Below are 54,200 nucleotides of genomic sequence, written 5' to 3'. Positions count from 1 at the left end.
AAATTTCAGCCGGATCGGATGAAATTTGCTTCTCATAGAGGCTCCGCAAGTCTAATCGGGGGATCGGTTTATATGGGGGCTATATATAATTATGGATCGATATGGACCAATTTTTGCATGGTTGTTAGAGACCATATACTAACACCATGTACCAAATTTTAGCCGTATCGGATGAATTTTGCTTCTCTTAGAGCAATCGCAAGCCAAATTTGGGGGTCCCTTTATATGGGGGCTATACGTAAAAGTGGACCGATATGGCCCATTTGTAATACCATCCGACCTACATCAATAACAACTACTTGTGCCAAGTTTCAAGTCGATAGCTTGTTCCGTTCGGAAGTTAGCGTGATTTCAACGGACGGACGGACAGGCTCAGATCGACTCAGAATTTCACCACGACCCAGAATATATATACTTTATGGGGTCTTAGAGCAATATTTCGATGTGTTACAAACGGAATGACAAAGTTAATATACCCCCATCCTATGGTGAGGGTATAAAAAAAAACAAAATTGCGAGTGAGAAAAGAAGAGTTTAATTTTATGTTCTCTTCCGATAAAAAAAACACAGAACACAGGCAAACACAAACACTAAGAGAGTCTGTTGCCACCAACCAGTGTTGCCAACTCCCCAAGGCCAAAAAGCACCAAACAAAATATTATAAATTCTAACATACCACCTTCCACCACAAAATCGAAAATGCTCTACTAAAAAAAAAAATAAAAAAAAATAAAAAACTTCCGAAGATGTATTATAGAACTTTTGTGAATTGAATTTCAAGAAGTTAAGGTGGGTATTATTAGCCGCTAAAATAGTAATTTTTTTTCACAATTACTTTCCTTTAATAAATCATTTTAAGGAATACAAACTTTGTAAAAATTTGCTTTTGGCTACTCCCCATCAAGTTATAATAAAATTTGCAGCAAATATGCATAATTTTATGCCCATTTTTACTGATATAGTTTTCACTTTAGCGCAAAACTCAAATTTAGTACTCACCATTATGAACCGCTATTCAAGTATACACCTTCATCAGTTTTAATGCTTTCGTCCAATTCATTTTGATCAGTGATGTTTTTCAACTTTCAAAATATTAATATATGGAAGGAGTCTATTGCTTATTTCAGTTGTGCGTGCTTATGTGGATTTAATACTAACGTTTTTAATGACATCTTTACCAAATTCAAAAATTCGACACTCATCGCTCGACTTTCCTACAGAATACCCTAAATGACAATATTAATTACAAAATAATCAATACCAACTTCATAACAATCAAATTCTATATTTGGCAATAAATTTGAGTTTCTTCGGCTCTTGAAAGTCTAATCAAAATTTTTGTATCTATTAAACTTAATACTGTTCAAAATAAAAAAAGCACCAAAAGCACTAAATGAAAATACCAGAAAGCACCAAGTTGGTGCTTTTTTGAAAAGGCACCAAAAAGGCAATTTGGTGCTTTTTAGAAATCAAAAAGCACTAAATTTGGTGCTTTTTAGAAATCAAAAAACACTAAATTTGGTGCTAAAAGCACCAAATTGGCAACACTGCCACCAACATGAGTTGCAGGCAGGGCTGCCAATAAAATTTCAAGAAAAATCGACACTTTTTTCCGAAGAAATCGTCATAATCGTAACTTCTTTGTAAATAATATTAAAACAAAATAAATTTTTGCTTAACAAAAGTGTTAAATTTTATAACGGAAAATTAACATACATACACGCAAAGAAAAAAAAAACGTTTGGAAAACGTGTACCGAAAACGCTTTTCTTTTGTTAGGTTTTTTTTTGGATTTCTTCGAAAATTTTAAACTTTTATCACCAAAAAAATTCGTTTGTTACAAAATTTTTATTTTTTCAATTAAAAAAAAGTAATTTTAAACCAACAACACGTCCAAGCACTGTTCTTTTCTGACTTTAAGTCTTTAATAAGGCACATCTTACAGTTCATGGTAAAAATTTAATATAGTAGTATGTAATGTTGAACATCTTCTCGGAATCTTCCGAACATAGCTGGAATATAAGTAAAAAACAAAAAAAGTTCGGTCGAAGCAGGGCTTGATATATAATAGGGCACCGATTTTTTAAAATTTGATGATAAAACTCTTATTGATTGACTCTCTAATTAAGAGGTACAATTTTTCGATAGAAAAACAAGTAAGGAAAGTCTAAAGTCGGGCGGGGCCGACTATATTATACCCTGCACCAATTTGTAGATCTAAATTTTCGATACCATATCACATCCGTCAAATGTGTTGGGTGCTATATATAAAGGTTTTTTCCCAAATACATACATTTAAATATCACTCGATCTGGACAGATTTTGAGAGACTTATACAAAATCTATAGACTCAAAATTTAAGTCGGCTAATGCACTAGGGTGGAACACAATGTTGGTAAAAAAAATATGGGAAACATTTAAATCTGAAGCAACTTTAAGGAAACTTCGCAAAAATTTATTTATGATTTATCGCTCGATATATATGTATTAGAAGTTTAGGAAAATTAGAGTCATTTTTACAACTTTTCGGCGATTTAACATGGAAAATGTTGGTATTTTCACCATTTTTGTCGAAATCAGAAAAACATATATATGCACCCAGAAAAAAGTGCCTTCGAAACTAAAGGAAAAATTTTTATCAATATAGTTTATCCATTTTATTTCCATTAAGGTAAATTTTTGTGAAAAATAATAAAATTTACTCGTTTCAGTAAAAAAATCCTAAACTGTAAGCAGTTAGGAATAGTTCATTAACTAGAATAAGGCATGAAATTTTACTCATACTATTTTCTTCGCTGGGTATAAGAATTTACTACTGAAAAAGAAAATTTTATTCACCGATAACAAAGCATTCGTAAAAATAAACAAAAACCGAACTAAAACCAAGTTTCCTCAAAATTAGTAAAATTTCTTATAAAATCATAATTGCGACTTCCTTTATAATAGAAAGTTTTTCATACATACGAACAACACTTGGCATAGAAAAATATTTTAGTTCATTCGCACTAAGAAGTATGCAATCCTTTCAAAACTTAAGGAAACACACTTGTTAGAATATAGGAAATTTTCCTAAATTTCTATTGTCTACCTGTAATCGATACCTGTCATCGTAATCGATGTGTTTGCGCGTGGGTGTAATCGATATATTTGCGCGTCGGTTGTTTTTTTAGTTGGAATCGCGTTGTTTTGGTATACGGAGAGATTGTTAAAAAATAATATGGTAAAATAATATAATAAATAACAAATAAAATATATAAAATATTTGTTATTTTAAATTAGTGAGAAAAATTTTCGTTTTTTTTTAAATAAATCTATCAATGTTCGTGATAGTGTATAAAGAAAGAAAACACCAGCAGAATAACAACCCTTTCATTTGTCTTCATTTTGGAATCTTCAATTATCAGGTAATATTCAGTGACGCTAACCTTTTGCAACAAAAATGTTTTATGATTTTTTATATTTGTAGGTATTGAAATTGTAAAAGGAGAACAAAATGGTTAGGCAGCAACTTATTAAAAGTGAAAAGTACAAGAAGAAGAAAAAGTGCGTTTTACAGTTGATAATATCACACGGAAATTGGAAATAGTGAATAAACTAATATTTCAAAGAGATTCGATGCTGTTGATTCTTAATAAATATATTCAATATATTAATAAAACATGTCTTTTATTGAAGATAAAATTGCTTATAGAAATAAATAAAATTGTATTTAAAAACGAAGGTAAGCAGTTCTAATTATGAAGTAAAAGTTTTACCACAAATGTGTAAGATTTGTCGAAATGAATGAAAAAATTTCAATAAAATCATTCCATATATGAATTCAAATTAGTTAAATTTTTTCATTCTGTAGTATAGTGGTATATAAATATAGGAAAATGTTAACTAATATATGGAATGCATTATTCCTAATTTCTACGAAAATCACATCGTTCAAACAAATAAAAATGTCTTTGGCGCTATACGAAGTTCAACTTTCTTCACAATGAGTTCATTTTAACTTAAGGAAGGGGTCACTTTTTTCTGGGTGTGGGAGCTATAAATAAATCTGAACCGATTTCAATCAAATTTGGCAGACATGACAATACTACCAATTGTACTCCTTGTGCAAAATTTCAAGCTAATCCGGATACAACTCTGGCTTCTGGTTCCATATAAGTGCATATAGGGCGAAAGCTATATATGGGAGCTATATCTAAATCTGAACCGATTTCAACCAAATTTGGCACGCATAGCTACAATGCTAATTCTACTCCCTGTGCAAAATTTCAATTAAATCGGAGTAAAAGATTGGCCACTGTGGTCATATGAGTGTAAATCGGGCGAACGATATATATGGGAGCTATATCTAAATCTCAACCGATTTCAATAAAATTTGGCACACTTGATTACACTACTAATTGTACTCCTAGTGCAAAATTTCAACCAAATTGGGGTAATACTGTTGTTTCTGGGACCATATTAGTCCATATCGGGCGAAAGATATATATGGGAGCTCTATCTAAATCTGAACCGATTTCAATCAAATTTACCAAACATTGGTAGAATGTCAATTCTGCTCTTTATGCAAAATTTCACGAAAATCGGTAGTAAACTTTGGCCTCTGAGGTCATATGAGTCTAAATCGGACGAAAGATATATATGGGAGCTATATCTAAATCTGAACCGATTTAGCTGATATTTCTGAGACTCATAAAATATTCGGATGTACTGAATTTGAAGAACATCGGTTGATAAACACGCCAATTATGACCAGATCGGGGATAAATATATATTGCAGCTATATCTAAATCTGAACCGATTTTTTCCAAAATCAATAGCGATTGTCTTTGTTCCAAAAAATGACCCTATGCCAAATTTGAGGACGATCGGACTTAAACTGCGACCTGTACTTTGCGCACAAAAATACATGAACAGACAGACGGACGGACAGACAGACAGACAGACAGACAGACGGACATCGCTAAATCGACTCAGAATTTAATTCTAAGACGATCGGTATACTAAACGATGGGTCTCAGACTTTTCCTTCTTGGCGTTACATACAAATGCACAAACTTATTATACCCTGTACCACAGTAGTGGTGAAGGGTATACAAATTTGACGAAATTTTCTATAGAAAGGAAATTTTGCAAAAATTTTCTTAGAAATAAAATTTACTATAAAAAAATTACCAAACATTTTTCTACAGAAATAAAATGTTGACAAAATTTTCAAAAAAAAAAAAATTTACAAAATTTTCTGTTGAAATACAATTTTGACAAAATTTTCTACAGAAATAAATATTAGAAAAATGTTTCTACAGAAATAAAAATTTGACAAATGTTTCTACAGAAATAAAAATTTGAAAAATTTTACTACAGAAGTAAAATGTGGACAAAATTTCCTAAAGACATATAATTTTGACAAAATTTTCTATAGAAATAAAATGTTGACAAAATTTCCTACAGAAATAAAAATTTGACAACATTTTCTATAGAAATAAAATTTTGACAAAATTTCCTTAAGCTTAGTGAATTTTCGTTCTGATTATAAAATATTCATTATATTATAGTTTAGTTTTCCAATTATATCGAAATAAAAATATTCCTTCATAATTAAAATAAGTACGAATATTTTTTTATTATCTTTTTATTGTCTTTTTCTAAATCCCAGTTGCCATCCATTTTTGGATTTTAATACTATACTTATTGTTGGCTTAACATCTTCACCCAGTGGCAATAATTCATAATTTTGAATTATTCTGGTGAGAACAGCTTTCATTTCGAGCATTGCAAAACGTTGTCCAATACAATTTCTTGGACCAGCACTAAAGGGGACGAATACAAAGTTATTCTGGTGACTTTCCTTTCTTTCTGGTATAAATTTATGGGGATCAGTGAAATATTCCGGATCATTTTGCATAGGCATTATGCCTAGTAAAACACTTGTTCCTCCTGGAATACATTGATTATCTGCAAGAAGAAAAAAATGTTACAAAATACACAGTTAAAACATTATTAGATCACTTTAATACCCACCCACATGAATATCATGCACCAATTGTCTACCAATAAATGGCACAGGTGGATACATACGTAAAGATTCTTTAATGACTTTATCCATATACTTCAATTCCATTAGCTTCGTATATGTCAAAGGAGCAGTAACATCTGGACCTATGATTTCGTTTAATTCCTCGAGGAACTTCTTTTGTACTTCTTGATGACGTGACAACAAATACAAGGTGAAGCCAATACCACTTTTAGTTGTATCATGACCTTCAAACATAAAAGTGTCTACTTCTTCTCGTATATCATGATCGGTTAAAGGCTGTTGATCAATAGTCGATGAAAGCAAAATATCCAATAGAGCCATACGTTTCTTTTTCCCACCATACATGATAAAACCTAATAAGTTTTAGATATTATTAATTTTTTGAGTGATTCGATCAATAGCTTGTAAAAATTAGTCGAATATGGATTTTCAGTTCAATTGTTCACTTTAGCCATATTACCTTCTTCTTCTTCAGTTGTATTTCTATCATCAAATTCTCCTTTATTTTCAGATTGTCCATTGTTTAACATTTCTTTTCTTCTTTCCCTTATAATATTCTCTGTGAATTCATGTAGAGAGGCCATGACTTGCTTGTATCTTTTATACATCTTTGGATTAAATACTTTGAATACAATATCAATTCTAAAGTGAATTTTTACAAAACGCTCTAAGAAAATTTGTTGCATCCTGTTGAACAAAAAATAAAAATCAAGATCATTAGTAGTCCGTTATTAAATGGAAAAATCATTAGAATAACGAAAAGTTGAATAGCTAAAACCCAAAAATTTTCTATGGCAATACAATTTTGACAAAATTTTCTATAGAAATACAATTTTGAGAAAATTTTCTATAGAAATAAAAATTTGACAAATTTTTCTATAGAAACAAAATTTTCTATAGAAATAAAATTTTGACAATATTTTCTATAGAAAAACATTTTGACAAAGTTTTCTATAGAAATAAAATTTTGACAAAATTTTCTATGGAAATAAAAATTTGAAAACAAATTTCTATAGAAATAAAAATTTGACAAAATTTTCTATAAAAATAAAATTTTGACAAAATTTTCTATAGAAATAAATTTAAAACAAAAATTCTATAGAAATAAAACTTTGATAAAATTTTCTATAGAAATAAAATTTTGACAAAATCTATATATATAAAATTCAATCTATGTTTGTTTATTTGTTTGTTTGTATGTACCGAGTTGGCTCCGAAACGGCTGAACCGATTTACTTGAAACTTTCAGAGATCGTAGGGGGCGTTCATGTGGTGAAAATAGGGTACCTCATTTTTGACACCTGGTCGCGGAGGGGGACCTCCCTTTTGTTGGACCGATTTGGTTGAAATTTTCGTTGAAGATTGGCGTCGGCATCTAGAGAAAGATCCGCTACTTTTTATTTCGATATTTGGTGGCGGAGGGGGGCCTCTCCTTTTCCCAATTTTGTTTTTTTTTTTAAGTACTCACTGTACTAAAAAACTAAAATTCTCTAAATTATCTGAGATTTACAGAGAACATGTGGTGAGGTTATGTAATTAATATGGGGTACCCGATGATTTCATATGTGGATGGGGAGGGGGACCTCCCCCTTGCCCTACTTTTTGAAACTTGGAACAAAATTATGCGATTTGCTTGAAATTTTCATTGAATGTTGGGGTTGGCATGTAGACAAAAATCCGCTACATTATTTTTCGATATTTGGTCGGGGAGGGGGACCACCCCTTTGCCCAATTTTGTTTTTTTTTTTGAAAGTTCAAACAAAACTAAACTCCCCCGACTGAAATTTTACAGAAAACATGGGTTACGAAATTTATATCAGGTTCCTGATTTTTTAATAAAAACAAGTAAGGAAAGTCTAAAGTCGGGCGGGGCCGACTATATTATACCCTGCACCACTTTGTAGATCTAAATTTTCGATACCATATCACATCCGTCAAATGTGTTGGGGCTATATATAAAGGTTTGTCCCAAATATATGCATTTAAATATCACTCGATCTGGACAGAATTTGATAGACTTCTACAAAATCTATAGACTCAAAATTTAAGTCGGCTAATGCACTAGGGTGGAACACAATGTTAGTAAAAAAATATGGGAAACATTTAAATCTGGAGCAATTTTAAGAAAACTTCGCAAAAGTTTATTTATGATTTATCGCTCGATATATATGCATTAGAAGTTTAGGAAAATTAGAGTCATTTCTACAACTTTTCGACTAAGCAGTGGCGATTTTACAAGGAAAATGTTGGTATTTTGACCATTTTTGTCGAAATCAGAAAAACATATATATGGGAGCTATATCTAAATCTGAACCGATTTCAACCAAATTTGGCACGCATAGCTACAATGCTAATTCTACTCCCTGTGTAAAATTTCAACTAAATCGGAGTTAAAAATTGGCCTCTACGGTCATATGAGTGTAAATCGGGCGAAAGCTATATATGGGAGATATATCTATATCTGAACCGATTTCAACCAAATTTGGCACGCATAGCTACAATGCTAATTCTACTCCCTGTGCAAAATTTCAACTAAATCGGAGCAAAAAATTGGCCTCTGTGGTCATATGAGTGTAAATCGGGCGAAAGCTATATATGGGAGCTATATCTAAATCTGAACCGATTTCAACTAAATTTAGCACGCACAGCAGCAATGCTAATTCTACTCCCTGTGCAAAATTTCAACTAAATCGGAGCAAAAAATTGGCCTCTGTGGTCATATGAGTGTAAATCGGGCGAAAGCTATATATGGGAGCTATATCTAAATCTGAACTGATTTCAACCAAATTTGGCACGCATAGCTATAATGCTAATTTTACTCCCTGTGCAAAATTTCAACAAAATTGGGGTAAAACTCTGGCTTCTGGGACCGTATTAGTCCATATCGGGCGAAAGATATATATGGGAGCTATATCTAAATCTGAACCGATTTCAATAAAATTTGGCACACTTGACTATAGTACTAATTGTTCTTCTTGTGCAAAATTTTAAGCAAATTAGGCTAAAACTCTGGCCTCTGGGACCGTATTAGTCCATATCGGGTGAAATATATATATGGGAGCTATATCTAAATCTGAACCGATTTCTTCCAAAATCAATAGGGATCTATTCTGAGCCAAAACACATACTTGTGCCAAATTTGAAGTCGATTGGACTAAAACTGCGACCTAGACTTTGATTACAAAAATGTGTTCACGGACAGACGGACAGACGGACATGGCTATATCGACTCAGGGACCCACCCTGAGCATTTTTGCCAAAGACACCATGTGTCTATCTCGTCTCCTTCTGGGTGTTGCAAACATATGCACTAACTTATAATACCCTGTTCCACAGTGTGGAACAGGGTATAATAAAAGGGCATAGGGAGACACCCGCTTCTCTTAAGTTCATACAGAGAAACAATTAAACTTTACCGAGTTACTTGAAATTTACAGAGGGCTGGGGAGAGATCGTAACCTCCGTCAACCGTAATAGTTGATACCTGATTTTGTGATATTTGGACGGAAGAGAGGCCGCCCCTTAAGGTTATAAAGGGTGATTCTTTTGAGGTTAGGATTTTCATGCATTAGTATTTGACAGATCACGTGGGATTTCAGACATGGTGTCAAAGAGAAAGATGCTCAGTATGCTTTGACATTTCATCATGAATAGACTTACTAACGAGCAACGCTTGCAAATCATTGAATTTTATTACCAAAATCAGTGGCAGAAAATCCGCTTTTTTATCGACAAATTTTGTTCAGCGATGAGGCTCATTTCTGGTTGAATGGCTACGTAAATAAGCAAAATTGCCGCATTTGGAGTGAAGAGCAACCAGAAGCCGTTCAAGAACTGCCCATGCATCCCGAAAAATGCACTGTTTGGTGTGGTTTGTACGCTGGTGGAATCATTGGACCGTATTTTTTCAAAGATGCTGTTGGACGCAACGTTACGGTGAATGGCGATCGCTATCGTTCGATGCTAACAAACTTTTTGTTGCCAAAAATGGAAGAACTGAACTTGGTTGACATGTGGTTTCAACAAGATGGCGCTACATGCCACACAGCTCGCGATTCTATGGCCATTTTGAGGGAAAACTTCGGAGAACAATTCATCTCAAGAAATGGACCGGTAAGTTGGCCACCAAGATCATGCGATTTGACGCCTTTAGACTATTTTTTGTGGGGCTACGTCAAGTCTAAAGTCTACAGAAATAAGCCAGCAACTATTCCAGCTTTGGAAGACAACATTTCCGAAGAAATTCGGGCTATTCCGGCCGAAATGCTCGAAAAAGTTGCCCAAAATTGGACTTTCCGAATGGACCACCTAAGACGCAGCCGCGGTCAACATTTACATGAAATTATCTTCAAAAAGTAAATGTCATGGACCAATCTAACGTTTCAAATAAAGAACCGATGAGATTTTGCAAATTTTATGCGTTTTTTTAAAAAAAAAGTTATCAAGCTCTTAACAAATCACCCTTTAATTTGATTGACATTTTCTGGGACGTTTACAAAAGATACGCTCTTCGACATTTGGTCGGGGAGGAGGTCCTCCTCTAAAACTACAAAAAAAAATTAAGTTTTCTTGAAATTTACAAAAGCAGTGGGGGAAGGTTATGAACGAAGAGGCAACCTTCCTTGCCCCACACTTGAAGGAAAGTTTCAAGAATTTTCAGGGAAGGTTAGGGGTGTCGATATTGTATCGGGGAAAGTGACGTCCCTTTAAAACAATAGAGCACAATTTAAACATCTCCGATCTACTTGAAATTTGCAGGGACGTGGCAGGAGGTGATTAAATTTATACATAATTTTTAAATTAGTATATGATTTTTCGATATCTGGTCAGGGAAGGGGAAAATTGAAATAAACTTTATCGATTTACTTCGATAGAATTTATAGGGACCATTGAGTAGTTGCGAAATTAATATAGGGTACGTGATAGTCCGATATCAGGTCGGAGTGGAGCGAAGGTGGGGAGAGGGTTCCCTTTTGTCCGTTTTTTTTTTTTCTTAAATTGAAAGTAGAGGGTTGTCCGTAAATGGGAACTCGGTACATAATTTTATGATTTTGCACAGGCTACTGCCAGACTTCTTTTTAGTAAAGAGAGGGTTCCCTTTTGTCCGTTTTTTTTTCTTAAGTTGAAAGTAGAGGGTTGTCCGTAAATGGGAACTCGGTACATAATTTTATGATTTTTGTACAGGCTTCTGCCAGACTTCTTTTTAGTAAAGAACTTAAATTTACATGAAATTGGCAGCCAACGTAGAGGGTGCATCATTTTCCAACATTTTAGCAAATGTTAATGTGGTAAAATTTTTTACTACTTTTGCTTTTTCCGATTTATTGGATGGGAAACATGTTGAGGAGAAGGATACCTTTCCTTGACAAACCCCACTTAAAATTCACAAGAAATATAGAAGATTGTCCAACTACTTGAATACAGAACATTATTAAAAAAATTTGGAGGAAAGGGTACACCCTCTCCCGCCGTATTTGTACCTATAAACGAAAAATCAAGTAGTCCGATTTGTTTAAAAGAATTGAAATCTTTTCGAATTTGTTTTCAGCACGAAGGATATAGTTGACTAAGTTAATGCAAAATGTTCCTCCAAATACGCTTCGGAAGGCGCAGCGAAGCGGGCCGGGTTACGCTAGTTTTCTATAAAAATAAAATTTTGACAAAATTTTCTATAGAAATAAATTAAAAACAAAAATTCCTTAGAAATATTTTTTTTGTTTTTTTTTTTTTATTGGTGGTTTCTACTTCAATCATATTTGTTGTTTTTATCTCAGCTTTAAAACCATTGTGTTGACTAAACTACAAGAGTAGCTTAACGAACAGAGGAAAAGAATGTCAAATTTATTTGGGCAAAGCCCGATAGACTGCAAGATGGTTGGATAGACGCACGTATCGCAATTACCACATTTCTCATCAGCATCCTCTACTGGCAGCAAAACTAAAGGGTGATACGGTCAAAATTTGGTCAATATAAACTTGACGTATTTCTTTCACCTGAACACCCTCATTTTGAAGGTGTGTGTGTGTAGAATGTTGCTCCTATTTTGATTTTGGAATTCACTCTTCAGTTATCCAAATGCCGTCCAAGCAAGAAGAGCAGCGTATCAAAATTATGCTCGCGCATCGCGAAAATCCGAGCTACTCGCACGCAAAGCTGGCAAAATCGCTAAAAGTTGCCAAATCAACCGTTACAAATGTAATTAAAGTATTTGGGGAAAGTTTGTCGACAGCCAGGAAGTCTGGATCGGGGGGAAATCGAAAACCGGAAGCCGCTGAGACGACAAAGAGAGTTGCCGGTAGTTTCAAGCGAAAACCTAACCTCTCTCTCCGAGATGCCGCAAATAAGCTGGGTGTATCGTCTACAACCGTGCATCGAGCCAAAAAACGAGCCGGACTATCGACTTACAAGAAGGTAGTGACTCCAAATCGCGATGATAAAAAAAAATACGACGGCCAAAGCGCGATCCCGGTGGCTGTACACGACGATGCTGACGAAGTTTGACTGCGTGGTAATGGACGACGAAACCTACGTCAAAGCCGACTACAAGCAGCTTCCGGGACAGGAGTTTTATACGGCAAAAGGAAAGGGAAAGCACATAAAACTGTCAAAATTCGCAAAGAAATATCTGGTTTGGCAAGCCATCTGTACCTGTGGCTTGAAAAGCAGCATTTTCATAGCTTCCGGGACTGTCAACCAAGAAATTCACGTGAAAGAGTGTTTGAATAAACGTCTGCTGCCTCTCCTGAAGAAACACGGTTGTTCCGTACTGTTTTGGCCGGATTTGGCATCTTGCCATTACGGTAAAAAGGCCATGGAGTGGTACGCCGCCAACAACGTGCAGGTGGTTCCCAAGGACAAGAACCCTCCCAACACGCCAGAGCTCCGCCCAATTGAGAAATACTGGGCTATTGTCAAGCGGAACCTAAAGAAGACCAAAAAAACTGCTAAGGACGAGCAGCAGTTTAAGGCAAACTGGCTTCCTGCGGCGAAGAAGGTGGACAAGGTGGCTGTACAAAATCTGATGGCAGGTGTCAAGCGTGAGGCCCGGCAATTCGGATTTGGAAAAGCGAAAGCCTAACTGAATATTTTTCCTGAATTTTATACTAATTGAACTTGAAAAAGAAATTTAATTTGATTTTTTAAATAAACGATTTCACCGATTTACACGCGTTTTCCCTTGACCAAATTTTGACCCTATATTAACCAATTATCAGAATAAATTCAGGCAGTTCACTAAACCCAAAGTGAACCACACTTGAACCCTCCGAAAAAAGGTTTATGATAGCCGTCTTATGCCGAAATAAATTCATACAAACATCTCTCTTTTCCTTTGCCACCATCAAATCATCGATTTGAGTGCAGTTGGCTGGGTTTATTTTGAGCGTGCTTCCTCTTACTTCATTCGTGTTTTGTTTTTTATTGGTGGTTTCTACTTCAATCATGTTTGTTCTTTTGATTTCAGCTTAAAAGAAAAAATTTTTGACAAAATTTTCTATAAAAATAAAATTTAGACAAAATTTTCTATAGAAATGAAATTTTGACAAAATTTTCTATAGAAATAGAAATTTGACAAAATTTTCTATAGAAATAAAAATTTGAAAAAATTTTCTATAGAAATAAAAATTTGACAAAATTTTCTATAGAAATGAAATTTTGACAAAATTGAAAAAAACAAATTTAAAACAAAAATTCTATAGAAATTAAATTTTGACAAAATTTTCTATACAAATAAAATTTTGACAAAATTTTCTATAGAAATAAAATTTTGACAAAATTTTCTACAGAAATAATATTTTGACTAAATTTTCTATAGAAATAAAATTTTGACAAAATTGTCTACAGAAATAAAATTTTGACTAAATTTTCTATAGACATAAAATTTTGACTAAATTTTCTATAGAAATAAAATTTTCACAAAATATTTTTATAGAAATAAAATTTTGACAAAATTTTCTATAAAAATAAAATTTAGACAAAATTTTCTATAGAAATAAAATTTTGACAAAATTTTCAATAGAAATAAGATTTTCACAAAATTTTCCGTCGAAATAAAATTTTGATAAAAATTTCCATAGAAATAAAATTTTGACAAAATTTTCTATAGAAATAGAATTTTGACAGAATTTTCTATAGAAATAAAATTTTGACAAAATTGTCTATAGAAAAAAAATGTTCACAAAGATTTTCTATAGAAATAAAATTTTGACAAAATTTTCTATAAAAATAAAATTTAGACAAACTTTTCTATAGAAATAAAATTTCGACAAAATTTTCTATAGAAATGAAATTTTGACAAAATAGACTATAGAAATAAAATTTTGACAAAATTTTCTATAGAAATAAAATTTTGACAGAATTTTCTATAGAAATAAAATTTTGACAAAATTGTCTATAGAAAAAAATTTTGATAAAATTCTCTATAAAAATAAAATTTTGACAAAATTTTCTATAGAAATTTTTTTTTGACAAAAAGATTGTTTGGTTTGGTAGATTTTTGCTAAAATTTTCTTCAAATTTTGATAGATTGTTTTTGGCTCGAGTGGCAACCGTGTACATGAAACCATATCTAAAGAACATTATGACAATCTCCACCTCTCAAAAGGAAGAGTCGGTGGCAACAGCTAAAAATTAATGGTTTCTGCAGTTCTTGCCTGCTAAGAAATTAAAACAGTCTTGTTCGCAAAAATAGCAAATTTGTTTCGTTTAGCAGACTTTTGTGCAGTTTTAGCTCAATTTTCTGCTGTGTATACTAACATATTTCTTTGGGTGTTCATTTATTGATTTACATACTTACTCGATTAGGTTTCGAACATATTCACAATTTTCATCAGTTTGAGCATTTATTTTTACTCCCATAGCTGTTTCACATATTACATCCAATGTAGCCAAGGCTATATAATGCTCCACGTCAGTGACATACTTGCTTTCAGATTTTGAAATTTCATCCAGAGTAGTTTTCTTAGCCGCAGCATGTTTGTTCAATTTATGGGCAAATATGCTGGCTTGTTGATCGAAAATTTGTACAAAATTCTCAAGAATTTGAAAATGAAATGCTGGTGTTATCACACGGCGTCGGGATAACCATTTGGGGCCATGACTAGTCAATAGACCTTCGCCCAGCCATTCATTCAATAGGGAATACATGCGATTTTTCTTTATTTCAGTGGAATGACTTAGAACGGTCTGTATATATTTAGGATCACTAACGAATAAAGCATTGATATGGAATACCCAAGATTTCACCACACGTCCATACTTTTTTGATATAAAATCGGCCAATTTTAGAAGTTCTGAAATATATGAGTGAATATAGTCCACGGGGTTTTGCTATGCCAATAATCAAGGGAATGTTTTTTACCATCAGGTTTAGAACTTAAATGTAACCATATAGAACCAAATATGGGTAAGTCTAAAGGTCCAGGTATATTTTGCATAATTTTATTAAATTTTCTTTTCCATAAATAATCCAAAATTATTAAAATAACAAATATCGATAAGAATTCCGCAATCATTATGAATGCTTTGTTTATTGGACGAGCGTGCAATACTGACTGTTCTCTCTTTTATGGGAAATGATTAAGATAACTTGACGGTTGATTGCATGTGAAACAATCAAGACCAGTAGTAGAGAACACTACAATCAGTCCAAGTCGACAGTATGCGATGTACATATTAAAGGAGAAATATAAAACAAAAAACCAAACGAAATAAAAACAGAAAATATTGTCCGCTATTTTATAAAAAAAATTTGAAATAATTTTCTATAAATATAAAATTTTGACAAAATTTTCTATAGAAATAAAATTTTGAGAAAATTGTTTATAGAAATACAATTTTGACAAAATTTTCTCTAGAAATAAAATTTTGATAAAAATTTCTATAGAAATAAAATTTTGACAAAATTTTCTATAGAAATAAAATGTTGACAAAATTTTCTATAGAAATCAAATTTTGACAAAATTTTCTATAGAAACAAAATTTTGATAAAATTTTCTATAGAAATAAAATTTTGAGAAAATTTTCTATATTTTCTATATATTTTCTATATATATAAAATTTTGGCAAGATTTTCTATAGAAATAAAATTTTTACAAAATTTTCTATAGATATAAAATTTTGACAAAATTTTCTATAGAAATAAAATTTTGACAAAAATTTCTATATAAATAAAATTTTGATAAAATTTTCTATAGAAATAAAATTTTGACAAAAATTTTTATATAAATAAAATTTTGATAAAATTTTCTATAGAAATAAAATTTTGATAAAATTTTCTATAGAAATAAAATTTTGATAAAATTTTCTATAGAAATAAAATTTTGGAAAAATTTTATACAGAAATAAAATTTTGAAAAAATTTTCTATAGAAATAAAATTTTGACAAAATTTTCTATAGAAATAAAATGTTGACAAAATTTTCTAGAGAAATAAAATTTTGACAAAATTTTCTATAGAAATCAAATTTTGATAAAATTTTCTATAGAAATAAAATTTTGACAAAATTTTCTATAGAAAAAAATTTTGACAAAATTTTCTATAGAAAAAAATTTACAAAATTTTGTTTTGGATTAAAATTTTGACAAAATTTTTTATAGAAACAAAATTTTGACAAAATTTTCTATAGAAATAAAATTTTGACAAAAATTTCTATATAAATAAAATTTTAAAAAAATTTTCTATAGAAATAAAATTTTGATAAAATTTCTATAGAAATAAAATTTTGATAAAATTTTCTATAGAAATAAAATTTTGGAAAAATTTTATACAGAAATAAAATTTTGAAAAAAAATTATATAGAAATAAAATTTTGACAAAAATGTCTATAGAAATAAAATTTGGACAAAATTTCCTAAAGAACTAAAATTTTGACAAAATTTTCTATAGAAATAAAATTTTGGCAAGATTTTCTATAGAAATAAAATTTTTACAAAATTTTCTATAGGAATAAAATTTTGACAAAATAGAAATCAAATTTTGATAAAATTTTCTATAGAATAAAATTTTGACAAAATTTTCTATAGAAAAAAATTTACAAATTTTGTTTTGGATTAAAATTTTGACAAAATTTTTTATAGAAACAAAATTTTGACAAAATTTTCTATAGAAATAAAATTTTGACAAAAATTTCTATATAAATAAAATTTTGATAAAATTTTCTATAGAAATAAAATTTTGATAAATTTTTCTATAGAAATAAAATTTTGACAAAAATGTCTATAGAAATAAAATTTTGAAAAAAAATTTCTATATAAATAAAATTTTGATAAAATTTTCTATAGAAATAAAATTTTGACAAAATTTTCTATAGAAATAAAATTTTGGCAAAATTTTCTGTAGAAATAAAATTTTGACAAAATTTTCTATAGAAATAAAATTTTGACAAAATTTTCTATAGAAGGAAAAATTTGACAAAATTTTGTATAGAAATAAAATTTTGACAAAATTATCTATAGAAGGAAAAAATTGACAAAATTTTCTATAGAAATAAAATTTTGACATAATTTCCTGTAGAAATAAAATTTTGACAAAATTTCCCGAAGAAATAAAATGTTGACCAATTTTTCTATAGATATAAAATTTTAACAAAATTTTCTATAGATATAAAATTTTGACAAAATTTTCTATAGGTATAAAATTTTGACAAAATTTTCTATAGAAACAAAATTTTGACAAAATTTTCTATAGAAATAAAATTTTGACAAAATTTTCTATAGAAATAAAATTTTGGCAAAATTTTCTATAGAAATAAAATTTTGATAAAATTTTCTATAGAAATAAAATTTTGACAAAAATTTCTATATAAATAAAATTTTGATAAAATTTTCTATAGAAATAAAATTTTGATAAATTTTTATATAGAAATAAAATTTTGACAAAAATGTCTATAGAAATAAAATTTTGAAAAAAAATTTCTATATAAATAAAATTTTGATAAAATGTTCTATAGAAATAAAATTTTGACAAAATTTTCTATAGAAATAAAATTTTGGCAAAATTTTCTGTAGAAATAAAATTTTGACAAAATTTTCTATAGAAATAAAATTTTGACAAAATTTTCTATAGAAGGAAAAATTTGACAAAATTTTGTATAGAAATAAAATTTTGACAAAATTATCTATAGAAGGAAAAATTTGACAAAATTTTCTATAGAAGTAAAATTTTGACATAATTTCCTGTAGAAATAAAATTTTGACAAAATTTCCCGTAGAAATAAAATGTTGACCAATTTTTCTATAGATATAAAATTTTAACAAAATTTTATATAGAAACAAAATTTTGATAAAATTTTCTATAGAAATAAAATTTTGACAAGATTTTCTATAGAAATAAAATTTTGAAAAAATTCTCTATAGAAATAAAAATTTGAAAAAATTCTCTATAGAAATAAAATTTTGACGAAATATTCTATCGAAATAAAATTTTGACAAAATTTTCTATAGAAATAAAATGTTGACAACATTTTCTTTAGAAATAAAATTTTGAGAAAATTTCTTTAGAGATAAAATTTTGAGAAAATTTTCTATATTTTCTATATATATATATAAAAAATTTTGGCAAGATTTTCTATAGAAATAAAATTTTGATAAAATTTTCTATAGAAATAAAATTTTGACAAAAATGTCTATAGAAATAAAATTTTGACAAAATTTTCTATAGAAATAAAATTTTGGCAAGATTTTCTATAGAAATAAAATTTGTACAAAATTTATAGGTATAAAATTTTCTATAGAAATAAAATTTTGACAAACTTTTCTATAGAAACAAAGTTTTGACAAAATTTTCTATAGAAATAAAATTTTAACAAAGTTTTCTATAGAAATAAAATTTTGATAAAATTTTCTATAGAAATAAAATTTTGACAGAATTTTCTATAGAAATAAAACAAAATAAGATTGTTTGTTTCGGTAGATTTTTGCTAAAACTTTCTTCAAATTTTGATAGATTATTTTTGGATCGAATGATAACCGTGTACATGAAACCATATCTAAAGAACATTATGACAATCGCCACCTCTCAAAAGAAAGAGTCAGTGGGAACAGCTAAAAATTAATGGTTTCTGCAGTTCTTGCCTGCTAAGAAATTAAAACAGTCTTGTTCGCAAAAATAGCAAATTTGTTTCGTTTAGCAGACTTTTGTGCAGTTTTAGCTCAATTTTCTGCTGTATCTACTAACATATTTCTTTGGGTGTTCATGTATTGATTTACATACTTACTCGATTAGGTTTCGAACATATTCACAATTTTCATCAGTTTGAGCATTTATTTTTACTCCCATGGCTGTTTCACATATAACATCCAATGTAGCCAAGGCTATATAATGCTCCACATCAGTGACATACTTGCTTTCAGATTTTGATATTTCATCCAGAGTAGTTTCCTTAGTCGCAGCATGTTTGTTCAATTTATGGGCAAATATGGTGGCTTGATGATCGAAAATTTGTACAAAGTTCTCAAGAATTTGAAAATGAAATGCTGGTGTTATCACACGGCGTCGGGATAACCATTTGGGGCCATGGCTAGTCAATAGACCTTCGCCTAGCCATTCATTCAATAGGGAATACAAGAGAGTTTTCTTTATTTCCGTGGGATGACTTAGAATGGTCTGTATATATTTGGGATCACTAACGAAGAGAGCATTGATATGGAATACCCAAGATTTCACCACACGTCCATACTTTTTCGATATAAAATCGGCCAATTTTAGAAGTTCTGAAATATATGAGTGAATATAGTCCACGGGGTATTGCGATACCAATAATCAAGGGAATGTTTTGTACCATCAGGTTTAGAACTTAAACTTAACCATATAGAACCAAATATAGGTAAGTCTAAGGGTCCAGGTATATTTTGCATAATTTTATTAAATTTTCTTTTCCATAAATAATCCAAAACTATTAACAGAACAAATATCGTTATGAATTCTAAAAACATTTTGATTACTTTGTTTTAGGACGAGCGCGCGATACTGACTGTTCTCTGTTATATGGGAAATGATCAAGATAACTTGACCGCTGATTGTATGCGAAGCAATCAAGACCAGTAGTAGCGAACTCTACAATCAGTCCAAGTTGACAGTATGCGATGTATATCCCAGCCAAATAGTTTGGAAGGTCTTCCAAAGGTACAACTTTAAAAGCACTTCCAGAAGATTCACTCCCAATGATGTTCTTTATTTTAACTACCCAGTAAGTTCTTTTAATTCAATTTTTTATAACTTGGTTTTTTTCATACTTTTAATGGGTAATTTTAACATTTTTTGTTTCAAATAGGTTAGGTTAGGTGGCAGCCCGATGTATCAGGCTCACTTAGACTATTCAGTCCATTGTGATACCACATTGGTGAACTTCTCTCTTATCACTGAGTGCTGCCCGATTCCATGTTAAGCTCAATGACAAGGGACCTCCTTTTTATAGCCGAGTCCGAACGGCGTTCCACATTGCAGTGAAACCACTTAGAGAAGCTTTGAAACCCTCAGAAATGTCACCACTGAAAAACTTTTTGGTGTTTGGTCGAAGCATGAATCGAAGCCACAAGGTATGCAAGGCGGGCATGCTAACCATTGCACCACGGTGGCTCAAATAGGTTAAAAATAGGGTAAAAATTCATAAAATTGTATAAGTCATTTCAATTTTGTCGAAAAAAATGCCAAATACTAATTTGAAAATATTGTGAATTTTTGAAAATATTTGAGGTCAAACGTTTCCAACAAGCGTTAGAATCCATAAAAAATTATAAAAATTATTTATTTGACAAAATATCACAGAATTTGTTAATTTACATCCAAAATATTGAATTCGGATGACACCTAAAGAAGTAATGCAAATTCAGGACAAAATTTTATTTCTATAGAAATAAAATTTTGACAAAATTTTCTATAGAAATAAAAATTTGACAAAATTTTCTATAAAAATAAAATGTCGACAAAATTTTCTCTATAGGAATAAAATTTTGGCAAAATTTTCTATAGAAATACAATTTTGACTAAATTTTCTATAGATATAAAATTTTGGCAAAATTTTCTATAGACATAAAATTTTGATAAAATTTTCAATAGAAATAAAATTTTGACAAAAATTTCTATAGAAATAAAAATTTGACAAAATTTTCTATAGAAACAAAATTTTGACAAAATTTTCTATAGAAATAAAATTTTGACAAAATTTTCTATAAAAATAAAATGTCGACAAAATTTTCTATAGAAATAAATTTTTGACAAAATTTTCTATAGAAATAAAAATTTGACAAAATTTTCTATAGAAATAAAAGTTTGACAACATTTTCTATAGAAATAAAATTTTGACAAAATTGTCTATAGAAATAAAAAATTGATAAAATTTTCTATAGAAATAAAATTTTGACAAAATTTTTTATAGAAATAAACTTTTGACAAAATTTTCTATAGAAATAAAATTTTGACAAAATTTTCTATAGAAATAAAAATTTGATAAAATTTTCTATCGAAATACAATTTTGACAAAATTTATATAAATATAAAATTGTGGCAAAATTTTCTATAGAAATAAAATGTTGACAAAATTTTGTTTAGAAATAAAATTTTGACAAAATTTTCTATAAAAATAAAATGTCGACAAAATTTTCTATAGAAATAAAAATTTGATAAAATTTTCTCTCGAAATACAATTTTGCCAAAATTTTCTATAGAACTAAAATTTTGACAAAATTTTCTATAAAAATAAAATGTCGACAAAATATTCTATAGAAATACAATTTTGACTAAATTTTCTATAGATATAAAATTTTGACAAAACTTTCTATAGAAATAAACTTTTGACAAAAATTTCTATGGAAATAAAATGTCGACAAAATTTTCTATAGAAATAAAATTTTGACAAAATTTTCTATAGAAATAAAAATTTTACAAAACTTTCTATAGAAATAAAATGTTGAAAAAATTTTGTTTAGAAATAAATTTTTGACAAAATTTTCTATGAAATAAAATTTGACAAAATGTTCTATAGAAATAAAAATTTGACAACATTTTCTATAGAAATAAAATTTTGACAAAATTGTCTATAGAAATAAAAATTTGATAAAATATTCTATAGAAATGCAATTTTGACTAAATTTTCTATAGATATAAAATTTTGGCAAAATTTTCTATAGAAATAAAATGTTGACAAAATTTTGTTTAGAAATAAAATTTTGATAAAATTTTCTAAAGAAATGAAATGTCGACAAAATTTTCTATAGAAATAAAATTTTGACAACATTTTCTGTAGAAATCAGAATTTGACAAAATTTTCTATAGAAATAAAAATTTGACAAAATTTTCTATAGAAATACAATTTTGACAAAATTTTCTATAGAAATAAATATTAGATAAATATTGCTATAGAAATAAAAATTTGATAAAATTTTCTATCGAAATACAATTTTGACAAAATTTTCAATAGAAATAAAATTTTGAGAAAATTTTCTATAAAAAATAATTTTTTTAAAGAATTTTGACAAAATTTTCCATAGAAGTAATATTGTGACAAAATTTTCTATAGAAATAAAATTTTAACAAAAGTTGTAATCTTGGGAGAAGTGTGACAGAAATGTATTTGAAAATCTCATTATACAAATAATGATTAAGCATGTTTTATTTTAATAAACAATTCGGTATTTGCAAAATCGCATTTGGCTGATAAGATTGCATTTTATTGATGACTATTAGAGTGGATGCCTACTGGTATATAAACTTGATTATATTAAATTCGTTTATATGGAAAATTAATACAAGTCCATTTTTAATATTCCAGCAGTGATTTTGTTTTGTGCTCGTTTACATTGCTGCCTCTGATGTAATAATTACTCACCCCTTGGATTGAAACAAATCCATTAGCTTTTCTCAATAGATTTAACAAATGCACTTTCTTAACAGATGTTGAAATTTTATTTATTAATACTTGAACATGTACTTGAACTTGTAGCTGATATCGGAAGGGGTGAGTAATATTGTAACTAGCGAGAGAATTACATTTAATGGCGTTTTTCTTTGCTTGGTCTGATCGAAGTAACTTTTACGACAATGAGGCAGCAAAAATGAGATCAAATATTTACATGACTTAGCTATTTGGTTTCTTGTATATTTAATCTTTAATTGTTTATTTAACTTAATATGGAATTGTTGCATTTAGTGTCTGTGAGAAGAGCAAGTTCAATAAAATAAATGGAAATATTCTAAATATTTTTGAAACTCAGTTACATTCAAACAAAGTTTACTTGGATCCAAAGTTTTTGACCTTCCCTTAAGAATTTTGGTATTGATTCCGAGCCAAAAATGCTGCTTCTTTAAAATACATAATTTTTTTAGAGACCTCGTCAGCTTTAAATCTAGGATCAATAAAATTAAAATTAGAATACAAATCTCATTTATCGAATTTTCATTCTCTTTGCGCAGTACAATTAAAATCGAGTTTAAAAACGCAAATTATACTTAATAGTAAAAAAGGTTTTCTTTATAAAAAAAAACTTTAAATTAAAGATCCTAAATACTCAAAAAAATCTTAGTCTATATTTGAAGCGGTTTTTATCTTAAATCTAAAGATTCAATATTTCAGTTAAATTTCTTTTTTAATTTTTTTCAACTCTTTAAATCCAAAATGTGTTTCTTTATTTTAAGGAAAATTTGACAAAGACATGCGACTTTAGCGGAGGGACGTAAATTTCCAAAATTTGTGTCCTGAATTTAATGAATTTTTTTTTTTTGGAATCAAAGATTACAAACTTTATTTTAATTAAAAATTTATTATTTAAAAGAAATTTCACGTAAATATTTTTTTTCATTGTAGATATATAGCTTGATTGATTCCTAAAAAATGTCCTAATAAAATTTTCTATAGACATAAAATTTTGACAAAATTTTCTATAGAAATAAAATTTTTGGCAAAATTTTCTATTGAAATAAAATTTTTGGCAAAATTTTCTATAGAAATAAAATTTTGACAAAATTTTCTATAGAAATAAAATTTTGACAAAATTTTCTATAGAAATAAAATTTTTGGCACAATTTTCTATTGAAATAAAATTTTTGGTAAAATTTTCTATAGAAATAAAATTTTTGGCAAAATTTTCTATAGAAATAGAATTTTAGCAATATTTTCTACAAAAATAAAATTTTTGGCAAATTTTTGTATAGAAATAAAATTTTTGACAAAATTTTCTATAGAAATAAACTTTTGACAATATTTTCTATAGATATAAAATTTTGACAAAAATTTCTATAGACATAAAATTTTGACAAAATTTTCTATAGAAAAAAATTTTGATAAAATTTTCTATAGAAATTAAATTTTGATAAAATTTTCTATAAAAATAAAATTTTGATAAAACTTTCTATAGAAAAAAAATTTTGACGCAATTTTCTATGGAAATAAAATTTTTGGCAAAATTTTCTATGGAAATAAAATTTTTGGCAAAATTTTCTGTAGAAATAAAATTTTTGGCAAAATTTTCTATAGAAATAAAATTTTGACAAAATTTTCTATAGAAATAAAATTTTGACAAAATTTTCTATAGAAATAAAATTTTGACAAAATTTCCCTTAAGAATTTTGGTATTGATTCCGAGCCAAAAATGCTGCTTCTTTAAAATACATAATTTTTTTAGAGACCTCGTCAGCTTTAAATCTAGGATCAATAAAATTAAAATTAGAATACAAATCTCATTTATCGAATTTTCATTCTCTTTGCGCAGTACAATTAAAATCGAGTTTAAAAATGCAAATTATACTTAATAGTAAAAAAGGTTTTCTTTATAAAAAAAACTTTAAATTAAAGATCCTAAATACTCAAAAAAATCTTAGTCTATATTTGAAGCGGTTTTTATCTTAAATCTAAAGATTCAATATTTCAGTTAAATTTCTTTTTTAATTTTTTTCAACTCTTTAAATCCAAAATGTGTTTCTTTATTTTAAGGAAAATTTGACAAAGACATGCGACTTTAGCGGAGGGACGTAAATTTCCAAAATTTGTGTCCTGAATTTAATGAAAAATTTTTTTTTTTTGGAATCAAAGATTACAAACTTTATTTTAATTAAAAATTTATTATTTTAAAGAAATTTCACGTAAATATTTTTTTCATTGTAGATATATAGCTTGATTGATTCCTAAAAAATGTCCTAATAAAATTTTCTATAGACATAAAATTTTGACAAAATTTTCTATAGAAATAAAATTTTTGGCAAAATTTTCTATTGAAATAAAATTTTTGGCAAAATTTTCTATAGAAATAAAATTTTGACAAAAGTTTCTATAGAAATAAAATTTTGACAAAATTTTCTATAGAAATAAAATTTTGACAAAATTTTCTATAGAAATAAAATTTTTGGCACAATTTTCTATTGAAATAAAATTTTTTGTAAAATTTTCTATAGAAATAAAATTTTTGGCAAAATTTACTATAGAAATAGAATTTTAGCAATATTTTCTACAAAAATAAAATTTTTGGCAAATTTTTGTATAGAAATAAAATTTTTGACAAAATTTTCTATAGAAACAAACTTTTGACAATATTTTCTATAGATATAAAATTTTGACAAAAATTTCATAGACATAAAATTTTGACAAAATTTTCTATAGAAAAAAATTTTGATAAAATTTTCTATAGAAATAAAATTTTGATAAAATTTTCTATAAAAATAAAATTTTGATAAAACTTTCTATAGAAAAAAAATTTTGACAAAATTTTCTATGGAAATAAAATTTTTGGCAAAATTTTCTGTAGAAATAAAATTTTTGGCAAAATTTTCTATAGAAATAAAATTTTGACAAAATTTTCTATAGAAATAAAATTTTGACAAAATTTTCTATAGAAATAAAATTTTGACAAAATTTTCTATAGAAATAAAATTTTGACAAAATTTTCTATAGAAATAAAATTTTGACAAAATTTTCTATTGAAATACAATTTTTGGCAAAATGTTCAATAGAAATAAAATTTTGACAAAATTTTCTATAGAAATAAAATTTTGACAAATTTTTCTATAGAAATAAAATTTTGACAAATTTTTCTATAGAAATAAAAATTTGACAAAATTTTCTATAGAAATAAAAATTTGACAAAATTTTCTATAGAAATAAAATTTTGACAAAGTTTTCTATAGAAATAAAATTTTGACAAAATTTTCTATAGAAATAAAATTTTGATAAAATTTTCTATAGAAATAAAATTTTGACAAAATTTTCTATAGAAATACAATTTTGACAAAATTTTCTATAGAAAAAAAATTTTGACAAAGTTTTCTATAGAATTAAAATTTTGACAAAATTTTCTATAGAAATAAAATTTTGACAAAAGTTTCTATAGAAATAAAATTTGTAAAAAAATTTCTATAGAAATAAAATTTTGACAAAATTTTCTATAGAAATGATAATATTTTTGTGATTGAAACAAAAAAAAAACTTCCGTGTGAATATATGTATTTAAATATATTTATTAATTGGCATTATATAATTGGATTATTACAATTAGTATATCTATTCTATTTACTAACTAATTAAAAAATATCACATTGAATATTATTATATTTGGCTAGAAATAATTTGTGTTTTTCAAGTGCCAGCAGGTATAACGTTTGTTTTGTCATCTTATATAAATATTTCAGTAATGTGGGGGATAAATATAAATAAAGAATGGACGTATATTGTTATTATTGCTAAGATTATTGTTTTTCTTCTAATAAGGGGATCAATTCGGGTATAATTCGTATTATGAAGTTATAATAAAAAATATTGTAATACAATAAAATTTGAAATTATAATAAAAAACGTTGTAATAAAATTTTTAATAAAAAAATTTTTCAAAATTCATATACAGAAAATATTAATAAAATTCATTTTATTATCATATTTATTATTAAAATATATTTACCATTAAAATTAAAATTTCAGTTTAAAAAATATTAAATAATAAAATTAATTAATTATTTTTTTTTTACAAAATAAAATATAAATATATATAAAACAATAAAATCCTTTTTTTTTTTTCAATTGAATTAATTAATTTGTAATTATTATTGGTGGCTCATATTATCATATTCGCATTTAAAACAATGTCATTTAAAACTGAACTGTATCAATTATTTTTTGTATTTCAGAATAACATTATTATTTGAGTTAGTTTTTCCCCCTTATTTCACGAAGAGATGATTTAGAAATTTAAAGAACTTAATAAATGCGATGCTTTAAACCCAAATTAACACCAGTAGCTGAGCGTAATACCAAACTTACAATTGGTTCAAAATCTGGACCCAATGGTAATAGTTCGTAGTGGCGAATAACACAGGTCATTATCGATTTCATCTCTAGCATAGCAAATCTCTGGCCAATACAATTGCGTGGTCCTGCACTAAATGGAACATAGGCATAGGGATTAGTTTTCTCAGCTTGTATACCGGCAAAACGTTCCGGACGAAATTCATTGGGATATGGAAATAATTCGGGATCTCGACCAATTGCATATATAGACATGGATATAGTACTATTAGCTGGTAGAATTTGATCACCTAAACAAAACATAGAATAATATCATAAAAAATATTAAAAATCTTAAATGCATATGGAAAATATGCATCGCTTGCTGGGTTGCCACATAGAAATAATTTTGACAAAATTTTCTTTCTATAGAAAATTTTGTCAAATTATTTCTGCTTTGTCAAAATTTTCTATAGAAATAAAATTTTGCAAAAATTTTCTATAAAAATAAAATTTTGCAAAAATTTCCTATAGAAATAAAATTTTGCAAAAATTTCCTATAGAAATGAAATTTTGACAAAATTTTCTATAGCAATAAAATTTTGACAACATTTTCTATAGGACAAACATTTTGACAAAATTTCCTGTGAAAACAAAATTTAAAGAAAATTTTCTATAGAAATAAAATTATATTTCATGTTAGCCTGATACCGAAACAGGCAATTGACGTCCAAATGCATTATATCTAATTATACAATTATTTTTCGAGCTTTATAGACAGATATAGATTAAGATATAGATTGCAAAAATTTCTATAGAAATAAAATTTTGCAAAAATTTCCTATAGAAATAAAATTTTGCAAAAATTTTGCAATAGAAATAACATTTTGCAAAAATTTTCTATAGAAACAAAATTTTTCAAAAATGTCCTATAGAAATAAAATTTTGCAAAAATTTTCTATAGAAATAAAATTTTGCAAAAATTTTGCAATAGAAATAACATTTTGCAAAAATTTTCTATAGAAATAAAATTTTTCAAAATTGTCCATAGAAATAAAATTTTGCAAAAATTTCCTATAGAAATAAAATTTTGACAAAATTTTCTATAGGAAAAAAATTTTGACAAAATTTCCTTTGGAAACAAAATTTTAAGAAAATTTTCAATAGAAATAAAATTTTCTATAGAAATAAAATTTTACAAAAATTTTCTATAGAAATAACATTTTGCAAAAATTTTCAATAGAAATAAAATTTTTCAAAAATGTCCTATAGAAATAAAATTTTTCAAAAATGTCCTATAGAAATAAAATTTTCTATAGAAATAAAATTTTGACAAAATTTTCTATAGGAAAAAAATTTTGACAAAATTTCCTTTGGAAACAAAATTTTAAGAAAATTTTCTATAGAAATAAAATTTTAAGAAAATTTTCTATAGAAATAAAATTTTACAAAAATTTTCTATAGAAATAAAATTTTGACAAAATTTTCTATAGAAATAAAATTTTACAAAAATTTTCTATAGAAATAAAATTTTGACAAAATTTTCTATAGAAATAAAATTTTGCAAAAATTTTGTATAGAAATAAAATTTTGACAAAATTTTCTATAGAAAAAAAAATTTACAAAATTTCCTTTGGAAACAAAATTTTAAGAAAATTTTCTATAGAAATAATATTTTACAAAAATTTTCTATAGAAAAAAAATTTTGACAAAATTTTCTATAGAAATAAAATTTTGCAAAAATTTCCTATAGAAATAAAATTTTGACAAAATTTTGTATAAAAATAAAATTTTCACAAAATTTTCTATAGTAATTAAAATTTGAAAAAATTTTCTATAGGAAAAAAATTTTGACAAAATTTCCTTTGGAAACAAAATTTTAAGAAAATTTTCTATAGAAATAAAATTTTACAAAAAATTTCTATAGAAAAAAAATTGACAAAATTTTCTATAGAAATAAAATTTTGCAAAAATTTTCTATAGAAATAAAATTTTGCAAAAATTTCCTATAGAAATAAAATTTTGACAAAATTTTCTATAAAAATAAAATTTTGAGAAAATTTTCTATAGTAATAAAATTTTGACAAAATTTCCTTTGGAAACAAAATTTTAAGAAAATTTTCTATAGCAATAACATTTTGACAAAATTTTCTATAGGAAAAAAATTTTGACAAAATTTCCTTTGGAAAAAAAATTTTAAGAAAATTTTCTATAGAAATAAAATTTAGACAAAATTTTATATAAAAATAAAATGTTGACAACATTTTCTATAGAAATTACATTTTATCAAAATATTCAATAGAAATAAAATGTTGACAAAATTTTCTATAGAAATAATATTTTGACGAAATTTTCTATAATTTCTATAATTCTATAATTTAAATGCATTTATCGAAGGAAACCATTCCCAACCATTTTGGACAACATTTTCGCGTTTCCATACACCATACAAATAATCAGTAATGATAGGCTAATAAAAAAAACATAATATCATTACTTGTACTGCGGTACACTATATGTACTTCATACAGACAATCAGTCTAAATGCGCATCACAGATGATAAATGCATTTAGAAATAAAATTTTGACAAAATTTCCTTTGGAAATAAAATTTTGACAAAATTTTCTATAGAAATAATATTTTGACAAAATTTCCTTTGGAAATAAAATTTTGACAAAATTTTCTATAGAAATAAAATTTTGCAAAATTTTTTATTTTGTTTGGTAGGTTTTTGGTAAAATTTTCTCCATATTTGGTTAGATTATTGTTAGCTCGAGTGGCAACCGTGAACGCTTTATACGTGTTCAAAAAAATTGGATAAAGACAAATTTGCCTTTTTCAGAAATTTCATTTCAATTACAAGAAAATATTATATCACATATATTATGAACTTACCAACTTTTGTATCATCTTTGACCTCTCTACCTATTATGGGGACTGGTGGATATAAACGCATGCTCTCCTTTATAACACATTCCAAATACTTGAGTTCTTGCAAATCTTTCATTCGAATAGAAGTCTCTTTATCGCTACCCATAACGTTTAAAATTTCCTCAAATACTTTTCTCTGTATTTCGGGATGACGAGACAATAGATATAGAGTATTGGATATACCACTGGTCGTAGTATCATGACCCTCGAAAGTGAAAGTATCAACTTCTTCTCGTATATCGGCATTGGTTAGATATCGATCATCCACAGTAGCCTGTAAGAGGACATCCAGAAATGAGAGACGTTGTTTCATACCCACCGATTCATTGTCTTCGTCTTCTTCGTTTGAAGGTTGATTAAATCCCTCCTCGATGGATTTCTTTAGAGTTGCCCGTCTTTCTTCGATTAATTTCTCAGTAAAGGCATGCATTACACGAATATTTTTATGTAATTCCAGATAATATCTGGGTGCCAAGAGCATAAAATTGAAATCGCTATATCGAAGTGGATTCATAAAACGATACCATGTTATATAGGCTACACTGGAAGTACAATAAGATATTAAATAATTTCTATGAGTGTATATTTCACAAGATTTTATATAATAGGAGATGGGAGAAGGCAAGATTTCAAAATATCTTAAAGTCGCAAAGATCATAACTCGTTATCGTGATACTGGCAGTGTTGAATGCACGGTTGCCACTCTGGTCAAAGATAACAAAATTTTTAAAAAATTTCACCAAAAACTACTAAACAAACAATCTTATTTGGTCATTTCATTTATATAGACAATTTTGTCAAAATTTTATTTCTCTAGAAAATTTTGTTAAAATTGTATTTCTATAGAAAATTTTGTCAAAATTTTATTTCTATAGAAAATTTTGTCAAAATTTTATTTCTATAGAAAATTTTGTCAAAATTTTATTTCTATAGAAAATTTTGTCAAAATTTTATTTCTATAGAAAATATTGTCAAAATTTTATTTCTATAGAAAATTTTGTCAAAATTTTATTTCTATAGAAAATTTTGTCAAAATTTTATTTCTATAGAAAATCTTGCAAAAATTTAATTTCTACAGAAAATTTAGTCAAAATTTTATTTCTATAGAAAATTTAGTCAAAAATTTTGTTTTCTATAGAAGAATTTGTTAAAAATATATTTCTATAGAATTTTATTTTTATAGATAATTTTGTCAAAATTTTATTTCTATAGACAATGTCGGCAAAATTTAATTTCTATAGAAATTTTTATTAAAAATATATTTCTATAGAAAATGTTGTCAACATTTTATTTCTATAGAAAATTTTATTAAGAATTTATTTCTATAGAAAATTTTGTCAAAATTTTATTTTATAAAAAAATTGTCAAAATATTATTTCTATAAAAACTTTTGTCAAAATTTTATTTCTATAGAAAATTTTGTCAAAATTTTATTTCTATAGAAAATTTAGTTAAAAATTTTGTTTCTATAGAAAATTTTATTTCTATAGAAAATTTTGTCAAAAATTTTGTTTTCTATAGAAAATTTTGTTAAAAATATATTTCTATAGAACATTTTGTCAAAATTTTATTTCTATAGAAAATTTCGTCAAAATTTTATTTCTATAGAAAATTTTGTCAAAATTTAATTTCTACAGAAAATTTAGTCAAAATTTTATTTCTATAGAAAATTTCGCCAACATTTTATTTCTATAGAAAAATTTGTCAAAAATTTTATTTTCTATAGAAAATTTTGTTAAAAATATATTTCTATAGAACATTTTGTCAAAATTTTATTTCTATAGAAAATTTCGTCAAAATTTTATTTCTATAGAAAATTTTGTCAAAATTTAATTTCTATGGAAAGCTTTTGAAAAATTTTATTTCTCTAAACAATGTTGTCAATATTTTATTTCTATAGAAAATTTTGTTAAAAATATATTTCTATACAAAATTTTGTCAAAATTTTATTTCTATAGAAAATTTCGCCAACATTTCATTTCTATAGAAAATTTTGTCAAAAATTTTGTTTTCCATAGACAATTTTGTTAAAAATATATTTCTACAGAAAATTTACTCAAAATTTTATTTCTACAGAAAATTTAGTCAAAATTTTATTTCTATAAAAAATTTCGCCAACATTTTATTTTTATAGAAAATTTTGTTAAAAATATATTTCTGTAGAAAATTTTGTCAAAATTTAATTCTATATAAAATTTTGTTAAGAATTTATTTCTATAGAAATTTTGTCACTATTTTATTTCTATAGAAATTTTTGCAAAATTTTATTTCTATAGAAAATTTTGTCAAAATTTTATTTATATAGAACATTTTGTCAAAATTTTATTTATATAGAAAATTTTGTTAAAAATATTTTTCTATAGGAAATGTTGTCAAAATTTTATTTCTATAGAAAATTTTGTTCAGAATTTATTTCTATAGAAATTTTTGTCTAAATTTTATTTCTATAGACAATGTTGGCAAAATTTAATTTCTATAGACATTTTTGTTAAAAATATATTTCTATAGAAAATGTTGTCAAAATTGTATTTCTATAGAAAATTTTGTTAATAATTTATTTTTCTTTAGAAAATTTTGTCAAAATTTTATTTTATAAAAAAATTTGTCAAAATTTTATTGCTATAGAAAATTTAGTCAAAATTTTATTTCTATAGAAAATTTTGTCAAAATTTTATTTCTATAGAAAGTTTTGTTAAAATTTTATTTCTATAGAAAATTTTGTCAAAATTTAGTTTCTACAGAAAATTTCGCCAACATTTTATTTCTATATTAATTTCTATATATAAAAAAATTTGTCAAAATATTATTTCTATAGAAATGTTTGTCAAAATTTTATTTCTATAGACAATGTTGGCAAAATTTAATTTCTATAGACATTTTTGTTAAAAAAATATTTCTATAGAAAATATATAAATTTTTGTCAAAAATTTTGTTTTCTATAGAAAATTTTGCCAACCTTTTTTTTCTATAGAAAATTTTGTCAAAAATTTTGTTTTCTATAGAAAATTTTGTTAAAAATATATTTCTATACAAAATTTAGTCAAAATTCTATTTCTATAGAAAATTTCGCCAACATTTTATTTCTATAGAAAAATTTGTCAAAAATTTAGTTTTCCATAGAAAATTTTGTTAAAAATATATTTCCATAGAAAATTTTGTTAAAAATATATTTCTATACAAAATTTTGTCAAAATTTTATTTCTATAGAAAATTTTGTCAAAATTTTATTTCTATAGACAATTTCGCCAACATTTTATTTCTATAGATAATTTTGTTAAAAATATATTTCTATAGAAAATTTTATCAAAATTTTATTTCTATAGAAAATTTTGTTAAGAATTTATTTCTATAGAAATTTTGTGAGTATTTTATTTCTATGGAAATTTTTTCAAAATTTTATTTCTATAGAAAATTTTGTCAAAATTCAATTTATATAGAAAATTTTGTCAAGATTTTATTTATATAGAAAAATTTGTCAACATTTTTTTCTATAGAAAATTTTGTCAAAATTTTGTTTTTATTGAAAATGTTGTAAAAATTTTGTCAAAATTTTATGTCTTTGGAAAGCTTTTGAAAAATTTTATTTCTGTAAAAAATTTTGTCAATATTTTATTTCTATAGAAAATTTTGTCAAAATTTAATTTCTTCAGAAAATTTCGCCAACATTTTATTTCTATAGAAAATTTTGTCAAAAATTTTGTTTTCCATAGAAAATTTTGTTAAAAATATATTTCTATAGAAAATGTTGTTAAGAATTTATTTCTATAGAAATTTTTGTCTTAATTTTATTTCTATACACAATTTTGTCACTATTTTATTTCTATAGAAATTTTTGTCTTAATTTTATTTCTATAGACAATTTTGTCACTATTTCATTTCTATAGGAAATTTTGGCAAAATTTTATTTATATAGAAAATTTTGTCAAAATATTAGTTCTATAGAAATTTTTGTCAAAATTTTATTTCTATAGAAAATTTTGTCAAAATTTTATTTCTATGGAAAGCTTTTGAAAAATTTTATTTCTGTAAACAATTTTGTCAAAATTTTATTTCTATAGAAAATGTTGTCAAAATTTAATTTCTACAGAAAATTTAGTTAAACTTTTATTTCTATAGAAAATTTTGTCAACATTTTATTTCTATAGAAAATTTTGTCAAAAGTTTATTTCTATATAAAATTTTTTCAAAATTTTATTTCTATAGAAAAGTTTGTCAAAATTTTAATCAGACGAGGCGTCAATTCCAGGCGTTTGAGGCAACGATAGAGTTATCGATTACTTCCTTTGTGCCCCATAAATTTCTTGTAATCCACATCCTCACTTACCTTTTCAAAGCTTTTATATAAGCTATATCGGCATTATGTTGGGCATTTATTCCTACACCCAAGGCTGATTCAGCAATTATGTCCAGGGCAGCAGGACATACGGCTTGGTAAATATCAATTGAAGTCTTTCCATCAGCTATAGCCTTTAGCTTATTAACCATGGTTCGTGAATGGCGATCAAATATTTCCACAAATTGGGTAAGAATTTTAAAGTGGAACGTAGGCGTTATAATCTTGCGTCGCTTATGCCATTTGGAACCCGAACTGAGAAGTAGACCATTGCCCAGCCATGATGACAACATGTCATAGTAAAATGATTTACTAATTAATGTCTGGCTACTAAGAATGTGTTCGAAGAATTTTACATCTTGTACGAAAAAGACACATCTATAGAAAACCCATAAACGACATACTTTTCCATACTTTTCACGTACATGATTGTAAAATGTGAGGGAATCTACAAGAGAGGCACAAATTTTAACGACTATGACAAGTTTTTTTTTGTTGAGTTTTTCCTTAGGTTACCTTTTATATCAAGCCTTAGATATGGCAAACTATCACCAACTATTGGTAATGTATATTTTCCCCTAGGAAAATCGGAAGCTCTTACAATGTCATTAATCCTTTTTCTCACCATATAATCGAAGATCAATGTTAGAATAATGAGAAGTGCAATCAATTCCAAAAACATATTTGTCTATAGTATTTAGTTGTTTTTTGGTTGTAATTCTGTATTTCCTCTTTCTTTTCAGCTTGAATGAAATTTTTCGACTAACTCAAATTTATAGCAAAGCTTATCATATAGTTCACCATAAAGTGATGGTCATCTGTTTTGGCATGATAGATTCCGTTAAGATATATGTCAAAATTTTATTTCTATAGAAAATTTTGTCAAAATTTTATTTCTATAGAAAAATTTAAAAAAATTTATTTCTGTAGAAAATTTTGCAAAAATTTTATTTCTATAGAAAAATTTGTCAATTTTTTATTTCTATAGAAAATTTTGTCAACCTGTTATTTCTATAGAAAATTTTTGCCACAATTTTATTTCTATCGAAATTTTTGTCAAAATTTTATTTTTATAGAAAATTTTGTCAGAATTTTATTTCTATAGATAATTTTGTTCAAATTTTGTTTCTATAGAAAATTTTGTCAAAATTTTATTTCAATAGGAAATTTTGTCAAAATTTTATTTCAATATAAATTATTGTCAAAATTTTATTTCTATAGAAAAATTTTATCATAATTTTATTTCTATAGAAAATTTTGTCAAAATTTTATTTCTATAGAAAATTTTGTCAGAATTTTATTTCTATAGAAAAATTTGTCAGAATTTTATTTTTTTAGAAAAATTTGTCAAAATTTTATTTCTATAGAAAATTTTGTCAAAGTTTTATTTCTATAGAAAATGTTATCTAAATTTTATTTCTATAGAAAATTTTGTCAAACTTTTATTTTTATAGAAAATTTTGTTAAAAATTTTATTTTTATAGAAAATTTTGTTAAAAATTTTATTTCTATAGATAATTTTGTTGAAATTTTGTTTCTGTAGAAAATTTGGAAATTTTGTCAAAATTTTATTTCTATAGAAGATTTTGTCAAACTTTTATTTTTATAGAAAAATTTCAAAATTTTTAATTGTATAGGAAATTGTATCAACATTTGATTTCTATAGAAAATTTTGTCAAACTTTTATTTCTATAGAACAATTTTGTCAAAATTTTTAATTGTATAGAAAATTTGGTCAAACTTTTATTTCTATAGAAAAATTTGTCAAAATTTTATATCTATAGAAAATTTTGCCAAAATTTTATTTCTATAGCAAATTTTGCCAAAATTTTATTTCTATAGAAAAATTTTGTCATAATTTTATTTCTATAGAAAATTTTGTCAAAATTTTATTTCTATAGAAAATTTTGTCAAAATTTTATTTCTTTAGAAAAATTTTGTCAATTTTTTTTTCTATGGAAAATTTTGTCAAAATTTTATTTCTATAGAAAATTTTATCAAAATTTGTAATTCTATAGAAAAATTTGTCAAAATTTTATTTCTATAGAAAATTTTGTCAACATTTTTAATTCTATAGAAAATTGTGTCAAAATTTTATTTCTATAGAAAAATTTGTCAAAATTTTTAATTCTGTAGAAAATTTTGTCAAAATTTTATTTCTATAGAAAATTTTGTCAAATTTTTTAATTCTATAGAAAATTTTGTCAATATTTTATTTCTATAGAAAATTTTATCAATATTTTTAATTCTATAGAAAATTGTGTCAAAATTTTATTTCTATAGAAAAATTTGTCAAAATTTTTAATTCTAGAGAAAATTTTGTCAATATTTTATTTCTATAGAAAATTTTATCAAAATTTTATTTCTATAGAAAAATTTGTCAAAATTTTTAATTCTAGAGAAAATTTTGTCAAAATTTTATTTCTATAGAAAATTTTGTAAAAATTTTTAATTCTATAGAAATTTTGTCAATATTTTATTTCTGTAGAAATTTTTTTAAAAATTTTTAATTCTATAGAAAATTTTGTCAAAATTTTATTTCAATAGAAAATTTCGCCAAAATTTTATTTCAATAGAAAATTTCGCCAAAATTTTATTTCTATAGATAATTTTGTCATAATTTTATTTCTATAGAAAATTTTGCCAAAATGTTTAATTCTATAGCAAATTTTGCCGAAATTTTTAATTCTATAGACAATTTTGTCAAAATTTTATTTCTATAGAAAATTTTGTCAAAATTTTAAAATTTGGTCAAACTTTTATTGGTATAGAAAAATTTGTCAAAATTTTATTTCTATAGAAAATTTTGTCAAAATTTTATTTCAATAGAAATTTTTGTCAAAATTTTATTTCTAAAGAAAAATTTTGTCATAATTTTATTTCTATAGAAAATTTTGTCAAACAGTTTTTTCTATAAAAAAATTTGTCAAAATTTTATTTCTTTAGAAAAATTTTGTCAAAATTTTATTTCTATAGAAAATTTTGCCAAAATTTTATTTTTATAGAAAATTGTGCTAAAATTTTATTTCTATAGAAAATTTTGCGAAAATTTTAATTCTATAGAAAATTTTGCCAAAATTGTTAATTCTATAGCAAATTTTGCCAAAATTTTTAATTTTATAGACAGTTTTGTCAAAATTTTATTGCTATAGAAAATTTTGTCAAAATTTTATTTCATTAGAAAATTTTGTCAACATTTTTAATTCTATAGCAAATTTTGCAAAAATTTTTAATTCTATAGACAATTTTGTCAAAATTTTATTGCTATAGAAAATTTTGTTAAAATTTTATTTCTATAAAAAATTTTGTCAAAATTATATTTTTATACCCTCCACCATAGGATGGGGGTATATTAACTTTGTCATTCCTTTTGTAACACATCGAAATATTGCTCTAAGACCCCGTAAAGTATATATATTCTGGGTCGTGGTGAAATTCTGAGTCGATCTGAGCATGTCCGTCCGTCCGTCTGTTGAAATCACGCTAACTTCCGAACGAAACAAGCTATCGACTTGAAACTTGGCACAAGTAGTTGTTATTGATGTAGGTCAGATGGTATTGCAAATGGGCCATATCGGTCCACTTTTACGTATAGCCCCCATATAAACGGACCCCCAAATTTGGTTTGCGATTGCTCTAGGAGAAGCAAATTTCATCCGATCCGGCTGAAATATGGTACATGGTGTTAGTATATGATCTCTAACAACCATGCAAAAATTGGTCCACATCGGTCCATAATTATATATAGCCCCCATATAAACCGATCCCCCGATTTGGCTTGCGGAGCAAGGCCGTATTCAGGGGGGTGGATGAGGGGGATCAAACCCCCGAAATGAATGAATATTTTTATATAAATAAACACAGCCAAACACACATGTGTAAATGAAATGGCGCAAAACCTGCGAAAAGAACCTGCCTAATTCAGCGATGGAAGCACTGGGAGAGTGCAATAAAGAGATATTTCCAAACGTGCATATTCTTTTAAAAATTTTGGTCACTTTGGCAGTTACTCAGGGATGGAAACTACAATTTTTAAGAAAGTACAAAACAGGAATTTTTTGAGCGGAAAGGTACTTGTTACTAAATTTCAACAAAAATTTCACTGGAAAATTATTGTCAAGAGACTAAATTTTAAAGAAAATAACATTTTGACAAAATTTTCTATTTAAATAAAATTTTGCAAAAATTTTCTATAGAAATAAAATTTTGCAAAAAAATCTGTAGAAAAAAAATGTTGCAAAATTTTTTCTATAGAAATAAAATTTTGCAAAAATTTCCTATAGAAATAAAATTTGTACAAAATTTTCAATTGAAATAAATTTTTGACAAAATTTTCTATAAAAATAAAATTTTGGAAAAATTCTATATAGAAATAAAATTTTGACAACATTTTCTACCGAAATAAAAAATCGATAATATAGAATCACATTCTTTTTTCGACTAAAACATTCTTGAAGTTCAATAAAATCCGGTTTTTGACTATGTCTTTTACAAAATCGAGATGTTCTTCCCACATGAACATGTTTGTTTTGCCATATTTGTAAAAGACTATTAGCAAATAAGGTTGATAAAGACTTTCTCAAAATATTAAAGTATTTTGACAAAGCTATTGTACCATAAATCTGATATCGACTCAAAAATGTCTACACAAAAGGTACTAAATCATTGGCGGGGGTACTACGGTACTGACCGGGGTGAAAAAGTATTGAAAAAAGTACTATAGTACTGCATTTTCCATCCCTGCAGTTACTACGTACTCATCCGAACTTTCATTTTCAACAATGAAGAGATTAAAGACGTATCTTAGAAATTGGACTAGCGAGAGTAGACTCAATGGATTGGCATTAATGTCGGTTCATCGCCGAATAAATGTGCCGACTGAAGAAGTAATTGATTTATTTGCTGCCCAAAAAGCCCGTCGGCTCAATTTAATATTATAAAAATATTGTATACATACCTATGCATAAATAAAATTTTCTACACATGAGATTATATGAATATTTTTTTTTTAAGTTGAACCCCCCCCGAATTAAAATCCTGGCTACGGCCTTGTTGCGGAGCCTCTAAGAGAAGCAAATGTCATCCAATCCGGCTGAAATTTGGTACATGGTGTTGGTATATGTTCTCTAACAACCATGCCAAAATTGGTCCATATCGGTCCATAATTATATATAGCCCCCATATAAGCCGATCCCCAGATTTGACCTCCGAAGCCTCTTAGAGGAGAAAAATTCATCCGATCCGGTTGAAATTTGGTGTTAGTATAAGGCGACTAATAACCATGCCAAAATTGGTCCATATCGGTCTATAGTTATATATAGCCGATCCCCAATCACACACAATTGGTCCATATCGGTTCATAATCATGGTTGCCACTCGAGCCAAAAATAATCTACCAAAATTTTATTTTTATAGAAAACATTGTCAAAATGTTATTTCTATAGAAAATTTTGTCAAAATTTTATTTCTATAGAAAATTTTGTCAAAATTTTATTTCTATAGAAAATTTTTTCAAAATTTTATTTCTATAGAGAATTTTGTCAAAATTTTATTTCTATAGAAAATTTTATCAAAATTTTATGTCTGTAGAAAATTTTTTCCAAATTTTACTATAGAAAATGTCAAAATTGATTTTGTAAAAATTTTATTTCTATAGAAATTTTAACCTAATTATATACGTATTTAATCGGCCTTGTTTAGTTTAATATATACCACGTATGGACTATGTGGTATATATTACGGTGTTAGGAAGTTTTAAGATACCTTGCCATCGGCAAGTGTTACCGCAACCCAAGTAATTTTATTGTGGATAACAATCTTCAGTAGAAGTTTCTACGCAATCCATGGTGGAGGGTACATAAGCTTTGGCCTGGCCGAACTTACGGCCGTATATACTTGTTATAGCTAATCTTATAAAAATTATATTTTTATAGCAAATTTTGTCAAAATTTTTAATTCTATAGAAAATTTTGTCAAATTTTTTTTCCAACTGATAAATGTTGACGGCCTTCGGTCGGGGTTTAGGACTTTCTTCTATAGACAGATTGAGATATAGGCTAATGCGTTTCCAAAGTGATTGATCAAAACTGGTGGATACAAATAGGTGGACCGGTTTATCTCTTTACACTTAGTGTCGGTCTTTGTGAAAATTCCATTTTCGGTGGACCGGTAGAATCAGTTTTTTTCAATGCCTCTATGCCATCTTTCGGTTTTTATATTTTCATTGAAAAATTGCCAAGTTAATGTCAGATTTAGGGAAATACATCTGGAAAATGCATTACAATAACAAATTTCGCTAATATTACGAAGATTTTTCTAACAGAGAAACAATTTCATAAATACAATGAAAATGTTCATTACTGTAATGAATTTCCTATGTAATAAGAAGAAAGTTCATAATATTAATGAACATTTTCCTAATCCAAATTTTCGTTGTGTCTCAATTTTGATGAAATTTTCTTTCTGAGTCTTTAATTTTCTTCTCTGTATGTCATAGGAAAACTTGTAAGAGACTTATCTTTGAATCAATTTCCAACATTCTTATGTGGCCAATTGTGCCATCGGCATAGTCACAGTATATATGCGATATATTTTGTGCATGTACATCGTAGTTAAAATGCAATATAAAGTATTTACCCATGTGAACAAATATAACTATGTTTGTAAATAGATTTTCATATCGAGTAATTTGAACCGTATATAAAAAGCACTAGTCCGGGTTGTGGTTAAAACGAGCTAATTGTGTTTTGTGACAATATGGTAAACTACAATATTGTTTTATTTTATTATTTATTTTTACAAAAATTTTTAAAGCAAAGATTATGAACTTTCTTTTAATTAAAATTTCTTTATTTTTAAGAAATTTGTCATTACTATTGCCTAAAATTGGTGTCCTATAATATGAGACAGGTTAAATATGTTTTTCAGAGAACCTTGTGCGAATTTCGAACTTAGAAATTTTTAAATTTTTTTTTTCAAATTTTAGTTCATACACGGACGTAAAGGACTGTTTGGGCGTAAAATTATATGTTTGGAACTCAAAATTTTTTAACACAATATTTTTAAGTGCAAGCATATAATGTTCATAAACTAGCATAACATGTTTGTTAATATGTTAGAACATAATATGTTTGGGACATAAAATGTTTGTAAATATAATATGCTTAGATGCAAACATATATTAATTTGTTTGTTAATATGTTAGACCATAATATGTTTGGGACATAAAATGTTTGTAAATATAATATGCTTAGATGCAAACATATATCAATTTGGAAATAGCCTATCAATATATATGTGTTTAGAAAGAGAGACATAATATGTTTGAAAAATACAAACAATATTTTGTTTGGACCAATCCTGAAAATATATATGTTTGAAGCAAAATGTGTTTGGGGTTTATGTTGCAGAAGCGATTTTTTTAAGGGTGTAATCTTCCAACGAAGGTCAATATATTTTCAGTGTATTTTGTGCGAATTTCAAATTTAGTAAAATTTTATAAAACTTTTTTCTCAATTTAAGTTCATGTCATTAAAGCAAGCAAGGAAATAATTTAAAAAAATATCTTACATATGTTAAAAATTTTATTGAAAACTTCAATTTTTCATGATTTAACATACACTAAAAAAATTAACTATAGAAATATTCGTTGATTTTTTTTTCTGAGGTTGTGTCACATCTTATCAGGTATAAAACATTTCTCATAAAAATTTTGAGATCTTAAGATTGTTGTTTAGCTCTTTTTGCTTTTCAACGCCTTATCAATTTGTGCGCTCTTCTTTTGGGATAGCACAACAAAAATACTACAGACACTTGAAAGCTTTAGATAATTAATTTATATTTGTCATTTTTATACCCTACACCACTTATGTGGTCAAGGTACAATAACATTTATGAACGCCTATATTTACCTAGAAGGCTTTGAATTTCTTCCTGATTTTCAAGAATTTGGCTTAGCAGTGTGGTCATTCGAAAAAAATTGATATCAAGCTTACATTTGTCATTCCAAGTTTGGCACAAGATTATATTTTTGATGTGTTATGTGAACAGTACATATAAAAAAATTATGAAATTGTTCGTTAATAGTATGAATATTTTCTCATTTTCATTCACGGTGAAAATTTTGTCAAAATTTTATTTCTATAGAAAATTTTTGCAAAATTTTATTTTTATAGAAAAATTTTGGAAAATGTTATATCTATAGAAAATGTTATTTTTATAAAAAAAAAAAAATTTGACAAAATTTTATTTCTATAGAAAATTTTCTCAAAATTTTATTTTTATAAAAAAAAAATTCTCTAAATTTCATTTCTATAGAAAATTGCCTCAAAATTTTATCTTTATAGAAAATTTCGTCAAAATTTTATTTCTATAGAAAATTATTGCAAGATTTTATTTTCATAGAAAATTTTTATAAACTGTTAATTCTAAAGAAAATTTTGTCGCAATTATATTTCTAAAGATATTTTTTTTTGAAAATTTTATTTCTATAGAAAATATTTGCAAAATTTTGTCAAAATTTTATGTCTATAGAAAATTTTGTCAAAATTGTAGACATTTTTCCGAAATTTTATTTCTATAGGATATTTTGTCAAAATTTTATTTCTGTAGAATATTTTGTAAAAAATGCATTTCTATACAAATTATGACAAAATGTTATTTCTACAGAAAATTTTGTAAAAATTTTATTTGTCTAGAAAATTTTTTTCGAAATTTTATTTCTATAGAAAATTTTGTCAAAATTTTATTTGTATAAAATATTTTTTCGAAATTTTATTTCTCTAGAAAATTTTGTCAAAATTTTATTTCTCTAGAAAATTTTGTCAAAATTTTTTTTGTATAGAAAATTTTGTCAAAATGTTATTTCTATAAGAAATTTTGACTAAATTTTATTTCTATAGAAGTTGTTGCAAAATTTTACTTCTATAGAAAATTTTTGTCTTTAGAAAATTTTTGTCTATAGAAAATTTTGTCAAAATTGTAGAAATTTTTTTCGAAATTTTATTTCCATAGAAAATTTTGTCAAAATTTTATTTCTATAGGAAATTTTGCAAAATTTTATTTCTATAGAAAATTTTGCCAAAATTGTATTTGTATAGAACATTTTGTCAAAATTTTATTTCTATAGAAAATTTTGTACAATTTTATTACTATAGAAAATTTTTGTAAAATTTTATTCCTATAGAAAATTTTTGTAAAATATTATTTCTATAGAAAATTTTGTCAAAACTTTGAAACAATTTTATTTCTATAGAAGTTTGCGAAAAATTATTTCTATAGAAAATTTTGCCAAAATTGTATTTCTATAGAACATTTTGTCAAAATTTTATTTGTATAGAAAATTTTGTCAACATTTTGTTTCTCCAGGAAATTTTGACAAAATTTTATTTCTATAGAAGTTGTTGCAAAATTTTACTTCTATAGAAAATTTTTGTCTATAGAAAATTTTGTCAAAATTGTAGAAATTTTTTTCGAAATTTTATTTCCATAGAAAATTTTGTCAAAATTTTATTTCTATAGGAAATTTTGCAAAATTTTATTTCTATAGAAAATTTTGCCAAAATTGTATTTGTATAGAACATTTTGTCAAAATTTTATTTCTATAGAAAATTTTGTACAATTTTATTACTATAGAAAATTTTTGTAAAATTTTATTCCTATAGAAAATTTTTGTAAAATATTATTTCTATAGAAAATTTTGTCAAAACTTTGAAACAATTTTATTTCTATAGAAGTTTGCGAAAAATTATTTCTATAGAAAATTTTGCCAAAATTGTATTTCTATAGAACATTTTGTCAAAATTTTATTTGTATAGAAAATTTTGTCAACATTTTGTTTCTCCAGGAAATTTTGACAAAATTTTATTTCTATAGAAGTTGTTGCAAAATTTTACTTCTATAGAAAATTTTTGTCTATAGAAAATTTTGTCAAAATTGTAGAAAATTTTGTGTAAATTGTAGAAAATTTTGTGAAAATTTTATTTCTATAGAAAATTTTGCCAAAATTGTATTTCTATAGAACATTTTGTCAAAATTTTATTTCTATAGAAAATTGTGTAAAATTTTTGTAAAATTGTATTGCTATAGAAAAGTTTTGTAAAATTTTATTTCTATAGAAAATTTTGTCAAAACTTTATGCTATAAAAATTAATCTTGTCTAAAATTTTGTGAAAATTTTATTTCTGTAAAATATTTTGTAAAAAATGTATTTCTATACAAATTTTGACAAAATTTTATTTCTACAGAAAATTTTGTAAAAATGTTATTTGTATTGAAAATTTTTGCGAAATTTTATTTCTAAAGAAAATTTTGTCGCAATTTTATTTCTATAGATAATTTTTTTAAATTTTATTTCTATTTTTTAAAATTTATTTCTATTCTTATGCAAAATTTTGTTAAAGTTTTATGTCTCCAGAAAATTTTGTCAAAATTGTAGAAATTTTTGTACGAAATTTTATTTCTATAGAAAATTTTGTCAAAATTTTATTTCATAGAATACTTTGTAAAAAATGTATTTCTATAAAAATTTTGACAAAATTTTATTTCTCCAGAAAATTTTGTAAAATTTTTATTTGTATAGAAAATTGTTACGAAATTTTATTTCTATAGAAAATTTTATCAAAATTTTATTTGTAAAATTTTATTTCTATAGAAAATTTTGTCAAAATTGTATTTCTATAGGAAATTTTGACAAAATTTTATTTTTATAGAAGTTGTTGCAAAATTTTACTTTTATATATATATATATATATATATATATATATATATATATATATATATATATATATATATATATATATATATATATATATATATATATATATATATATATATATATATATATATATATATATATATATATATATATATATATATATATATATATATATATATATATATATATATATATATATATATATATATATATATATATATATATATATATATATATATATATATATATATATATATATATATATATATATATATATATATATATATATATATATATATATATATATATATATATATATATATATATATATAGACAAAATATTTTGTCTAAATATTTTATATAGGTTAGGTTAGGTTAGGTTAAAGTGGCAGCCCGATTAAGATTCAGGCTCACTTAGACTATTCAGTTCATTGTGATACCACATTAACTAAAAGTACCTATTACATATGGGCACTTCTAGTTTTAACCGCTGAACCTTCTTGATTATTTTTCTTTGTTGAACCAACCAGATTGTTCCAAAAATATTAGCAGACTGCTTAAGTTAACGTTTTCCAGATCCGCCAGTAATCTGAAGCTATATGCTCCTAAAAGTTGCTTGCGCTTTACACAAAATGCAGGACACTCACACAAGAGGTGTTTAATTGATTCTTTTTCCTCCACATCATGACAGCTCATACAATAGTCATTATACTTCGCGCCAATAGTTTTTGCAAAATCTCCTATCAGGCAGCGACCCGTTATAGCAGATATCAGGAGTGATATCTGACGTCTCGAGAACATTAGCATATCTAGTGTGCGGTTTAAGTTGAAATGGGGCCATATTTGCTTGGTGTCGTTACAACCCTTGCAATTCTCCCATCGAACATTTGCCATCATAACAGCCTTCTCACGCAGCATGAGCTTGCAGGTAGCTAGGGGCATACCAACAAATTCTAGTTCCCCTGGAATATGTAAGGTAGTCCCTAGCCTTGCCAACTCATCCGCTTCGCAGTTCCCCGGTATGTTCCTATGGCCAGGCACCCATATTAGGTGAATATTGTACTGCTCAGCCATCTCATTGAGAGATTTGCGGCAATCGATGGCCGTTTTCGAGTTGAGGAACACAGAGTCCAAGGATTTTATTGCAGGTTGACTGTCTGAGTATATATTAATGCCCACATTTTTTGGAACATTACTTCTCAGCCAATTCGCCACCTCTCTTATTGCTAATATTTCAGCCTGAAAAACACTACAGTGATCAGGTAATCTTTTCGCTATTCGAAGTTCCAGATCTTTAGAATATACTCCGAAACCCACTTGGCCATCCAATTTGGAGCCATCAGTGTAGAAATCTATATATCTTTTATTCCCCGGGGTCCGTGTACACCACGCCTCACTGTTGGGAATTAGAGTCTCAAACTTTTTGTCGAAAAGTGGGCTCGCCAAAGTGTAATCCACTACGTTAGGCACATCTGGCATTATTTTGAGGACCGAACTGTGACCGTAACTTTTTTCCGACCACAGCGATAGCTCGCGCAACCGCACAGCCGTTGTTGCAGCTGACTGTTTGGCCAAAATGTCTAAAGGCAATAGATTCAGTATGACATTAAGGGAGTTTGTTCCTGTCTTGCTGAATGCACCTGAGATACACAAGCACGCCATACGCTGAACTTTGTCTAAACTTGTCGGCTGGTGAAGTGCCGGCCACCAGACTACAACACCATATAGCATTATAGGTCTAACCACTGCCGTGTATAGCCAATGTACAATTTTTGGTTTTAGTCCCCACTTTTTCCCTATTGCCTTTTTGCACGAGTATAAAGCTACCGTTGCTTTCCTCGCCCTTTCTTCAATATTAAGCTTAAAGTTCAGCTTCCTGTCCAAAATAACGCCAAGGTATTTTGCACACTCCCTAAAGGGAATTTCAATACCCCCTAAGGAAATGGGCCTAACCGTGGGAGTTTTGCGATCTTTGCAGTACATGACTATTTCTGTCTTTGCAGGATTTACCCCAAGACCATTATCTTTCGCCCATTTCTCAGTCATCCGGAGGGCTCTCTGTATAATATCTCTAATTGTTGATGGGAATTTTCCCCTGACTGCTATCGCCACATCATCTGCGTATGCCACCACTTGTATCCTTTCTTTTTCTAGGGAAACCAGAAGGTCGTTTATAGCAACATTCCAAAGAAGAGGTGATAGAACTCCTCCTTGAGGAGTGCCTCTGTTCACATACTTTTGTATGTTTGCTTGTCCTAGTGTGGCTGAAATACGTCTCTTCATTAGCAGTTCGTCTAACAGCCTGAGTATACATGGATCAACATTCAGAGTTGTCAGTCCATTTAATATCGAGCTCGGATGGACATTATTGAACGCCCCTTCGATGTCTAGAAACGCCACGATTGTGTATTCTTGGACAGATAGTGAGCTTTCAATAAAGCTGACTAGTTCATGTAGTGCGGTCTCAGTAGACCTGCCCTTCGAGTATGCATGCTGTCGTTTCGAAAACAAACTTGAGTCGATGCTAGTTCTAAGATAAATATCTATCATCCTCTCCAGAGTCTTAAGTAGGAATGAGGATAAGCTGATTGGTCGGAAATCCTTCGCCCTCGAGTGAGAGGCTTTTCCCGCTTTAGGTATGAAAACGACTTTTGTTTCCCTCCACTTTCCTGGGATATATGATAAGTTGATACATCCTTTATATATCACCGACAACCAGGGGATAATTTTGTCAGTTACAGCTTGTAACTCCGCCGGAGTAATTCCATCAGGTCCAGGGGATTTGAATGGTCCAAAGCTATTTAGCGCCCATCTTATTCTAGTTTCCGATACAATTTCCTCGACAGGAAACGACCGCTGAGCAACTGTGGCACCGCCAGTACATGGTTCAACCGTCTGATTTCCAGGAAAATGTGTGTCCAATAGTACCTCCAGCGTCTCCTCACTGGACGTTGTCCAATTGCCCTCCGATGTTTTAATGAAACCTGGAGCGGAGTTGGTGGATGCTAGAACCTTCCGTAGTCTGGAAGCCTCGGACGTATTCTCAATACTGCTGCAGTAAGCATTCCAAGAGTTATGCTGAGCATTTCTCAGTTCTCGCTTGTATCCTCTCAGATTCTTCTTGTAAGCGTCCCAGTCCTCAGGGGCTCTGGTGGACTTTGCCTTGTTAAAGAGCTTCCTGCAGGATTTCCTCATATTACTTAATTCCGTAGACCACCATGGTGGTCGATGTTTCCCCCTTGGCTTTCCTCTAGGGCATGCAGCTTTCAGTGAGATGTTGAAGGCCTTAGTAATCCGCTCCACTGCGTGTTCGATATCTTGCACATTTCTCATATTTGTCTCTGTTATTTCCGGTATCATCATATTGAACGATTCCCTATACCTATTCCAGTCAGCTTTCCTAACATTTGGCGGAAATATGATCTTGGTGATATGAACATCAAATTTGAAACTGATGTAGCGATGATCTGAGAAGCTGTGTTCACTTAAAACCTGCCACTCAGATATCATTTCATTCAGTTCTTGCGAGGCCAAGGTGATGTCCAAAACCTCTTGCCTGTTTTTAGTGACAAAGGTTGGGACATCTCCCTTGTTGCAAACTACCAGATTAGTACGCAAAATAAACTCTATTAGCGACTCTCCCCTTGCATTAGTATCACTACTTCCCCATACACTATGATGTGCATTCGCATCGCATCCCATAATGAGTTTCGTCTTTGTTTTCAGTGACTCCTCCACTAAGGTCTTAACGGCATATGGAGGCATCTCCCTGTCATGTCCCATGTAGACCGAAGATACCCAATATTTGCATTTGGCTATTTCTAAACTTGCAACGGCAGTGTCTGTATTGCACATTGAAGGAAGCAGAAACAAATTGAGCTCGTTTTTAGCAATTATACAGGCTCGATTTACATCATTACCAGTATACTGCAATAGTTTGAACCCCGGAGTACTTAATTCACATATTTTGTTTTTATAAACATATGGTTCTTGAATAAGAACTATATCTATGTCCCCTTTCATCAGGAGAACTTTTAAGGCAGCACATGCAGCCTTACAATGATGAAGATTTATCTGGAGGATCCGTAGGACCATCGAGATTTTCAACAACCGTCACATCAGCCGCTTCAATCGAGTCATCAAGAATGTCCTCTTCAGAGATATCGGTGACTCTCGCAATAACCATAGGTTCAACTTTGGTGAGTTCTGAGGCAGTAGAAGCCTCCTCACGCATACGGTATCTATCCATGTCTTCAAATGTCTTGGTATCCCCCTCGACTTCGCAAGAGGATCCGCTTACTTCTGATTCAGACAGAGGCTTGTCCATTCCTGAATCCTTTAGCTGATCGTTTTTATACACCTTCATTTGGATATAATGAAAGCCATAACATACACGGCCCTGGGACTTTGCTAGATGTGGCAAAGACTGAGTGTTCAATATAAACACTGCATGCCGTCTTGGCCCATCCACTTCATCCAAACGGCCAACCTTCCAATCAGCTGTTGGAAGATCTGGATTGCATTGTTTCAGTCTATTTAAAATAGATTCAGGGTCAGGAGGGTTTGCAGGTATCCACGCATGTGCTCTTGGTCTAGCCGGTATGTCTTTCTTCTCGACTAACTCTAGAGCAGCTCCTTCCCAAACTTCACCAATTAATATCAGAGCAGCTTTAAAACATTCTATAGACCTCTGGTCCTCAAATGCGACTAGCTTAAATCGTCCTTGATACCAACCAGCCTCTTGGTGTCGAGGATCTGGGCCGGGAAACTTTTCCAGCACCTGTGAGTAGACGCCAGACAAAGCATTCTCAATTTCCCCCCATTTTTGCTTTGGAACCATACCGTCCAATGCTCCTTTATTTATGATAGCCATCACAAGGCTGTCTTTAGCAACTGAGGCAAACGATCGTTGATCCCTTTTGGAGGATGGCAGCTCATCCGGTGATCGTTCCCTTTTTCCAGCCTCAAGAATTCCTTGAGCCCATTTTAAGGAATCGCTTTGTTTAGCCGACAACGTGCTTGGGTCGACTGATCCTAATTTCTTTAGGATAAACAAAGCATTTCTGCGTTCTTTGAATCTCTTTCGTGAGGGATTACCTCCTTTTGATGCCGTTACCTTGGAAAAGGTCCGACTTGTCAAATTGTCGCCACCTGTCGACCCGTCTACAGGTCGACTAATTGGGCCTAACTCTTGGTCATTGCCCAAATTTATAACTTCAGTCGATACCCGTCCACTGGGCCCTGAAGTTAGCAACCCAGTGGATGTCTTTGAATTTCTCTGCATGGTGGCCTAATATCCCACCACACTTGAAATTCGTAGTAGGTACTTATTACGATGATTTTATCCGCTATTAAAAAACACGTCCGTTCCGTTCGACGGTTGAAATACAAAAAAAAAAAAAAAAAAAAAAAAAAAAAAAAAAAAAAAAAATATTTTATATAGAAAATTTTGTAAAATTTTTATTTGTATAGAAAATTTTTACGAAATTTTATTTCTATAGAAAATTTTATCAAAATTTTATTTGTATAGAAAATTTTGTCAAAATTTTATTTCTATAGGAGTTGTTGCAAAATTTTACTTCTATAGAAAATTTTTGTCTATAGAAAATTTTGTCAAAATTATATAAAATTTTGTCAAAATTGTAGATTTTTTTTCCGAAATTTTATTTCCATAGAAAATTGTGTCAAAATTTTGAAACAATTTTATTTCTATAGAAGTTTTTGAAAAATTTTATTTCTATAGAGAATTTTTGTCTTTAGAAAAATTTGTCAAAATTTTTGAGAAATTTTATTTCTAAAGAAAATTTTGTTAAAATTTTATTTGAATAGAAAATTTTGTCAAAATTTGATTTCTATAGAAAATTTTGTCAAATTTTATTTGTATAGAACATTTTTTATAGGAAATTTTGTCAAAACTTTATTACTATAAAAATCAATCTTGTCTAAAATTCCGAAGGAATTTGGGTCTAAATCGGATAAGAAATTAAAAAAAAATGTGAAATAATTAAAATTTTACTTTTATTTGGAATATCTTGTATAACTATACCTAAAACGATATATAAATTCCGAAAATATCCATCACATCAATGTATACGAGGCCTTAATCCTAAATTAATACCAGTAGCTGAACGTAAAATCATATTCATTTGAGGCACTACATCTGGTCCCAGATATATATATATATATATATATATATATATATATATATATATATATATATATATATATATATATATATATATATATATATATATATATATATATATATATATATATATATATATATATATATATATATATATATATATATATATATATATATATATATATATATACATATATATATATATATATATATATATATATATATATATATATATATATATATATATATATATATATATATATATATATATATATATATAGACAAAATATTTTGTCTAAATATTTTATATAGAAAATTTTGTAAAATTTTTATTTGTATAGAAAATTTTTACGAAATTTTATTTCTATAGAAAATTTTATCAAAATTTTATTTGTATAGAAAATTTTGTCAAAATTTTATTTCTATAGGAGTTGTTGCAAAATGTTACTTCTATAGAAAATTTTTGTCTATAGAAAATTTTGTCAAAATTATATAAAATTTTGTCAAAATTGTAGATTTTTTTCCGAAATTTTATTTCCATAGAAAATTGTGTCAAAATTTTGAAACAATTTTATTTCTATAGAAGTTTTTGAAAAATTTTATTTCTATAGAGAATTTTTGTCTTTAGAAAAATTTGTCAAAATTTTTGAGAAATTTTATTTCTAAAGAAAATTTTGTTAAAATTTTATTTGAATAGAAAATTTTGTCAAAATTTGATTTCTATAGAAAATTTTGTCAAATTGTCAAAAATTTTTGTCTTTAGAAAATTTTTGTCTATAGAAAATTTTGTCAAAATTGTAGAAATTTTTTTCGAAATTTTATTTCCATAGAAAATTTTGTCAAAATTTTATTTCTATAGGAAATTTTGCAAAATTTTATTTCTATAGAAAATTTTGCCAAAATTGTATTTGTATAGAACATTTTGTCAAAATTTTATTTCTATAGAAAATTTTGTACAATTTTATTACTATAGAAAATTTTTGTAAAATTTTATTCCTATAGAAAATTTTTGTAAAATATTATTTCTATAGAAAATTTTGTCAAAACTTTGAAACAATTTTATTTCTATAGAAGTTTGCGAAAAATTATTTCTATAGAAAATTTTGCCAAAATTGTATTTCTATAGAACATTTTGTCAAAATTTTATTTGTATAGAAAATTTTGTCAACATTTTGTTTCTCCAGGAAATTTTGACAAAATTTTATTTCTATAGAAGTTGTTGCAAAATTTTACTTCTATAGAAAATTTTTGTCTATAGAAAATTTTGTCAAAATTGTAGAAAATTTTGTCAAAATTGTAGAAATTTTTTTCGAAATTTTATTTCCATAGAAAATTTTGTCAAAATTTTATTTCTATAGGAAATTTTGCAAAATTTTATTTCTATAGAAAATTTTGCCAAAATTGTATTTGTATAGAACATTTTGTCAAAATTTTATTTCTATAGAAAATTTTGTACAATTTTATTACTATAGAAAATTTTTGTAAAATTTTATTCCTATAGAAAATTTTTGTAAAATATTATTTCTATAGAAAATTTTGTCAAAACTTTGAAACAATTTTATTTCTATAGAAGTTTGCGAAAAATTATTTCTATAGAAAATTTTGCCAAAATTGTATTTCTATAGAACATTTTGTCAAAATTTTATTTGTATAGAAAATTTTGTCAACATTTTGTTTCTCCAGGAAATTTTGACAAAATTTTATTTCTATAGAAGTTGTTGCAAAATTTTACTTCTATAGAAAATTTTTGTCTATAGAAAATTTTGTCAAAATTGTAGAAAATTTTGTGTAAATTGTAGAAAATTTTGTGAAAATTTTATTTCTATAGAAAATTTTGCCAAAATTGTATTTCTATAGAACATTTTGTCAAAATTTTATTTCTATAGAAAATTGTGTAAAATTTTTGTAAAATTGTATTGCTATAGAAAAGTTTTGTAAAATTTTATTTCTATAGAAAATTTTGTCAAAACTTTATGCTATAAAAATTAATCTTGTCTAAAATTTTGTGAAAATTTTATTTCTGTAAAATATTTTGTAAAAAATGTATTTCTATACAAATTTTGACAAAATTTTATTTCTACAGAAAATTTTGTAAAAATGTTATTTGTATTGAAAATTTTTGCGAAATTTTATTTCTAAAGAAAATTTTGTCGCAATTTTATTTCTATAGATAATTTTTTTAAATTTTATTTCTATTTTTTAAAATTTATTTCTATTCTTATGCAAAATTTTGTTAAAGTTTTATGTCTCCAGAAAATTTTGTCAAAATTGTAGAAATTTTTGTACGAAATTTTATTTCTATAGAAAATTTTGTCAAAATTTTATTTCATAGAATACTTTGTAAAAAATGTATTTCTATAAAAATTTTGACAAAATTTTATTTCTCCAGAAAATTTTGTAAAATTTTTATTTGTATAGAAAATTGTTACGAAATTTTATTTCTATAGAAAATTTTATCAAAATTTTATTTGTAAAATTTTATTTCTATAGAAAATTTTGTCAAAATTGTATTTCTATAGGAAATTTTGACAAAATTTTATTTTTATAGAAGTTGTTGCAAAATTTTACTTTTTTATATATATATATATATATATATATATATATATATATATATATATATATATATATATATATATATATATATATATATATATATATATATATATATATATATATATATATATATATATATATATATATATATATATATATATATATTATATATATATATATAGACAAAATATTTTGTCTAAATATTTTATATAGAAAATTTTGTAAAATTTTTATTTGTATAGAAAATTTTTACGAAATTTTATTTCTATAGAAAATTTTATCAAAATTT

The 54,200-nt window shown here is 26.5% G+C and overlaps 2 protein-coding genes across 3 annotated transcripts; both read right to left on the bottom strand.

Moving 5' to 3' along the window:
* Positions 1–5,595: 5,595 nt before the first annotated feature.
* LOC142229040 (cytochrome P450 4d2-like) lies at positions 5,596–20,008 on the bottom strand. Of its 2 annotated transcripts, none has more exons than XM_075299578.1 (5): positions 19,813–20,008; positions 19,249–19,744; positions 6,495–6,721; positions 6,019–6,387; positions 5,596–5,952 (listed from the first exon to the last, which is right to left on the bottom strand). In XM_075299578.1, the coding sequence occupies exons 1-5, from the start codon at positions 19,964–19,966 to the stop codon at positions 5,630–5,632; spliced, it is 1,569 nt and encodes a 522-aa protein (XP_075155693.1). In that variant the 5' UTR covers positions 19,967–20,008; the 3' UTR covers positions 5,596–5,629. The 2 variants fall into 2 exon arrangements, with proteins under 2 accessions (XP_075155693.1, XP_075155692.1); XM_075299577.1 differs by lacking the exons at positions 19,249–19,744; positions 19,813–20,008 and adding exons at positions 14,830–15,325; positions 15,394–15,581.
* A 6,435-nt stretch (positions 20,009–26,443) lies between these two features.
* LOC142229142 (putative cytochrome P450 4d14) lies at positions 26,444–35,261 on the bottom strand. Its single transcript, XM_075299681.1, has 4 exons — positions 35,016–35,261; positions 34,491–34,947; positions 30,131–30,708; positions 26,444–27,545 (listed from the first exon to the last, which is right to left on the bottom strand). Exons 1-4 carry the CDS (start codon positions 35,179–35,181, stop codon positions 27,208–27,210), a joined length of 1,539 nt encoding a protein of 512 aa, XP_075155796.1. The 5' UTR covers positions 35,182–35,261; the 3' UTR covers positions 26,444–27,207.
* Positions 35,262–54,200: the final 18,939 nt, after the last annotated feature.

This window comes from Haematobia irritans, chromosome 3 (assembly GCF_050003625.1).
Source record: "Haematobia irritans isolate KBUSLIRL chromosome 3, ASM5000362v1, whole genome shotgun sequence".
Taxonomy (NCBI): Eukaryota; Metazoa; Arthropoda; class Insecta; order Diptera; family Muscidae; genus Haematobia; species Haematobia irritans.
This window is presented reverse-complemented; position numbering and strand designations above follow the sequence as displayed.

Coding starts and splice junctions, on each gene's coding strand:
- LOC142229142 (XM_075299681.1), bottom strand. CDS start 35,181: ATGTTTTTGGAATTGATTGCACTTCTCATTATTCTAACATTGATCTTC. Junction 34,948..35,015: donor TCTAAGGCTTGATATAAAAG/GTAACCTAAGGA, acceptor CCTCTCTTGTAG/ATTCCCTCACATTTTACAAT. Junction 27,546..30,130: donor CAAAGATGATACAAAAGTTG/GTAAGTTCATAA, acceptor TGTTTTGTTTAG/GTGATCAAATTCTACCAGCT.
- LOC142229040 (XM_075299578.1), bottom strand. CDS start 19,966: ATGTTTTTAGAATTCATAACGATATTTGTTCTGTTAATAGTTTTGGAT. Junction 6,722..19,248: donor TATGTTCGAAACCTAATCGA/GTAAGTATGTAA, acceptor TTTGTTCAACAG/GATGCAACAAATTTTCTTAG. Junction 6,388..6,494: donor TACAACTGAAGAAGAAGAAG/GTAATATGGCTA, acceptor AAAACTTATTAG/GTTTTATCATGTATGGTGGG.